Source organism: Strix aluco, chromosome Z (genome assembly GCF_031877795.1).
Source record: "Strix aluco isolate bStrAlu1 chromosome Z, bStrAlu1.hap1, whole genome shotgun sequence".
NCBI lineage: Eukaryota > Metazoa > Chordata > Aves > Strigiformes > Strigidae > Strix > Strix aluco.
In genome coordinates, this window is record NC_133971.1 from 22,138,684 (window position 1) to 22,205,597 (window position 66,914).

The following is a 66,914-nucleotide window of genomic DNA, read 5'->3' on the forward strand; positions in this document are numbered from 1 at the left end:
TAACCATTGTTTTTTACTTGTTGGGATTTTTTAAAATATTGTGGTTATTCAATCTATTCTTCAACATTCAAACTGAATCAATACAGTGAAGGTTTATCAATCTAATTAAAGACTTTCATAAGTCAGTTTTTGCATTGTGTGATTTATTTAATGTACCTGCCTGCATCCTCACCTGTACGTAGACTGAGCTGCCACAAACAATAATCAAGATACACAATGTTTCCATAAAATCACCACGTCATGAGTACAGTATTAGTATCCTCCCCATTATTTTGCATGACCGTAGACAACGAATGGCCACTGAGTAAGAACTGAAGTGCTCTGTCAAGTACGTATCACCATCAGTTCTTCAGCCCTACTATTACAATTGCTTTCCCATTTACTGGTAGGGATTGAATCTCCTAGGAAAGGAGGAACACATCATGTATTTAGCTGTATAGAGTGCCATTCTGGAAAAGAATACTTGCTAGATTAGCTGACTAGCTCCACATCTGGGATGTGAATCTCTGGGGATTTAAAGCATCTCACAGATGAGCACTATGCTGGCTATCATACTTCAGCTTTACCAGCTGGTAAATGCTTTCCTGCATTGGCAAGGTCGTCAGGACTGTAGTCAGCAGCTACTGTGTTAGCCACAAGCTTCATTGCCACATTTCCTGGGCAGTGAGAGATACCAGGAGCTTTAACAGGACTCTGGAGATTTGGAGTAACATCAGCCACAAGTGCCGTCCCACACAAGGATATATATTAGAGTGGTGAAATGGGACAGCGTTTTGGTTTGCAAGTGCTATAAAGACCACCTGCCCTTGTATGTGAAGTTCTGTGCAGAGCACCACTCTGTTCCCTCAGTGGGTTCAAAAACTGAGATGCTTGCAGAGTTCAAACCGGAGGCAAAAACTGTCAACAATTTTGTGTTCTTATACTGGGTATAGATTTGCACTAACCTCTCCCTGTACACTTATATTTATAGCCAGACATGTTTTACATATATAAGAATATATAATTCTCTCTATATTATATAGATTACAGATTATACATACATATACCTACGTGGCCACAACAATACAGAAAAAAATGATCTAATCTCTGCAGCTATGCCATCCCCAGGAGGTAAAAGCAAAGCACATCTCACAAGCTTTATGCTGCAACCACCTTTGCTGAATTTGCTGTGTCATACAATCTCATGATTGCTGCATTGTATCTAACTTCTACCAAAAATCTGTGTAACCAAATAGAGCTCATGTTCCTGAAACCTGCCTACTGCTTTGGTAGTTGACAATTAAATATGGCTGTAGTCATTGACTACATCTTTCAAAATGCCTGAGATGATAAATCTTAAATACTTGCCAGCTGACTGAGGACACTTCCATTTGCATCTATAACATTCATTGCCCTTTATTTCTGTCTTCTGGAGTAAGAACAGTCATATCATCTCAGCCATCAGACAAACTGACATTAATAAGGACTACTGCCTGAAGTCTCAGGAGAGATATCACAGATTCAACAGTCCTTAGAAAATAATGTAGTTCTTATTCTGGACATGTGCTGTCTGAGGATAGGATCAAGAGATAACAACAAAACGGAGAGGTAGGCTGACACTGGTGTTCTTCAGGCTGGTACCCTGTAGATAATCTCCAGACTCTAAGCCTCCTGAAGTCAGCAGAAGTTGAATAGTACCCAAGAGCATGTTAATGGTGAAGGCTGTCAATCCAACAAGCTTGCTAATGGTCACTCATCATTCATTTCTATTTAGAAGACTTTAAACTCAGCAGACACTGGTTTTAAAGCTTTTAATTCTAAAACCAACACTAAAATAAAGCACAAGAGTTAAAGCTGAAGTACTGCTACAGATGAACATATAATAAAGCACATGCTTTCATACATTTGATAAAAAGCCCTATGATATGCACCTTTCTAATAAAAATGTAAAAAATGCTTACTCATTAAAAGAATAATATTAACTATATTATACATCATGCAGAACTATAATAGAGCGGGGAGTTTCACAATATCTAGGTAGCATTTGGATAAAGGAAATGGTTAATATTAAAGGATATCTCTGGGCTCTGGCCTACAGAAAGGTTTATTTTGCTAAGTTTACAAATAAGGTAACTGTACTGTACCATGTACTAATATGAAATTCAAAAATAGAGAAAGGAATCTTTTAAATTTAGAAAAAAATGGGAAAACAAAAATTTTAATTTTTAAAAATTTCACTGGACTCTATGTTGGGATCTCACGTGACAAGATCAGCTATGTGTACATCCCTTGCTGAGATTCTGGTCCTATTCAAGTAGCAGTATTCTCACAGACTTCTGAGACAGAATTTCACTCAGAAATTCACTCAGAATATTTTCCCATGGATTTCAAATAAGTCTTCCATAATTCAGAAGGATTTAGCTTTCTGCCTCTATTAGGCATCTCTGAATGGCATCTACCGTTACCACTGCATTTACTTCCCACAGAAGCTGAAGAAAGACTGTAGTGTGACTCTCCTACTACTATCACACAGCACATACTCAGCACTAAAAGTATGCTAGCTACATGGGAACACGGACAACTAGTCAGCCGCTTAAGCTACACAAATTTATAACAGAATAATTGAATCTACATGTGTCTTTTTGTACTTATATCTAGGACCAGGGACAGACTGGAGGGTAAGGGAGCAGGATAAGGAGGAGTAAATGGTGCTATGTCACTCATAGTCATTCCTTTCCACCTCCTCCCAGTTAGCTTTGGCCAGTCCAGTTCACATTATAGTGGAACTGCTGTGACTTTTGTCATACTTCCTTCCTCTATTTCACATATCTATTTCTGTTAGACTGTTAATCTGTCCAACTGGAACTGGCTAAACTCTTCAAAATAGATTAGTCCTGAAAGGTAATTTATTGCCAAAAATAAAACCCTAAAAAGTATAAACAGGGTCAACTGTACATATGCTTTGTCTTTAAAGAAAGTCAACACCAGCAATGCTTACAGAACCATGCTCATCAACAGATTACTCCATTGGTAGCAAAGAGTCTCTCTTTACAGGAAATGCTTGCTCAGGAATGACCTTTTCTAAATTGTGTCCTAAATTACACAGTGACTCAGAGGGCTGCCTGATTTCACAGACAGCTAGCCAGCAATAGTAGGTTCACCGCCACTTTAGTCAAAGCAACTCCATAATATAACGGTAAGAGCAGTTTTTCAGAGAAATCCCAGAGCAGCCAAAGACATGAGCAGCCATAACAGATCTCTTCTGTTTAACAACAGCATGCACTTCTCTCCCAAGATTTGTAGATCTCTGTACCAAGATGACAGGTATCACTAAGTGTTAGCTCTGTGGAAATACCCTGGACTTTCTTCTTAATTCTTCTTTCTATGCTCCAGGCAATGGAGATGAAATGGAAGCAGGGGCACAAATTGTCATTTCGATTTGTATCCATTATGATTGCACTGTTTCACCCTCCTCTTTCAATGAACCTTGCTTTCTAACACAATACACATCTCATTTTTCCCTTTCACAGCACAAAACCAATTACACCCACAAGGTTTATCATACCACTAAATAGCAACACTACACTGTCTCCTTCTTTCCTGTAGAAGCAGTTTATAGACTGGAATGCCCAGCCAGCTGGTTTTGAAGTGATGGAGGCTGCTGGCGGGGGATTACCCAGCAAAACCAAATCAACAAGTAACACTGGGAGCTACCTTCTGCCCTAGTAGCTGGTGGGCCAGTCTTATGTATCTTTCTTCAGATGAGTTTTTGCTTTTTTTGTATTTTTCCTGCCACTGGTGGGAGAGAGATACCTGTGAATAAAGTCTGAGCTAATACATCCACAAGTCCAAAGAGGTGTTACTACCTCTTTTCTTAATTTCTAACTCAGCAGGATGACCTAACAGACTGAAAGCAGGATGGATGCTGGAGTTAGTGAGTGGCTAGTAAGCAGTACTTGAGAGAGGATCGCTGGGGAGGACACCTGGAATCAAACTAAATGAAGCTCTGCTGGGGTCTTGAAGAGACACAGAAGTGCTGGTGACTGCCTTCTGGGTGGCAGAGGCCTTCTTACCTTCAAGCCAGTATGTTACCATGTCTCCTTTCCCCTAAGGAAGAAAATGAGTCATGGGGTTATAATACTACCACCACTTGTGTAATAATATTCTTATTACAACTCAAATCAAGTCCTGAAAGGAGACTGATGTGCCTGTCAGCTATTTTACATACAGGAAAATTGAGGCATAAAACTTTTCCTTAAAAGATAGTGGCAGCACTACCAATTAAAACAATTCTTTGAAGTCCCATTCAAAACTGGATCCAGAAGTATGTTAGTCCTCTTATGGAACTCTTACAATGATGTACCATGTCTCTGAATGACCTTTTTTGATTTCAAGCAGTTATGACAAAGTGACATGCCATGCAGTACTTCCAAGTTTGACTAAGTCCTTCATCTCTGAATTATCGGGGCTGTCACATGAACAAGCCCATGAAATTGGTCCTGTTTTAAAACCTGAGCCTGCTGTCTTCAGGGACAGGAAATAGTCTGACCCAAGGACTCTGAGACATAGAGGACTGCATGGGTTAAAATTCTGGGGCTCCAGAGTACTTTCACACTCTCCTCTCTGAAAAACTGAGTGTAAATGTTGCATACACACCTTGACTTGTAAATTCCCACGGCATACTAACACATACTCTCCAATCTGCTCCAACAGCTGGTATGCACTTGAACTGCACTGTATTTTAAGAGCTGGAAATAGAGACAATTGTCATATTATCATAACAAATTAAACATCTAAGACAGACCCATTGCCCCTCTGTGTGCCAAAGACTTCAAGACTCCCTCTTGCTTTTTTCATATATTTGCTGTCATTCCTCTGTTATTTGAAATGTTTGCACACAAGCTCCAGTATCCTGGACTCTTTGTGAGATCATCTCAGGACAAATATGTGGCTGTCAGCAAACACTACTCTTCACATCTTGCATCTAATATTATTTGTCTACTCTTCATATCTGCCTGGCTGGAGTTACTGACGAGCACCTGTTTCATCTTGCAAAGAAAACCATTGACCATCCTGGTCAATAAAGAGTCAGCACTTTCTTTGCACATACAGTTTTCAGCAAAGTCTAAACATTAGAGAAACTACCAACTGCCATCCTTGCTCTGCCTCTAAATCTGTAAATAAAAACAGGGGAAAGAGAAAATATTACCATAATTACAGTGGTTTTTTTTTTAACTGTGATTCTTCCTTAGTTAAGAATTTATGTAAACCTTGGATGTCTTGCCCTTTTGCAAATGAAGGAGGAAGGACCAAGAAGGAGGGCAGATAGAAAAAATTCTGAATACTCCTACTTTTGCCAGAAAGTAAAATTTTGCCAAAATATGGAAAATTTCCAAAAAAAACCCTGGGGGTTTTTGCCTTTAACATTCTGCGACACAGAGTAAATCATTATGCGTCTTTCTTTGAAAAAGATTCCAGATGACAGTAGACTAGTTAAGATTGTCTTACTGATTTTTCTTATATCAGAAAATCACAGTTTTGTAATATCCATTTTTTGTTTATTTGTTTGTTTAGATGTTTTTTATTGAAAGTCTCAATACACTCCCCGTAGACCAGGAAATACGTGTTTCAACATACACAGATACATTTTTCAGAAATATTCTTTCCAGTAGATACATGATATTTTACCTGGTCATCCTGCTTGAGAACAAGACACTAGCACTCAGATTCCAGCTGATAGCAATTTTAATTTACATTGTTAGTAATTAAATAATCTATTTTAAAGTTTTAGGGTTAAAACATGTTAATATAATTTAGAACCTCAGATGTATGTGCAGAGAAGGAGGGAGATAAAAGAAAGGCTTAAAAGATAAGAAGCTCTGTCTTTATACCGAAGTTTATAGTGTTGATGGGCCATATGAGAAATAGGCATGCAGAACAAAAGATGAAATACGAAGAATGATGGAAGCAGATTTTGAAGGCATTAGTTTTAAAGCACTTTAGATGAGATGACACAAGGAACCTGAAAGGAGGAGAAGAAAAGGAGTTATCTGGGAGACTGACAGAAGGAAAATGAAGTTATATTTGTACCAGTCAGGCTAGCATTTGCTTTGGGAAATTGTACAAAATGGTGCGATAGAATGGATCCTGGTTGATTCTCAAATTCCCAGGCTAAACTTTCAAAGCCGTCATGTAAGACCACTTCTCTGCCTTTCTGCCCTGTTTTCAGTGGATCGTGATAGATGTTGAAAGCATCGCTTTTCATCATGAAATGAAACTTGAAATCACCTTGGATTTTGCCTAATTCAAATCCATTTACAAAGCATTGCAATGTGAGCCATAAAACTATTCAGCTTCATTTCATGAATGAAAGAAACAAAACCAAGCCATCATCGTTGATCTTAACCTCTTTTTTTTTTTTTTTTTTTTCCCAGTTCTTGTAGATCAGGCTAAAATATTTCTGAAGTTGAAATGCTTGTACTGGCTAAAGATGAAGCTTGGTAACTATGCATGGGGCTCTGTTATCTCCTGGGAAGAAGCGAAAGTGAGGATATCTCCATGATTTAATCTCTTTACTGGAGGACACATATATAACCTTCTATACTGGTTAAAGGCAGATACAGCTCCCATGGTGTCCTACCATCTTTTGCATTCTCCATTAGAGGAAGTTATCAGTGAAAAAGAGAAGTCATGAAAATATTTTTACTATAAATTCAGCTGGGTGACAGAAAGCAATAGAAACACTGACCATATCCACTTATCTCTCATTTTATCTGATTTTTACCCTTTTTTATTGTAGAGAACTTCAAAGCCATGGAAATCCCTCCCTGAGACTTTGGGAACGAGCAGATTATGTTACAGATGTTGCAGAGAATATCACTCGCATAATTTGCCCATAGGCAGATTGGACTCAGAAATCAACACCTTCCTTACAGGATTTGCAGTCATTTAAACAAGACAGGACTCAAAACTCAGCATAACATTTTTTCAAAACTTATTAAGGTATGGTCAAAACCACATCTGTGGTTTGTTCCTTGTTACCTTCACTGGTAGATTCCATCCTGGAAGCTGTGTTCACAGTATCTCCAAATAAACAATACCGTGGCATTTTGGTCCCAACAACTCCAGCTACAACTGCCCCTGTTAAGAAAACAAGATATTTTGTGTTTTTAAATCACATAATCAGTCATACAGTCCCATGACTGCTTCCTACATTACCTGATATTCATTTACAAGATAAAGACTGAGTGTCAGTATTGTCTTATATGGGTTATACATCTGACGTACAGATGGCTTCTAGATCCATGGAGGGAATTGCAAAATGGCCTCAAAAGAGAACAGTGGGGGAAGTGATGATGGGATGGAGGTAGTGTGTATGACTGAAAGCACCTGCAGAATCATGTTTCAACACAACAACAGAATATTTTGAGGGGCAGTGAGATAGGAATGCCGCCCATAGGAGTTGTGCACACAACACTCACTAGTCACATGGAAAAGTAGGAACAGGAAGTAACCTGCTCCTGCTGAAGGCAGAAAATGAGCATTTTGCTTCCTTCATGTCAGCCTTGGGGCATTTAAAATATAGAAGATATGATCTCTTGATGAGACAATCTAAGCCACTTAATTCGCAGATGCTGGGCTGCACAGCACATGTCCAACTCCGGCTGTCTATCAAGACGGAGTTGTAATCACACATCAGCTTAGATCAGGGAGCTGGGAGTCTGAGATTGAAGGCTAGATCAAAGAGTCAAGAAGCAACTCACTGTTTTGAGAAAAGAACAGCTGAAAAGGACAAGTAACAGACACAGAATGGCAGTTCTCACTCACATCAGCAAAGGCACTGGGGCCATGTGGTGTTTCCACATTGTGTTCCCAATATTTCAGGTATCCAATTACTTATTCGGTTGGGATGACTTCTATGAGGTGTTCCATCCCATGCCAAGAAATTAACCTCATTTTTAATGGAGAAGAAATGCCACTACATAAACACTTGTTAAACCAGAGGAGAAATCTTTTGCAGCTTTCTCAACATACCTGAATGGATTCCTGCTCTTATCTTTAGGAGAGTGTTGGGCTTGTGTGGGATCTTAAAAGTCTTGCAGACGTCCAGAAGGTCTAAAGCCATGCTTGCGATCTCACTGGCATGAAGGATCCCATTCTCTTTGGGTACTCCTGACACCACCATATCTTAACACAACAATGCAACTGCATTAACCTTTGGTATTACACAGAGGTTTACGAAACGATGTTGCCCAAGTTAGAAAAAAATAAAGCCCTATTCCTTCATAGCCTGCAGCACAGTTGTGCCTGCTGAGCAGAGGAAGCCAGAATCAAGTGAAGGCTAGGGAAACAGCTCATGTGTGCAATTACCCTAGCTCCAAAAAATGTCAGATTTCCTTCTTACTTTTCCTTGAGATCTATTTCCTCCCTTCCTCCCTTCCTCCATTGAGGATACTTGAAGTGGGTGAGGTAGTGGGAAAGTGGCTGTTCAATGCCTTTCGTCTTTGGACAGATATTATAACGAGAGATAATGATTCCCACTAGGCATTGTCCCATGCTTCCCGCACTGGCTCTTACTGTGTAGGACAAGAGACAGGTCCCTCCAGGATCCCTTAGGTGCATTTGTTCAGGAATTTTATGCTCCAGAATGTGCCCAACTATACCACAGAAAAAAGAGTGGGTCTTTTTCCCACATCTCTTACAGTATTTTCTCTCTGTCACATCCAGAAATCCTGGTAGATTTTGCTAGGTTTTTGATGTGACTCAATTTTAATGATAGTCAATCCCAGCATATTCCCATGGTAGTAAATAGAAAGCCATTTTCCTAAAAATCCAAAAAGAAGAGGCAGCCAAGTCCCTACAGACTATTAGGGGACAGAATGTTGTCATGGTCTTTGAAAAAAAGAGGGAGATAATAAAGCTAATGAAATGGCATCTCTGCTGCCATGCAGAAGGTAAATTTTTCAGCTGTGTTCCTGTGAAACAGAAGTTGCCAGCTGGGATTAATCTATGCCAAGGTTTAAAGTCAGACCTTGCAGGTCATAGAAACCAATAAACAGCAGTGGTAGTTTACTCAACTCATTTGTCCCATCCACAACATTCATCAGATGTAGAAATGATGATAGGTATGCAGGAAAATGTTCCTAAAGGGTGCTAGGGCTTTGCTAGGACTTCTCCCCTAATTGTTTTGTGTGATCTTCCCAGTGATAATAAGCTTTCCAAATCTCCTTCATCTGTTGTTCCTTGCCATCAAATCAGTCTCTATCTTGATGAAATACCCATGCTCCATCATTGTCCACAGCTTTAGGAACTTACAGGCATCTCCTATTGTCTCCACCTTATAGACATCATAGTTATCTATGATTTCATCAAAAGTGGTATAAAGCTTGTTCAAGAGATCTACCACTTGGTAAGGTGTGCTGCTGCTGGACAGCTGAGTGAAGCCAACAATGTCACTGTTAAAACACAACAAAAGAACATACTCATCCACTGTTAAACATTGCAAATTGCTAATCCTAAACACACAGTAATAATTTCTCAGTGGAACTACCTCAATCTTCTTTTTTTTCAGTATTTCTTTTGCTAAGGATTTTACAGAATAGTTTTGTCTTCAAACATCTATTTAAACGAAAACAGACTCCTTCCATTTAAAAGGACTGACTGTCCTTTTTGCTTACCAATTCACTAAACCATTTTTTACAGCTAGACTTTTGTCTGTGACAGACTAAGTAGTCTTCAATTTTGGGTTATGTACAAGTGGAAAAAGGGAATTTAGTATCTGTCCATTTATAATCAGTGAAAACGTGCAATTTATATGTTGCCTAAAGCACATATAAGAAGTCAAAGACTAAATCCACATGGACTCTAAGGATAAACAAGTTTCCTTTACACAGCTAAATGCTGGAACCTTTACTTAGGCCTGTTTTATGAAACATACATGCATGTGTGTCTAACATACATAAAGTGACATGCTGCTGTGTGTTAGAGCTCCACAGTCATCTCATATTTTATAAAAATGGAGAGGTGTGAGAATTTTGAAAGACACTCATTTGCAGTGTCGAATGTTGACACCTGGTATGATAAACAGCAGTTTAAATAGAAATTCTGTACTCAGGAGATTCACCTCCAGTAGGAGCCTAGAAGTTTCTTCAGTAGGAGTCAGTTCTAGTCCTATTGTTCATTTTTGTTTACCTGAAAAAGATGGTGGCACTTAAGTAACTTTGAGCTTGTGCATGTTTTCCCTGCCTGAGATCATCTGCTACTTGCTTCGGCAACATACCTGTTGTAGAAAGTTGAGCGTTGTTACTCTTTTGACATGCATAAAAGAACACAATAAACAGAACATGTTTGTTTAAAGGTATGAAAGCAATGTTTGTAAATGTGAAATATTCTGAAGGTGAAAGCGCTCTTTAGCATCAAAATCTGCTCTGCTGTAATGTGAAAATTCGCAGTAAATCTCACTGATAAGTCCAGATTTTTCAGATGACCCATAAACTTTAGTTCAAACAAACCAGTATCTATACATTTCAAGTCAGAGTAAGGTTAGATTCTAATAGTGTGACTTGGGATATTACTAACTACTTCTTTTCAACACTTTGCTAGTGTTTTCTTCCTGTGTTAAGTTTGTTTACTATCTCTTCTCTGATATTTTTGATCTTCTTTATTTCTGCTATCTTGCTCTTTCACAGTCTTTTCCTTTTTCTCTCCTATGTATTATACCTGTTCCTTTATCCCTTTTTTCTTGCAGAATTCCAGAAGATACACTGCCATCAAAAGTAACCTTAGTCCAAAAGCAATTCCCCAATATTTATAACTATATAGAAGGACTGCCAAGCAATATTAAAGTGAGAGCACTTAGGTTCTGGAGTCATAGCTCTCAGATGAGTGCACTGATTTTTACGGGGAAACTATAAAAAGTAGATAAATACCCTTCCAGCTTTGCAAGGAACAAGTATGTTAATTCATTGGCAAATAAATGTTATCTATTAAATAATCAACTATCAAAGGGTTTCTGTTTGTAATTAGACAGTTAAATATTGAGAAGAATATTCAGTATTTTTACTACATAACTTACTATACAACAGACGATCAGTCTTCTGTTTTTCATGCATTAAATCCTGGGTTCTCTCAGAAACCATTATCTCCAGATGTTTGCTATATTTCTCCATCTAAATAACACAGAGAATTACATATAATAATCCTTTTACTGAAACAGAGTAATAGTTGGATAGGATTTAAGCATTTGAGTGATTCTGCTTTGAAAACAAGATAAGCAAAGGCTCGGGTCTGAGATACCTAATTTTTTCTTATGAAATCCAAAAAACAGATTTCTCCCTAGGTAAATTTATGATTCTAGGTTTAGAGATTGTTGCATACACATAAGAGGGCAGAAGCCAATTCCAGACTCTTCAAAGTCCATTTAAACATTTGGGGTCAAATCCAATTCAGAGACCAAGCTGCAGACATGGATTAAAATGTTACCAAAACTGAAGGAATCTAACTCTCAATCTTTTATCAAAAGCTTAAAATGCTGTTTCATAAACTATCCTGCTATGCTACGCTATGCTTTTTGCATCCTTGCTCTGTGTGAGCAACAGGCTCTGAAGGCAGGAGTCTCTTGGCTGATGAGCTTAAGATGCTCAAAATGCATCTGTAAACATGCTATTTGTGCATGGAGGGATTCTATACCCTCAGTGTTGTAAGACCACCACCAAGACACTGGTAAAGGGGAATATTGTTTCTTGTAAGTGCATTAAGAAACAAACAACATTTGAATGAAGAAACAGAAGTGTTCAGCCCCAAAGAAGTTGAGAAAGTCAAGAAAAACTGACAGAAATGGAATGAGAAGGAAAGCTGGGTCTCTAGCAGAACTGTAGCTACAATCGGCCCACTAGAGGTGAAAGGAAAAATGCAGCTTTTCTCATCAAAGAAGAGGTATGAGATCAAAACACAAACCTGAAGGATAGAGGTGAAAGTTATTGCAAGTAAGCAGATTGACTTGGATTGGATTAAAACACTAAATTTACCAGAGTCATCATCATGTCAACAGGGCTAACTTTATTAGGATTCATCTTGTACAACATTTTCTTGACTTGTTCAAATGTAGGTCTTTGGGCTGGATTCTTTTTTCTGCACCTTCTGATTAACTGCAGCAGGGAAAGAGAGAGAGAAAAGCAAACAGCCTTCTGTATTCCAAGCACAAGCAGTATTTCTAATTAATACCACTATTTTCTTGGTGCAAATTGTGCATGTGAAGCCCTATCTGCAACTGGGGAAAAGTGGCAGAGCTATACTGAGGTCTCTGAAGTTCTACAGATTTACGCTGAATGAAGAATGTTAGTTCATGAAAATGCTGCTGTGGGAAATAATTAGATGCACACATTGTTTCTGCCAAATACTGCTTAAGCTCTTGTGCTTTAAGACAGTGTTAGGCGGTTGGAGTCACATACTGTTTTCAGAGGACTTGTCTGTACACAAAATTCACAAAAGATTAAAAACTCAACTACTTCTTAAGAATGTTAACTTCCTACTAAAATACAGTGCTGTTTATGAGAAGTTTGTTACTTCTCATAAATTTAGGTTGCTACAAACCACCAAAGGTGAATTAGATAGCTCTTAACTGAAACAAAGATGCCACAATCTTGTTCCAATTTAATTGAACTGGGAGGGGGTGTACTTTGTTTTATTAGGTTTTATTAAGGCTCCTGAATACATAGACCCTCTTCATGAGAATCAAACCAAATTCATACTTTGAAAGTCCTTTGCCAGTAAGCTAGATAGATATTGCTAATATAAAATATGCATGGAACTCAACACTTTATAATAAATGCACAAAAATCAATGATTGAATATTAAAAACATCATTTATTACACTTACAATTTGAGGGGACAACTGAAACTTTCAATTTGTCAGAATGACAGGTTTTTTATTAAGGCTATTAAAGCATTTCATTGTGCCTTGTTTGAGATGTACTTCGTGACTTCTGGGTTGTTTACATTCATCAAAGGTAATGTTGCCATAAAACTTCTGTGACATGTTTTAAATTCACTTCAATAAATAATTTTTGTAAACAATATTGTTATCTTACCTCTATGTAATCTGTGGGACATGGGCAAGAATTCTCAGCCTTTCCTGAAATTAATTCTGCCAAAGGTGGGCACCAAGAATATTCAGCTGAACGCAAATCATCATTCTAGAGAAAAAGGGATTAAACAATGTTGAAACAAGTGGTGTGTTTTTCATACCATCCATTTAAAATATATTACTATGATCATCATTACTTCTGTAATGTTTTCCCAATCACTTCCAGATCAGCTTTCTTATATGAGAGTACAGGGAAAAAAAACCCCAAACAACAGTCTAAACTGGGTGACTTTGTCTAAAATCGTTTTCATGGCTGAAAGACTTTAGTGTCAGTGTTTATATGAGGTAACAACTTCTGAAACAAATGAATACCTGGCAAGATATTGGAAAACGTTGGAGAAAACACAAGGCCTACATTGGTCTATTATCACAAACTGACAGAAATGTAAGAATGGCAGTTTCAGGTCTTCATTGTTAGAATTCTTGTTAAACAGATTATTTCAGACAGAACATGGTTACATATCCAGAACATCTGGTTTCAATTTCAAGGTGCATTTATTGTGTTTGCCATTTAGCACTGATCACAAGACACATGCAAACACATTTTCCTTACGGAAAGCAGCTCATTTTGTCCTCTAGCATATTCTTATCACTGCAAGACTCCACTGAAGAGGCCTGTGCATAGCAGGAGAGGGAAGGAACAACAGCAGAAAAAGGAAGATGTTATGGCATACCTTACTCTCCACCCCCCTGCCATTAAGTCTCACAGAGCTAACCAAAAAGCCATTTTGGAGTACTTTTGTCACATACTCTTCTTCAAAGTCCTGAGGGGAAGACTGGCAGATGCATTAGGAAGCCCTGATTGCATGTTCCATTGGAACTGAACTTGCACCCACAAAATCAAGAGGAAAATGCATGCTCAAAAAATAAATCAAATGTGCAGTTACTCAGAATTTGCTTTGTACCTTCAGCAGAAACAGAGTCAAAGTTGTCATGCAAACTTCAAAGTTCATCTTTACTTACTGGCATAGGGTCACTTCTTGTGGCAATTTCTAGTAAAATGATGCCATAACTGCAGAATAAAAGCAAACCGAAATCTTAATGAAGTAACAGCTAATGGAGTTAGTGATGTCTTCCTTCCATGATTTCTTATTCTTCCCCATTTTATGACTGAAAGACCAGTATCCCAAAACAGAGGATGGCAACAGGCTGTTATCTGTTACCACTCTGTTTTCAGAGATCTGTCACTGATCATTTCATAGCAGGCTCTCCTCACGGTTATCAGTCTCAGAGATGAAGCCTTTAAGTTTGATGGACAGCAAAGCCATTTTCTCTGGAAGAATTAATGGAATCCAGAGGGGATATGTGCAGGGACTTACATGATATCTACCAATTAAACACACATGACAGGTTTGTCATGAAGGGGCAGGAGCAGGTTCATCAGGATCATCAGCTGGAGTATTGGCTTCCTTCCAGCATAGATCACGATTCTGAAAAATCTCCATAAAGTCAACGTTGAGACAGTGTGTCCAGAGTATGTCTTTTACAGTAAGAATTTTTGTTCATTCTTTCTGAATTATATTTTTATCATCATCATCTTCCTCAGATGAACAAATGTATGTGTCAAACACATTCATCAAGGGTGAAGAATGGAAGAAATGGGGTAACAACTAGGTGTTCAGTCTCCTTATTGAACTGACTAGAGATCTTTTAGAACAGTGATCTCTAAGAAGCCAGCACCCCTCCAGCCAGCAATAGTGATAAAGATGCTTCTGCCAATTTATGTATTGAAACTGTGTAATAATTAACTCCCCACATGCATCTACTTGATAAATTTTATTTTTATGGGGAATATTGGTCTTCCATCTGTTGTATTGCTAATGATTGCTCTGTTCCATAAGGCATTCTAGCTGTATAAAGGGGTATGACTATATTTCAGAGGATCACCACTGCCTAATGAAAGAATGCATATAAACCATGCTGAATAATGTAGAAATTAATCTGATGAGATTTTTATCTTAATTTTGGGGTGATTTGGTAGTAGAAAGGAATACCAATCCTGATGACACAGCAAAGCTGAAACACATTTTCAAGGAGAGTAATTAGATGATGGTAACTCCGATAAAGCAGTATCGATTTCATTCAGCTTCAGCAGCACAGCTCAAAAAAGTCCTAACACAGTGGATAGTGAAATTCACATAGGAATTACAAATCAAGAGGAGCCAATCTAGGAAAAACTGTGACTGGAAACTGACTCTCCAGCTCAAACAGGAGCTGCTTTCATGCTCCTGTTCTCATTTCCATTTTAGCTCTCCCATCTGACCAACACATGCCCTGGAGAACTTTAAAAGCAAGTGATTAATCTGTAAGAGCACACAAAACTACAAGTCCCACTCCTGCAGTTTCTACTCATTTTTTATTTGGGCCATACCTTCAGGAATATAAATGGAATTTTTGCACAGATAAAAACTGAGGATTTCAAGACTGGGATACTGCTCCCTGGCCAGTGAGCCCACATACTTGTATCAGGAAGGCTTAGCACCTGCTCACATAATCAAACACAAACTGTGTTAAAATGCAGGTTCTGAAGAATAGCACAGTTAAAAAGACAACCCTTTTAATGCTACAGGGTACATCTCTACCTTTCTTTCCTGACTGCACATTGCTCTTCTCCCTTTTGTGATTTCATCTCTTACTGTTTTTTCCTTTTTTACCAAGAAAGGATTAACTGCAGTACTAAAGAAGACAAGATTTTGACAAATTCAGCAAGCATTCACTGAATCTGTCAAAAGTTCATTGTAGTCATCTATGATATGAGCAGATCAGCTCTTAGTACTATTTTAAGAGGAGTCCTTGGCAAGCAATGGCTTCAAGGAGGCCAAGTGTCCTGCAAAGTCAAGTAATGATATCTAACCTGAACACGGGCAAAGTGTGAACCAGACAAGCACCAAGGAAATATTTTCTGCAATGCATTTCAGCTGTGAGGCAATGATAAACTGTAATTCATAAGACAATTCTAAAATTACTGATTAATTGGAGCACAGTATTTTCTAAGAGCAGTCCATGTTGAAAAAGTGAAGACCAACACAGGACAAATGACAGTAGCCAGAAGTATCAATACAGTGACAAATTGCCTTTAGCTGAGCTATTCTGAAGCAAATTCTAAGGACATGTTTAAGCCTGTAGACATAAATACTATTGAGACCTCAAATTCTTGCTTACCTAATCTAGTAGAATGGATTACAATTAATAATGTTCTAGCACATTTTATATGCATACATTTATTTACAAGGGAATAATGTGCATTAATCCAGTGAATCTTATATATAAAATCATGTCTTCAGTCCATATAATTTTTAATGAATCATAACTGAAAAAGGGTCAAGACTTAAACAATATTCTCTGTTTCTGCAACTAATTTTTCAATAAAAGTCCTATAACAGTCACTTAAGGCAGTAAGCATTTGTTGTGGCCTACTGCAGGCCAGAGTGAAATTCAAAGTTTTTGATAAAAGGCAGTAATAGCTACTCTTTGGTAAATGTTGTTAATAAACAGTGTTAATAACTGTGCCTTCTTCTGATCAATTGTTTTGCACTATCAGCATTTTAATCTCTAATTGAATTCCAGTTCTTTGCATTCTGCCAGCTACCAAAGTCACCAGGAAATAGAAGACTTCTGCTGGGCTGGGAATGTGGCAAGAAAAAGTAAGAGAAAAGAGCCACAAAACATCTTGTAGTACCATTCTGCATTTTCCCCTTTCAAATGCTTTCAGCAAACTACTGGAAATAAGCAGAGAAAGAATCATTGTTATGAAATAGAATACAACAAGAACACAGACATTTCTCTACTTAAAAATTCATGTGAGAACCAAGAAATATAAGTAATTTTTTTAAAAAAATAGTTCAACGTCTTTTTCACTGGATTATTATTCTCTGAAAATTCAATTGTAATCCCGCTTATCTGAAAAGTGGTTGGATAGAAGCTATCCATCACTGGCAAGGCTAAACCTGATAGCCAAATAAGCAAAGTGATCACTTATAAGAATTTTTTAAAGGAAAGGGATGGAGCTATTCACTAGTGCATCTATTTCCTTTTCCTAACTCTAATTTTTCTCTGCAAACCACATACTGTCACTGTGTGTATGCAGCAAAATAATGCATTGACATTAATTATAGAATTATGGGATGCACATGTGCATTATGACATCCTGGAAAATTGATGCTACTAACTTTTAATGTATTGCCATTATTGAAAATAATCTACTTTTTCATAAGAAACAGCAACAAGAAAAGATTACTAGATAATAGCAGATCTTTATACCTTTTTTATCTACCAGTCCAGAGTAACTCCTTATAAATCATTAGACCAACTCTGCATTTACACAATATCAGTGAATTCTGTGTTTGGTTATGTACCTTGAAAGAGAAGATCCTGTAATATCTATGCTGTTCTGTATTCCAGGATCAATCCTTTTAAAAATACAGTCAAACATACCTGGTGTGACCACAGAAATATGCTGAGCCTAATTGTGATTAAAGAATATTCAATTTAAAATGAGATTATTCAGTGCAAGAAAGAGGAAGAGAGCTACCTGTAGATGTCTGTTGTAGAATTGGGTTCAAAGTCTGAAAGGGAATGGATTTCAGGAGTTGTGTAAATCTGTTTCAAGTGCTGCTGGTAAGAGCATGACCCTTCAAGAGAATCTTCTCTTCTGTATGACTGCAAACCATAATCTAACATGGAAGAAAACCGGAAGCAAACTATTCAGTAGGTATTCTCTGAAACATGTGCATTAGTAGACAGTAACACAACTAGTCTAAAGGAGTTAATTTTCCCTATCTGAAATACAAATCTTAGTCTAAAAATAGTGTGTATCTGGTGGTCTTGTCTCTCTAAACCAATTGCAAGTATAGGATCTGGAAACTGAATATTTGGGTGAGACTGCATGACAGCAGGGAAGTTGAACCCTTCCAATCGCAATTATTTTATGATTTTATAAAATTATATTCAGGGAATAGGCTCACTTCAGTGCAAGAGTTAGCATGCAAATGCAGGTTTCTGTTCTACTCATCCCCTGATCCTTATCTGTGGTGGTATGTTGCTAGAGTAATTACAAGTTAGACAGGTTAGAACTACTGAAAATCAGATGGTGGGCTTTACCTGCACACCACTAGCTTCAGAACAGAGGCAGAATAAATGTGAAACACCTTTGCAGCTATACTTTTAGCCTAACATAGAACTGATTCTCAGCATGTGACAGCATCGGAGAGGAGGAGAAACCAACTGACTGCAGTTTTCTTGCTCATATGAACAGCACTCTGCAGAGTGTATGGGAAGGCAGGATGCAGATGTCTGGTTTTGCCTGGAGTGACCTCTAATTAAGATGGTCCTAGAGCTTCATTCTTTATGTTGGAGATCATTGGAGTTTTTCAGATAGCTTGCCCATTGGTTATTTGTGAGGTTTTTTTAACATTATCACATCCAGATAAACCATGAATATTTGCAGTCTCTACATTGCTACCAGTTAACTTCTGAATAATTTCACAGATACCCCATTTAATTCAAAGGAGCTGTGCTAAAGTGATGCAGTTTATGTAATCCAATTATGTCAATTTTTTGTGCTTTTCTCCGGAACAGGCTCTAAGCAAAGTAGGCTGTTCTGAAGGCAGCAGGATACTAAATGAGTTGGAGATGCAGGCATGGACCTGTGTAGGAGCCCCAGTCATAGGATGAACCACTGAAAGACAGATCTGTTGCTGCTGTTTTTAAGATGGCTGTGGATTATAGAGTGTGATAACTACTTGTGGAGGAAGTAGAACAGATCATCATTGCTTTCACTCCCTTTGGCAGCTGTAAACTAAACTAGACTCTCCAGTGGTTTTCCTGTCCCCACAGGCTGTCTTCCTGTACCAGGAGCAGACTAGACGTGTAGCTCTGTCTCTGGGACAATACAATTCTGTTTTGTGTACAGGACTGAAAAGCTATGAGTAGAGTCTGCTTTTCTCCATGGAACTACCTTGTGTTTACCAGTCAGCATTATTCCATGTCTTTACAGGATTGTCCATAGCTCAGGTTTTCTCTCTGTATCAAAACTGAGAATGAGACAGAGTTTCTGCTCAGACTGATGTTGATAGACTCTATCACTTGTGAGATCTGATGTGTGCATCAGTGACACACATTAAATGAATTGACATGATAATGTAACATGAAACTCGCTTCAGCATTGGACACTTCTGATGAAGGCTGGTACAGTCAGGATTTCCACACGAAACGTCAACATGGTAGTGCTTGGGAAGAGTGTTGAGTATGAAATCCATATGCATTAGTGGGTTAGCTGGACAGTTTTGAATTTTTTTTTCTTATTTTCGCTTTACCTGCAATTTTACAAACCCATCGATCATCTATCACACAGTTACTAGACTTCAACCGTCCATGATACATTTTGTGGTGATGAAGATAGGCCATTCCTTGTGCAATATCAGTAGCAAATGAAAACCTGAAAGACAAAAATCAGTGAGCAAGTATTTCCACTAAACCTTCACTCAAGAGTGGCTCCAAAGCCTACTGAAGTTGACAGAAAGTTTCCCTATGACGGCAATAGCTTTCAATTTGTGTCCCCATGCTCACTTAAGGTGGGTTGTTGAAAGCCCTTAACTCCCTCTCAGTTGTCTTAAGTCCAAAGGCCTTTAGCCTCTTTCAAGACAGTTGAGTTTCTTCTAAAAATTCCCAGCATCTTTGTATCCTTGAGAGTGCTTTCAAATACTTACAAGAGAAACAATTTTATATTAACTTTCTCACTCTATTTGGAGAGTTTCCTCCCTTACAATCTTTTTCTTTGCTGAAGGCAAACATAAAGCAGAAGTAGAGTGTGCCAAGATTTTTTTCATAAAACAATGTCATTGCCTCTGTGGAAGTTTCATTGACAATGTGAGCTCACTTTCTGTATTGGTAAATATAATAAAGTGTTTGTAGGTATGCTAATCATTTCACAAATATGTCTTCACAAACAGAAATGCAGTGATTTTTAATTAAATGGGGATGCCCCAAATATTTGGGAATAAAATGAAGTTACATGGAAAAAAAGGTTTAAAACCAGTTTTGCAGTCTAACTAGAGGTGGGTTGAAAAGTCTTTGTCTTAGCATGACCAGTACTAAACATATGACTGCTCAAAAATCCACAAGACAAGTTGGGCTGGATATTTGAATTCACTTTCTTTCTTCTTCATTCTCTCCATATCACAGTGCAGGCCTGTCTATCCAGGGACTTTATCTAAAATTAACATCTTGTCCTAAACAGCACATAGCACAGTTTGTGTCATTTAGCTTTTCAAAAGTGTTTTTCTACCTGAAGCCCCAGTTCAAAGGAATGTCTTCATTGAGCAGAACATCATGCAGGCTGCCTTTGGGGCAGTACTCTGTCACAATGGCAACATTTGGCACTTCTATACAACCTCCAATGAATTTGCAGAGATTGGGATGGTCAAGTTCCCTGTGAAAATCAACAGAAATCACATCACACCAGCAATTTTCATGGTTGTCCCTCCTGCTGATTTTAGGGTAACTGTAAATGCAAGTGCCTTGTCTCATGATGTAGAGAGAAAAGTAAAAGAGGAATAAGGAGATTTTGATCTGGTGTCAAAGCAAAGTTTGAAAGAAAGAGGAATATGAATTTAGACATTTGGACAGATTTTAACCCCTAAAGAACCAGTGTAAAAATGGAACAACATACCCTTCTCAGGCTTCACTTCTTACCTCACTTGCTTTACTTCTTTACGTATGGATTTGGACAGCGTGAATGCCTTCTTCATTATTTTCTTTATGGCCACTGTTCTACCATCACTGAAACAGAATGAAATGCTGTTCACAGAGTTTTAGACCAACTTCATAAGACAGACAGACTACAACAATGGACTGGATATTTCTTCTACATCTCTAGAGATGAGGCACAGAATTTAAGCATGTCCATATGTGGGTGTAATTCTGAATCTGAGTCCACGACAGGTGACAGGGCCCTGTTTCTATGGTAAGGGAAGCATTAGTGATTTTATTAAAGCATCCTTGGTCTGTGGATGACATTTGGAACGTGAGAATGTTAGAGTCAGTTGAGGTAGTTGGATGATGGAGTAGCAGCAAAGGAAATGTCAGAACTAGTGAAACACACAGAGCAACATCCCTGATATCCATTGCTTCTGTTTTGGAGATCCACCACTGATGTTTAACATCCTTTTGTTCTCATGGGATGAAGCATTCTCAGCATTGAAGCAGCTGAGTGTGATAGACAGCAAAGCAATTTTCCACTGGAGACACATGCAGGAATTTAAGTGATACCCACCATATAAATACAAAGTATGGGGTTTGTAGTGTAGTAGGTGTGGGTGCTTTGCCAATGAGACTGAATGCCCCCTTCATCTATCACCCTTGATGAACATGTCTGACCTTGATTCATCTGAGGAAGATTGTGATGTTGAAAGCATTATAACTCAGAAAGAAGTAGCAAAATTGCTCACAGTAAAAGATCTATGCTGGACACAGGGTCTCATCAATGAAGTGGCTTTGATTTTCCGGAATAGAGATCTATGCTGAAAAGGCAGCTGCTTCCCCAGCTGATGATCCTAAGCTCCTCTATCTGCAAAGCACAGATCCTGCCCTGCGTATTCAAATGGTAGGTGTTACTTCCAACTTTGCGCATGTTCCACCCCTTTCCCCTAATTACATTATTTTTATGGGAAGAATTGCTTTATGGATAGTACCACAGAATCACAGAATCAGAGAACTGTCTAGGTTGGAAAAGACCCTGAAGATCATCAGTCCAACTATCAACCCAACATTAACAGTTCCCAACTACACCATATCCCTCAGCGCTATGTCGACCCTACTCTTAAACACCTCCAGGCATGAGGACCCCACCACCTCCCTGGGCAGCCCATTCCAATGCCTAACAACCCTCTCTGTAAAGAAATGCTTCCTAATATCTAGTCTAAACCTTCCCTGGTGCAACTTGAGGCCATTCCCTCTTGTCCTGTCGCTTATTACTTGGTTAAAGAGACTCATCCCCAGCTCTCTGCAACCTCCTTTCAGGTAGCTGTAGAGGGCGATGAGGTCTCCCCTCAGCCTCCTCTTCTCCAGACTAAACACCCCCAGTTCCCTCAGCCGCTCCTCGTACGACATGTGCTCCAGACCCTTCACCAGCTTCGTTGCCCTTCTCTGGACACGCTCGAGTCATTCAATGTCCTTTTTGTAGTGAGGGGCCCAAAACTGAACACAGTCATCAAGGTGCGGCCTCACCAGTGCTGAGTATAGGGGTAAGATCCCTTCCCTGTCCCTGCTGGCCAGGCTATTGCTGATAACAGGCCAGGATGCCATTGGCCTTCTTGGCCACCTGGGCACACTGCTGGCTCCTGTTCAGCCAGCTGTCAATCAACACCCCCAGGTCCCTCTCTGACTGGCAGCTCTCCAGCCACTTCTCCCCAAGCCTGTAGTGCTGCTGGGGGTTGTTGTGGCCCAAGTGCAGCACCCGGCATTTGGCCTTATTGAAACTCCTCCTGTTGGCCTTAGCCCATCGCTCCAGCCTGTCCAGGTCTCTCTGCAGAGCCTCCCTACCCTCGAGCAGATCAACACTCCCACCCAACTTGGTGTCATCTGCAAACTTACTGAGGGTGCACTTGATCCCCTCATCTAGATCATCAATAAAGATGTTAAACAGGAGTGGCCCCAAAACCGAGCCCTGGGGGACACCACTCGTGACCGGCTGCCAACTGGATTTAACTCCATTCACCACAACTCTTTGGGCCCGGCCATCCAGACAGTTTTTTAACCAGCAAAGTGTGTGCCCATCCAAGCCACGAGCAGCCAGTTTCGCCAGTAGAATGCTGTGGGAAACGGTGTCAAAGGCCTTACTAAATTCAAGGTAAACAACATCCACAGCCTTTCCCTCATCCAATAAGCAGGTCACCCTGTCGTAGAAGGAGATCAGGTTTGTCAAGCAGGACCTGCCTTTCACAAACCCCTGTTGACTGGGCCTGATCATCTGGTTGTCCCGCATGTGCTGTGTGATGGTACTCAGGATGAGCTGCTCCATCAGCTTCCTGGGCACCGACGTCAGGCTGACAGACCTGTAATTTCCCAGATCATCCTTCCGACCTTTCTTATAGATGGGCATTACATTGGCCAATTTCCAATCTGTCGGGACCTCCCCGGTCAGCCAGGACTGCTGGTAAATGATGGAAAGCGTCTTGGCAAGCACCCCAGCCAGCTCCTTCAGCACCCTCAGGTGTATCCCCTCCAAAGGATACGACTATACTGTTTAACCATATAGTTATGTAATGCACCTTTATAATGTGATCCAGAGATGAAATGGTCTATATCTTCAGTCATGTCAGCTGGTTTAGGGACAAGATTTTAATGTGCTACTGTATAGGATGCCACTCTTTAGTGCAAAGAACCTAGATGTGTTCTGCCTGCATTTTAGAAAAAGGGCTGCATAAAAGACTTGGTTCCAAATATATTTGAACTGTAAGGGCCATTCATTAACGGATGCAAGACACGTTATGCAGCCACAGCCTTTTAACAAGTCCTCAAGAGAAAAGGAGAAATGACAACCAAAACAGAAGCCTGGCATATAAGACATTCCACAGCCAGTATGTGGTACAAAAGTTAGATGATGATACTAATTTACTGGATTTGCCCTAACAGGAGAAATGCAAACTTTTTCACTACCTATCAACAGTAAAGTTGCAAGAACCAGAAAGCAAGGTGAAACCATATTATTATAGGTACTGCAGTAAATGAGTAATGTATTGACTTACTATCTCCCAGTTTGGGTGAAGTGCTGTTTCCTGGACATGTTAGCAGCTGCTGTGCAGGAGCTCAGAGCAGTGATGCAGCTGGCATTGGAGTCACTGGGTGCTGGGGGAGCACTCATCATGCTTCCTGTTGCTGTCCATGCTATGCGATCTAAATTGGATGTGGGATGAGAAAAGGCACCTGAAGATGCATATTATTGCCAAGGTAGATACTCAAGAGGCAGACAAACATAGGGAATTCTCCAAATCTTTGCATCTTGGCTGGTATTGTTAACACTTAAGACGGAAAGCCATTGCTTGGAATGTGACTGCTGCATAAAAAGTAAAGAAGTTCCAGAGGTGATTCATTTTTCCCACTAACCCTCAGGATTTGATGCAAGTTTTGTTTTTCTGCTCTTGGGGTGATTAGCCTTTGCTGTTATGTAGATGCCAAGGACAGAACCCAGGGAAGCAGAGCAAGCCCTCTGCCATACTTTAACGAGTCTATTTGGAGCTCTTAGAAGACTGTAAAGTACAGGAATGTGGCAAGTGATTCTGACACCAGAGGGAAGTCAGTTAAGAGCAAGAATTCAGCCAGATTAAAAAAAAATCAGTGATCTCAATGTATGTTTTTTAACCAGCTCAAGGTAACAAAATGGATTTCAAAATAAATTCAATGAATTACATATCATTTCACCATTTCAAACTAAAAAACAGATTTAGCCAATTAGTCTCAGCCTTGCTGAAAACTCTCAACTCTCCCTGGTACTAGTATCCAGGAAAGTGTTGCTGAGGAAGTTCAGCATCTTACCTTTCATCAGGACTGCTGTGTTCCCACACCATAGTATTATCCATACACAGTTCAAAGTTGCATTGACATTGGGATTCTTTCTGCAGCATTCCACACAGATTTCTAATAGAGATCCCTGAGATAACTTTGAGAATAAGAGTGTATATATACATATATATGGTGCAATGCACCAAAAAAAAGGAGTTAACTTGAAAAAATAATTTTTCACAGTGCAGGCAACATACCCTGCATACAGCACAGCTGATGTGTTTCCATTTAGATAACTCTACATTTCAGGCTAGTATGGGTATCTCTGGACAGCTCTGTTCAGATGAGACATACTGTCTGTTTCTAAATCTCACCATATTATCAGTCCTCATTACTCTTAAGCTGTTAATTATCAATCCTAGGTCTTAAACGGTATTGTTTCTTTGCAGTCTCCTCTCCAAGAAAACTATGTCTTTCATCTTGCATTTTTCAAATTAATTTTTAATGCGTTATTTTTTGATCATGATTCTAATTTCTCTCTGTGTCTTTCTATTATTTCTCCTCCCGTGTGATGTTTGTAACCTCTTCTCATTCACTATCACCTGAAAATTTGCTCATGTTCCTTTTTGTTATGTTGAAAGACACTTTTCCTTGAGTGTTCCATTTCTGTTTTCACAAACCTGGACTGAAATTCGGTTTCATTTCTGTACTCAAATTAATTTCTAAGCCAACATCAGCTCTTTACGGCAATGAGGGTATTATATCAAAACTGCACAGATATTAATGTTCATGTCCAAGGCTGAAAGTATCTCTACTACATATTAACACAAGAATGTCTTGACACGTCTACTAGCAACACAATGTCATACCACAGATAAAGCAGACATCTTTCTAGCAATTGCTGAGAGACAGAAAGTGGGTGTACATCAGCACAAACCTATCAACTTCAGCAGATTTCTACAGATTTACCCTTTCTGAGAGTCTAAGCATTGTTTTCCTTCTAAATGTTAAAACAATGAGCAGCAAAGTAAATAATCCATACCTATTCTAAGTGTAGCACAATAAAGCAGATAATATCTGATTTTATTCTTAACATGTTTAATTAGAACCAATTAAATCATATTTTATATCCAGAGGTAAAATGGAAAAAACTCTGGCCACAATGAAATACTTTCACAGCAAGTTTGTCACAGATAGCATACACTGAGAGAAATTAAGATCTCATTATATTCCTCTTTATATTTGTGCAAATCCAGGGAAACTTAGTGAGACCAATTATACAGAATGAAACATCCACTGAAGCAACTGTAATATATTTTGTCCAGGTCCAGAGATTGTCTGTTCATTTTGGCATAGGCTTGTCTATTTTAATTGACAAATCACCATAAAAAAGAACGAAACTATTTAAAATATCTATGACATCTAAAACATCAATAAATAAAAATATCAGTGATCAGCTCAAGGAGGTTACAGGGATGAAACTTTGGATATGTCTCTCACAAATCGGTTCACTTTTTTTAAGACCCTTAAAACATGAAGATGTACTTATGATTGAGATTATTTCTCAAAATTACTAAGGAAACTGATCATAGTATCAAAATGACAAATTACTAACCTTGTTTGATGCAGGTGAAGTCTATAATCCAGCTTTCATCCCAAAACATCTTTTGTTTCTGATATTGAAACCACTACAAAAATAAATCAAATTCATTCCTGATGTAGCCCTACTGTCTTTGAAGGAATTGAGCCAGAGATTATTTTTTTCAAATATGAAAGTTTGTAAGTATCTAAACAAAATCTGATGTTTAAGCATCCAACATGTATCTTATAAGTAACATTAGAACCAAGAGTATTAATAACAGGCTTAGAAGAAGACAGCATCTAATAAATACCTTAAAAACTGTACATTCTATATTCTAGAATCTAATTACATGTCATATTTTGCATTGGCTACAAATTCTCTATTATTGTCAATACTTCTTATGCACTACATCTACACCTCAGCCTGGAGATCAGATGAGTAGTTTACATTACCTCATGTAATGGAATGTCCTATGCTATAAGTGCATGACAACACACTACATCCCAACCCCAAGATAAGGAGCAGTACATCTTATATCCTGTAATGGAGTTAGTCCCTGATCCATAAACGAGGTCGTATTATGTCAAATACTCTGGCATGAAGAATATTAGGTAGGGATTCTGTGGCTACTTTGTGAAGAAGGCATCAATCTAATAGCTGATTTTCTGTAGAGCTGACATGCAAAACTAACATAGAAAGTGTAAACACATGCTTTCAAAAGAGGAGCAGCTGTTTCTATACAGCTGTTATAGCTGCAGTCAATACCAAAATGTCAAACCAAAGCAGCATTTTACCATCATTATACCATTTTTTTATAGTGTGGAATTTAATATTGGGAATTACACACACACACTGAAAGAGGTAACAGACACCCAGATAATATGCAAGGAACATGGTGTGGAGATTGTGTTGATATTTTGATAGAAATTTATGACAAATATAGAGCTCACTGAATCAAAATTAAGTCATCCCATTTATTTCAAAAGGTTTTTGAGAAAAGATGTCTACATTTTATGTTGCAAAGGTATGACTTAACAAAGACATATTAGCTAGAAGTGACCACTAGGCTTGCTACAGACACTGATATCAAAGGAATCCTCTCCTCTACTTGAATGATTAAAGATGGCCTTAGTTTCCCAGGTGGTTCTTTTTACATTATATTAATTACTGATCTGGATAAAAGGATCTTTCCTATCTTGTTTACTTATCATCTAAGTAAAACATAAAAAAAAAAAAAAAGAAGATAATACTGCAGAAGTTAGAAGGAATAAGTATATAGAAATGCAAGAACTGAAAAATAAACCTCAAAACCTACAAAAAAATATCAGAAATAAAAATTTTGCTACAAGGTCTTTAGATAAACCTATGCAAGGCCAAGAAACTCCATTGCTCTTTCTAAAATGCCAGTTGTTTAAAACTGTCTGAACTTCTCATCTGTCCGATTACACATTTCTATTAGATCATATGGTTTTACAGGACAGTTACTATAAACACATTGTCACAACTGCCCTGTGCATTATAAATGCTCAAATAGTTTTCAACGCTGCTTCCATTCCCAACTCACAAAGCCACACAGAGTGGCACAAAATAGAGAAAAAAGCCTATTTGTGATTCAGGCCTCCTGCAGTACCTTACTTGGTAGGCCATCAGCCTTCTCCTGCTCATTCCCTCTCAGTGCACTTGCATACTTCAGATGCTCACTGCCACTGCAGTACAAGATGAAAACAGAAGGAATCCCTGAGGAAAGAGGAGCCTATTGATTTACAGCATTTATAAGCCAAACCCAAAGAAATTATGTTACGTACATAGTCAATATAATGACTATAGCTGCCATATTCACCTGCTAAATCCTTGTTACAAAATTCAGAAAAGGATTTTTTATTCAGGATGCAGACACATAAGGAATGTGTCCCAGAAGCACTGTGAAGTAATAAGCCATAATAGCATGCTGTCTTCTCTTTATACAGACATTTTCATTTGAAGGTATCCAAAATTACTTCTTCCATATTCATACACTCCTCTCTCCTCATTCTCTTTTTGTTTTTCCTTCATAAGTCTGTAATAATTTATATCTATTATGCAGAATTAATCACCTTGAACTGAACAAAACTGGTTCAGTTACACTAAGAAAATGGGCTTATTAAGAAAAAAAAAAAAAAAAGAAAAAAGAAAAAAAAAGAAAGATCCTCTTCTCATTATTTCTTTTGAGAATATCCTAAGTTGAATGTTTTCCATCATATTTGGACTCTGAGATTTAATAGCCTCTGGTGGAGCTAATCCCTTTATGAATTCACCTATTTTGTTTTTTAATTTGTTTATACTTCTGGCCTCCATAGGGTTTTGAAGCAGTTTATTTCACAGCAGAGTTTTATTCCAAGTGAAAAGTACTCTTACTTTACTGGCATGCCCTAGTTCCCATGTTGTGAAAAACCTCTTCTTCATTTACCATTGTATATCCATCCTTCTGTTACATTCCTCTTCAGTCTTCTCTCTTACAGGATGGAAAATCCTAGACCAATAAACCTCCCCTCATAAAGAAGCCAAAAGTTGTTTCCCTTCCTTCTGCTTTCTTCCATAGCACATAGGTTCTGGATGCAGAAGAAAATCTATCCCTCTGCTAAGAGAGAGCTCCACTCTAACTAACCAAATCATGGAAGTAAGAGAAAGCAAATAGAAGAGTAGAGAAAGGATACTTACTATGACCGTCAAAATGAAGCCAGTGCAGATTAAACATATTGGTAAGGCAATCGCTATCCTAGCATCAGCAGACAGTGGGCATTCCCCACAATCTGCCGGACAGATAGAGCAGCCTTCTTCTTCCTCACAAAAGCCATCTCCACAGACTGATTAGAAAAGGAAACAAAAATCAGAATATTTTAAGGCAGTTTCATACATCCATGAAGTTGTACTCAGATTTAAACACACGGTTCTTGAGCTGGGAAACTTCAAAGTACCAGAAAGAATAAATTCTGAAGAATCCAGCCAGCATCCCAGCAGCTGAAAGAATAATCTGAATTTTTAAAGTGAAACAGAATCTCTCTGATCAGATTAAATTATGACATCAGAGCCTTTTATATGTTTTGTGTATATATCACTTCATCACTACTGTTTCTCATTGTCCATCTGTTTTTTTCTGAGACTTAAAGTTCCTCAAGGCAGACATTGTCTTTTGTATTCTTTGAACTTAATCCAGCCCTTGAGCTCCTCAGAAGCCAGTGACCCTTCCTCAGCACTAGCAGAAGACACTGGGTACTGCAGAATGAAACCTTGCAACCCATACTTCAAGGACTTTGTTTTCTCCAAGGACTTATGGAAATTATCAGCAGTATCAGATGTGATTTAAAACAAAAGCCCTAAAGGACAAAACTCCTTCTCTCATGTCTTGAATGGTGTTTCAATTTTACCTCTATGACTAAACTAGTATCATGCTGTACTTCAGCCTTCTCAGATGGGCTGAAGGTATTATTCTGTCACTACATAATATATTTTTTAAAAAAAGTCTCAACAAAACAAAATCCACTGCTCAGTAATAATTCTGCCTCAGTCCATTTAATTCCAGTATAATACCAGGATAATCACAGAAGTCACTTCCTGCCTTAGGGGATGACCTGCGTTTTTTTAATTTCTTTTCTGATAAATTGCAAGTTTCCTGGAAAAGTCAGCTGCAGCTTTCTTGAAATGAATAGCAAATTCTATAGATGAACACTTGCATCCACATTGGAGTTGCTTTGGTCCTTTTTTTTTCATAACCTTGGGAAATACATTCTCAAATGTCCAGCAGAGTAGCTAATGAGTACTGTGATGACAATCCTATTTCACCCAGTATTTTTCTTCAGGTTGTGTGTTTAATTTATTAAATAAAGTCCACTGTTAAAATTTTAGGTTGCTAAGAGAATTGTTACAGTTATTTCTGCTTCCCTGCATACAGCTATATTAAAGTGAATGAAAGACGGATGCCTTTGGGAGCAATTGACTTTAAATGGGAACAAGGAAACCAAGATGGGTTTCTACATTTCCAGGATAGTCTGTTCCCCTTCAGATGAAGAGTATCCAAATCCTCACAACATACTAACTGGAAGAATGTTTTCACATCCCCATCAACTGCAGACAAGCCTTGTAGTACCTGAAGCCATTGGTCACGGTATTTGACTTTACCTGTTTGACAAGAGTGGCTTCCTACTGTTCTAGATTCATACCCAGGTTAGAAGCTCAAACACTTTTTCAGATGTTCAGTGTTATGTGAAGAAGAATTTTAGGAAGACTTTTGTGTATTTTCAATGATAAGGAGGGCTAGGAGTCCCTTTTGCTCTTGGTAACCATGCATGAATGTTAAAAGCATTGAGATTTGCAGCCAATAAGCAATTCCCTCACATCTTCATTTTGTATCTTACCTACTGCAGGAAGGACTGTGGTTTTTGCCTCCAGAGCAACTTGCATTCTTCCAACTCTGATGTGTGCGATGAGAGAAGTCACACCCACATGAACTAAAACCACCTGCCAAACAAGTGAACAAAGCAGCAAACATCAAAACTTCACTTGCATACAGTAGGCTGTTATATCAACAATTGTCCCATTATGGTGTCTTGCAAAAGAATATGTGCATTTTTTTCAGAATCAGGAAGGACAAGTGTCCTTGACTGAGGAAGCAAACAGAAGCAGAGAAGACAACTCTTGTGGGAAAGGCAGGTCTGATTCCCCTCCTGGTATGTATTCTTTTCACCAGGCAGGGCTATCAGCTTATGCATTCTGTCAGGTTTGCTTCCCTGTTACTTCTCCTGGGTAGAAGCCCCCTAATGACCATATTAACCTGTAACACAGTCCAGTCAATAGTGGAATATATTGTTACTGTAGGCTATCTGTCCATTTGACAGATTAGGCTATTCTCTTCCCTCCCACCCCATTACTTCTACTAACTACCTAAGGAGTAGTAGTGTCAAAACCTGTTACTTCCAAGTCAAGTCAGTTGGGAATTGATATTACTCAGCCATAAGTATCACTTACACACATAACAGACAAATAAATGAGATGGGGAACATGTACATGAACTGCACTAAACTACTAGCAAGTAAGCTCCGAAAAGAGCAAACCAGGTGAAATCCTATATGCAATAAATACACCTTACCTTGGCAGTCCAGTTTCTTTGGCTCATTTTGCCAGCTGTAGACAAAGTATGAGTAAATATCTGGCCATCATCTGGGATCCATGGACCACATATTCCTCCTCTACCCTTTATCAGACATATTGGTTATGTCAGTAAACCACAACACAATGAAAATCCTAGATCCTCCTCTTTTATTTTCTTAAAATGACTCATGTTCTCTAGCAGCAAATAAAGTGATATTTCATAACCAAATCTATAAAAATGGCAAACCACAAGCAACACTGTTTTGTGATAAAATAAGAGAGAAGCAATTGTTCCTATACTAAGTTAAAATATCACAAATGTTATTTTTTAAAAGATGTGAGCCAAAATGTGGTCCCAAATTTGAACTGCAGTAATTCTATGAAGTTAATACACCTTTTCAAGATTTGCTGTACTAGAACCAGAAACAGAATCATATCCCACTTTTTATACTTTCTCTAAAGGGATTTTATTGCAGTTTCCTTTTTGATATGACAGTTGGGGTTTTTTTCTTTAATGAGGAAGGAAGGCATCTCTTCTGTGCCTGTTTGCAGAGCATTTCTCAGTAAAACTGTTAAGATGTAAACCTCTCAGAAATTGCAACCATAGAGGATTATTTTGGCTGTCTTAAGATCTTGCATTTTTTTGTTTGTTTGAAAAGATTAAGTTTGTCTCCTGACTCCAGATATTTCACAGAATCACAGAATCATCTACTACATCTACTACATCTACTACACCTTTGCACATTTCTTTCAATGCACTGTGAGACATAGACCATATAAAAAGAAATGGAGTTCACATTAACCAAGATAAAATGTTTTAAAAGTCATGACTCTGAAAAAAAAAAAACCAAAACCAAAACCAACAACAAAACGTCCTCTTGAATAATGGAAAAAGCTTGCTTTGAAAGGTATCTTCAATCTTTTACAATGATACTCATAGCCTTCTTTCTGCATGACAGGCAACCTGCTTAGATTTCTAAGCAGGAACTGAAATATTTACAGTACTACAAGGAAGCCAAATGATGCATGTTGGCTACATGCTTTCACCTTTTCCAAGCAGAACTAATTGTGAGAGTGAGAAATAATGGGGAGGTCATCACAGTGATGGAATGCAGAGGTTCTTTACTATGGTTCTAGACAAAAGTTTTGATGTGATGGTTCCAGTGGGGATTCCTCTTTTAAATCAAAGTCCTGGTATTAGCTAAGGCCCCCAGGGAATCATTAATAAAACAACTCCTTGAGAAGGGACTGCCAAGAAGTAAGCTAGAGCTCTTGTGGAGACAGTAAGCCTTCACACAGAAGGGTACATGAAATAGCCACAAGACGTGTAGATTAGATTTTCTATTACACCATCTTTGATCATGAAGAATATGTCAGATTGCTGAAGGGAGATCAACTGGAAAGACAGGGCAACTGTATGAAGGTTATTATGCAGGGTAAGGCTTACCTCACAGATAAAAAAAATTTAAAAATGTGACCCAAACTGTACTGTTAGAGTCAGAATTTTAGTTGCTCATTCAAAGAGGGACAGGCTCTTACAATGAGCCAAGGAAACAAGTTAAGAATGGATCCTGCCTACATTGAATGAAGAAATTTTGTTATCCTGTATTTGGATTCCTTTTTTTGCTCTGATCTAATACAGAAAAATCATTCCATCTCAGAACATATGTATACAGGCTTATTCTACAAGTCACAGCCACTGCTACTCACCCCACTTGACTGCAGTAATTCAAGAAAATCACTCAGGGTCCCCCTATAAGCTGCAGAGACAGTAACACCTTCAACTGACAATTTGCCCTGCTTGCCTTAGAATGAAATGAACTGTCTTTCTCTACTGAGTGTACAGAGATCTGAGTCAAGTAATCTCAAAGAGATGAAACCGGCCCCACTAATCATGAGAGATTCTGAATACTGCCTTGTCCAAAAAAACAGCCATGTGCTTTGCAGCCTCAGCATCCAGTGCAAAACAAATCTAAAACTGACAGATATCCCCACAGTGGTTTTAGTGAACTATAGATTTGGTCTAACTGTAATCACAGAAAGAGTTCATAAACCTGAACCCGGTTATTACAATCCAGTAGCAAGAACAGAGCACATGATGCTGCACCTTTATACTAACCATGAAGGCCAAAGGACAGGAGTGAATGTTGGCATGGTAGACACAGCAGTTCTCCCCATTTGCATCTTTCCAGCTGGCTGGGCATTCGTGCTCCTCGCAGAATTTCTTTGCAGCAGTAGCATTGCTAGCCAAGCAGCAGAGAGAGAGAGAAACTTTTATATTCATTCCTGATTCCCCCAAATTGCAACAAGCACATGAGAGCCTGTTCTTTATGCTGCTCAGAAAAATTAGCAGCAAAAACATATGCAGTGAAATAAACAGTTACACCATTTCTTTCTCTTTTGTTTTGCTTCTGGTTGAAGTGCTCCTGGAGCAATCAAGATTGCTGTCAGCTGGACCACTGTCTCCTGCCATGCAGTAGGGACTTCTGACAGATACTATGCTGCAAGCAGGCACCAACCTCCACTTCTCTCCCCAGACTAACTTCATGACCAGATGGGATTACTCAGCACTGCTACATCTAGCACAGAAGAAGATAGCATTACTCTACTTCCACTATCAGAAATATGTGTCCCTGGCTACTTTCATTCTCAGTGTTTTCAATTATGTACCTTCATCTATGTATGTGATATATACGTATCATTCAACTCCAGTTTTCACTTCACAATGCAAACAGCCAAGGAAAATAACTATATTGGACAATAGTATCAGATACAATACTTCAAACCAAAATTTTAGAGTGAAATGTGGACTTTATGAATAGACTGTTCTGCAAAAGAAGGTGGGCCTTTTGAAAGCTCATCCCTGAAAGACAAATGTAGTTACCTGGAAATGTCTGATATAACACTTTTTCCCACTGTTTCCTCAGTTACACTTTCAGTTGGGTATCACTCTAATAAATCTGGCTTCAAAATACAGTAATTTTCCACAAACATGTTTTACTCAGTAGATATAGCCAGACTTAGTTGTAGGGTTTAGTTTAAATCACAGAATCACAGAATCATCTAGGTTGGAAAAGACCTTGAAGACCATCTAGTCCAACCATTAACCTAACATTGACAGTTCCCAACTACACCATATCCCTCAGCGCTATGTCAACCCTACTCTTAAACACCTCCAGGGATGGGGACTCCACCACCTCCCTGGGCAGCCCATTCCAATGCCTAACAACCCTCTCTGTAAAGAAATGCTTCCTAATATCTAGTCTAAACCTTCCCTGGTGCAACTTGAGGCCATTCCCTCTTGTCCTGTCGCTTATTACTTGGTTAAAGAGACTCATCCCCAGCTCTCTGCAACCTCCTTTCAGGTAGTTGTAGAGGGCGATGAGGTCTCCCCTCAGCCTCCTCTTCTCCAGACTAAACACCCCCAGTTCCCTCAGCCGCTCCTCGTACGACATGTGCTCCAGACCCTTCACCAGCTTCGTTGCCCTTCTCTGGACATGCTCCAGTAATTCAATGTCCTTTTTGTAGTGAGGGGCCCAAAACTAAACACAGTCATCGAGGTGCAGCCTCACCAGTGCCGAATACAGGGGTAAGATCCCTTCCCTGTCCCTGCTGGCCACGCTATTTCTGATACAAGCCAGGATGCCATTGGCCTTCTTGGCCACCTGGGCACACTGCTGGCTCCTGTTCAGCCGGCTGTCAATCAACACCCCCAGGTCCCTCTCTGACTGGCAGCTCTCCAGCCACTCCTCCCCAAGCCTGTAGCGCTGCTGGGGGTTGTTGTGGCCCAAGTGCAGCACCCGGCATTTGGCCTTAATGAAACTCCTCCAGTTGGCCTCAGCCCATCGCTCCAGCCTGTCCAGGTCTCTCTGCAGAGCCTCCCTACCCTCGAGCAGATCAACACTCCCACCCAACTTGGTGTCATCTGCAAACTTACTGAGGGTGCACTCGATCCCCTCATCAATGTTATGCACTTGTGATGGATCTCTATAAAGCAATGCCAGAACAACAGAATTTATTTTTCAGTTTGTTTTTGATGAAAGAAGAACTAGTCAGCAATGAGTAGATTTAAGACAGAAAACTGTATTATAAGAATTAAACACAAACATAGGGGATCAGGTTGACATAGATTGTATTTATAGCCAGATTTATAAATGCGTAGACATACCTGAAACCTGAGATAAGCAAATTTGTCAAGTCCCAAGACATCTAAATAGATAAAATATTAAAATCTATTGGCCTTTGAGTTCATGCTGGGAGTTAAAAAAAGTACTTAAGCAAGTTGGTGCCTAATTCTATCACATATTTATGTCTGCTTTTTGCAATTTATCCTGTATTCTGTATTTTTTATTCAATATCTTCATCATGGTTTCACCTAATTATGCTGATATCCATACATTGGCTTGCCAGCCTCAGTCATATTTGGGTCAGCCACTGTAAGTTTACGAGTCAACCTGTTAGTGTTCTAGTTAAAATGAGGTGCACATTTGACCCCTTTGAAAAACTGCAGCGTAGATTTCTCTCTTTTTATATATTTGCCATCTGTCTCTATGTGCAAGATATGTGTAAGTACACAAAGAGCAGAATTTTCCAAATTCCTTGCTGTTTTAAGGGAGTGGGTCCCTGAAAAGACTAGAAAAACAGATTAACTTCCAAGCAGTGAAAAAATCTGCTTTATGGTTAAGTTCTTAGAACTATTACTAGCTATATATTTCAGAAAATGTGATAAATTTTGCAAAACTGCAACCATAGTACACAGATGATCAAAATACAGTCTTTCAACATGAAAAAAGATCTCTGGATAACAGCTTTTACAATCCGAACTTTGCAATGTGAACCCTCAGACTGGCAGAGGAAAATGTGAGTTTTTCCATAAACATATCTCTTACACTATCCAAGTACAGCACAGAAATACAGCTGCAACCTCTGTCCCAAACATCACTGTATATGGGTGGACAACTGTTATGTACAGACAAAAGTGTAAAATCAGAGTGTATTAGCCTTTTAGTGATGTGGAGTTGTACATATAAACATTCTGTATTTAACCTCTGTCCTCTACAGTTACCAACACAGTCTCTGAGTTGATATATAAGCTTTTGGACTGATTTCAATCCCACCAAAACCAAAAAAAATTCATCACTTAATTCAGTGGATTCAGGGTTGGGCCAGCCTCTTTTTCATATCCGTGTTGTGCACTTCAAACACACTTATGATTAAAATGAGTATAAGACACAGTTAGTTTGGGAATCGTGCTTAAACTTCAGTTGTAGATTCCTTGTGGTGATCAGAGCTGCACTGAGACAGTAATGCAGACACGGGATGACATGCCCTATCCTTGACCATGTGGGCAAGCATGCCATGATGGCTGCTCTGAGAACAGAGCCATTGCAGAGGGGAAAATATCACGCCAAGCAGAGCTATAAAAGACATCAAGAGATGCAGGAATTAGCGAGGAGCCCCAGAGTATGTGTTCCTGGTATGTCACTGAAAATGTACACACAGAATACCCATATACTCATGATCATGAAAGCATTTTTATAGGAGGTAATACCTGTGAGAAAGGATTCCATTTTGCACTGCATACTGATAAAAGCTGTCTGAAGCAAAGACTGCATAGGTCACATTGAAGAATTCCCCACTCACAGCCTTTTCTGGAGGCCTTTGCACCCATGCCATCTCCAGGCCTAGAAACAACACAATCATGGGCTATACTTTTGCTATAATTTTCTACTTTACAGATGCATACAAATGTAAAACTTTTTCTGTAGTGATTTTCATCTATTGTTCCTACCGCTTTTTATGAGCCCAAAACAGTGATCCATTTTAGTGGCTATATAGGTAAACACAAATGCAAATTAACTGAACACTTCTGACACTCAGTTAGAAAAGAGCAAGCAATTGGAGAAATATGACAAAGAATCTGGTCATCTTATGTAGAGTAACTTTGCTCCCACTACAATGCAGTGTTGCTTGTCCTGATACATTTGCTTTCCTCTTTGATCAGGCAACAAACATTTCCCTGCATTCTTGCCTGCTTTCACTGAGGCACACCTCATTATGGAAGAAGAACAGATAACTGTAGCAAACATGAAATTTAGTCAAAACCCTTAACATCATGAGACATAAATTATATATACTAATAATTATATATTTAAGAAAGCATTCTCATTTTATAAAACCATATCAAGTCTAGAACAGATCTTTTCATACTGTTGGATGAAGGTTTTAATTCACACCACATCAAATTACTTACATCATGCAAGTGTGTAGCTTTCAGTTTGTCAGGAAGTTTTAAATCCCTTCTGCAGGGGATAGGTAAATCTGCCCTTACAAGAGATCTTCACTTTTTTGTTGTTGTTGTTCAATAATAAACTCTTTTATTACTCTGGAGTTGTTTTTACAAGTGTATTCTTCACTTGCACTGTTAGTGAAGCTGCTATTTTCTCCCCTAAACATAATTCCTTTTCAGATATAAAGAAGCAAATTGTAAAATAACCTCTTGATTTCACATCTCCATTGAAAAATAAACCCTCATTATTAATGCTAACACTATGAGAGAAACTACAATGCAAAGATTTACAAAAAAACACTAGTGTGATTTGCACTAAGAGGTAAGAGAGCTGAGCTTCAGACAATGTATGAGAATGAAGGGAAAAGGTCAGCATAAATTTCAGTTAAATTACTTTCTACTTCCCTTTAAAGGTCTCACAAAGATAAACAAAACTTTCAACAATAGATACTTCCACATCTAAATGCTTTGAAGAGCTTGTGTTAAATCCACAGCAATGAGGCTACATATATGCCTCTTGCTTTGCTTTTAGTAATGTCCAGAAGATGACCAGGAAGAACCACAGAGAAAGTCAGGGTAGAGTTTGGAGTTCATTCTAAAACTGGTTGTAAAGGGTATATGTTAATTAAACAACCCACTCATATTAGTTTCCCTTGTACTCAGTTCACACGATTATTAGTAAGAGTATCTTTAAACAAGTCATCTGTTCTGATAAATAGTTGTTTCAATGTTAAAGCAATAGTAAATTCAAACAGGGATAAAAGTCTTAATTGACAATCATCTAGATAGACTTTGAATTTCACTGTTTCAACGGAACTGTTTGGAAGACGTTTAACTGTAATGAGCTCAGAGTGCGACCCAGCAGTGTATTTCCTGGAGTGTTTTATCAGTATTAGTTACTCAAGTGTTCTTTTTTTTTTCTAAAAACTCTATTGATACACATTGTCTCTGGTCTTATCTTTTACAGCATAAACAAAAGTGTACCTTTACATCAGTTGTTTATCAGTTACAGAGTCACAAAATCACAGAATAGTTGAAATTGGAAGGCACCTCTGGAAATCATTTGGTCCAAAGCAGGGTCACCTAAAGCAGGTTGGTCTAGATTTTGTCTAGTTGGGTTTTGTAAATCTCCAAGGATGGAGAAACCACAACTGGTTTCTGGGCAACCTGTTCTACTGTATGATAACCCTTACAGTATAAGATTTTTCTTACATTTAAATTGAATTTTCCATATTTCAGTTGCTATTTATTTATTTTTCAATCTTGAACAATAAATTTCTAACATAAAGAATTATTTTTTATTATCTCATAATGTTAATTGATTTTTTTAAACTGACTGGAATAATTGGTTAAAGAGCTCAGATTTTTTTAAGTACCCATGGAACACAGTTTTGAGCAAGGTGGAAAAGCATGACGCTTAGAATCAATGATTTTGCTTACTGACTGGAGGGTTTAAACACAGTCCACTTTTGAACTGACACTACAAATTTTCAGCAATGACTCAATAGAATTTGCTGCAATGCAGAGCTGCCTGCCTGCTTTGTTTGGATGAAGTTGCATTTGGTTTTCTAATGAGAAATAAAATGTTTCTTTCTGGGGGAAGGAATTCAGCTGTTGCTATTACTTTTTCTTCTGAAATCAATGAATACTGGACAAATAATTGCTCTGAAGTACCTTTTGGTTGTTTTCTTTCACTTATTTCTCTAGAAAAAGAAGTTGTTACTGATTCAGATGCTTTCCACCATGCATAACATTCATCATAACTTAGGTGTTACTCTGAGTACTTCAATTTTGGGTTTTCAACCATTCCCCAAGCAAGAGATGATCTATCTTGAGCAGCTTTCACTCACCTCCACAGTCCAGCATGTTATACTCATCTGGTTTTTCCAGGGGCCAACAGTCATAGTCTTTGTTATCTAAATCATGCCACCCCTCCACTAATATCACCTGCAAGAAAAAAAGCGTACAAATAGACTCCAGAAGACAGTATAGGAACAGGGGAAGGATCAGTTCCATCTTCAAAGTTTATATTTCTTCTAAAGAAAGCAGACCAAATACAGAAACATAGCCTGGCATATTTTGCTCTCTTCAACTTCTGGAGCAAAAAATGACAGTTTCCTAGGGGTATACAAACTGTATCAGTATATTATTTTGATCTAGACAGAAATTACCCATGAAACAATGAGGGGACTTAGCTAATCCTTCTCTTGCAAAAAGTCTCTGCAAAGAGCAGGTGTTTCTAGGATCACATGCAGAGAGACATTTGATTTAAAGAGGTTTTTTTGTTTGCTTTTAAAATGACAAAACCCCCCTCCTCCAAACTTCTCAGTTTCTTTTAATCTTTTACATCTAAACTCCTTGAATGAGTCATTTTTTATTATACCTTTATAAAACAACTGTTAATTATATAAATGTTAAAATATATAATTATAGGTATATTAATATTGCATAAGCCTTTTACAGGTAGAATACAGTATCATAATAGCATACAGATTGAACTGCAAGAGTAGCAGAATATCTATTATATCTGTATATATATTATACATTATAATAGATATATTAATCATGTATTAAAATACACACTCTAGGGTATATATGAACAGAACAGAGTACGTTATGATAATGCACCCTGGTCTTACTCCACTTCTAGTAAAAGGTAATAGGTTCTATTCATATAATCTGCTATTATTTTTCTATATATTTCTGGAGGATAATAATCTACTGGATTATACAATTACTTACAACAGTATTCATGGAATATGATAGAATTACACAACTGTTTTTTCAATATACTCCTCTATTACTATTGTTTTCTACATTACTAAAATAACATTCAACAACTGTTTGGTATAAATAGCTGTCTCACTACAATAAGCCATATACAGTTCTTTCCATATGCACAGACCACAGGAATAAGTTCTGGTAAGCAGATCTTTGTAGTTTACCTACCAATAAACTGAGGAGGATTCGGAGCCCTAAGGCTGGTGTTTTGACAGCTCTCATGCTCCCTAACACACACCCAGCTCACCAAGTGTCAGGGCTGCTTCTGAGGTTGCTATTGCTACTGAATTAGATGCCCTTGCCTAAGAAGGGGGGTTGCTAGGCAAGCTGATCCTGGCAACTCCAGCTGCTGCAGATGTTCTGCCTCCTCCTCCCCTTTTCTCTACTACCCCACTTCTTGTCCGTGCAGGGTGGACACAGACCTCTGCACCTCTGCTGAACCTCTCTGAAAAGTCATCACTTGTCTTAGGGGCAGCCCCGCTCTCAGACCATTGAAGTTTGTGCCCCTGTCAGCTCAAAGCTGCAAAAGCAATGGGAGGATTTGATTTCACTGCCTTGTCGATCCTGGGCAGTATCTGATCCTTAGGCAGATTAATCAATACTGTGGAAATAAACACAGAGACGTAGCTGGGTCTCGGGGGAGGAGAGGTGTATAAACTCCAAGGCAAGAAAAGGTCACCTACGTACAATAAACTGTAAAATGAGAGGTTGGACTAGGTGATCTGAGTTTCCTTCCAACCTGAATTGTATTAGACCCTATGACTCAATTTCTCAGTCCCTGGAGGTGTAGGACAACTTCTACCTGAGAAGTGTCCTGCTATGTACACAGGTGAAATAAGACCTCTGCCTAGCCATGCTGGTACAATAAAGACATAGATGTGTTCATGTCTATTTCTGTTTGCTAAAGTCACAGCCAACACAGAACTTCAGTTGTGATTCAGCTCTCCTGAATATTTCCCTGTATTTTCTCTGAAATTCTGGCTCTCAGCCCAAACTGACATTAAGAATCTTAGTCAAAATGCTTGGACTTCACTATTTATTGCATCAAAATTGCATTTAAAAAAATCCAGTGTGTGCCCATTTCATCTTGAAAGGGGTTGTAAATCAATTAAAAAATGTTTGGATTCACACATAAAAGAGATATTTCTATAAATGAATACAAACATTTTAGGTTGGAATTTTATGCTTGTAGTGAAATCCTAAACCTCATTTGTGTTGTGTCTTCCTGTACTTCACTATGACCATTTCACTGAAATCATAGGTTTCTGTCCTGGTTTAACCAGGATAGCGTTAAGTTTCCCCAGCAGTGGGGGAGGAAGCTCTAGCCGGGTTATTCATATGCCAACCTCACGTCCAGGCGCCAGAGCGCGGGAAGAATCGGTGATCGCGTGGGGTTCGCGCCGCCGGGTTTTCTCTCACTGCTATATTGGTAGATATTTTGCCCTGTTCATTGTTATTACTGTTACTGTTATTGTTATTGTTGTTGTTGGTTGTGTTGCTATTGCACTGTTGTATTAAACCTTTCCTTATCGCAGATCGGGGCTTTGTATTTCACTCCCTTTGTGGGGGAGGGGCAGCGGCCGCGTGGTCTCAGACTCCGGCAGGGGCTAAACCATTACAGTTTCAATACATGGAAGTCTTTAAGAGTATTTCAGCTTGGCTACATGGTAGAAAGAAGAGGAAAAAAAGCCCTTTTTTTGGCTAGAATTATCTGCTTCAAAGAACTTTACATATATTAACATCTTGGAGAGGTTTTACTGGTGATTTGTTTTAGATATCTTGTGCTTAATAAGGAATTTGCTGGCAGGGAAGCTAAGGATTACAACTTGTTAGACCCTACAGCAGCCAAAAGATTACCAGACTGATCCTATTTTCTTTAATAGGACTGTCAAATATTCACATGACATTAATATCATGATTCAAGGACTGTAAAGATCACACATTACCTTTATAGCTACTTGTTTATCACCAAGTTAATAATTCCTGGACAGTGGTCAAGTACAAAAAGCTGGTCTGGGAATCCTGAATTAAAAATGGACGGATTGGAATGGTTGGTGATTAACAGATTTAACAATCTATCCCAGCTATTTGAGAAGTACATTACCACCTCTGCATATAAGCACTGGAAATTTTAAAAAGCCAACCAGTGAGGACTGTTTAGCAATATAAATGTGTGAACTGTGGTAAAGAGAAAGGATTGACAGTTTAGTAATACATATTCCACATCTATCTGCAACTCTCTGTATATAAAGAAAATCAGAAACAAATTTGAATAAAGTCAGATGGTCATCTCAGACCTAATAATCTTTGCTTTACATTTGCTCCTTTTTCTGTTTGTAAGTTATATGCAGTCACATAATTTGCATTAACATCTTAACATTGCATTTTAACAATGCACAGAGTTTATTATAAACTCATGATAAACAATGAGTTTATTAACATAGTCAGACTCAGTCTAGCATAGATTAACTGAATTTTGCCTGCTGTCCTTGACTGGCTTAGTGCAATAACACAGTTCTTTGGCTTCTTCTCTTAGAAGGATCTGTTAATTTGAAAATTTCTACTGATTGAAATGAAATTTATTAAATAACTTTATGTTTTCAGATTTATTTCTGTTGTGTTGGCTGTGCTGAGATGGTCCCTTAAACTACATGTTTCCATTTCATTCGTTAACTCAGTAATAACTTCTGCTACCAAACAGAGGGAAAATAAAGATATTTCAAAGTTTTATGAGCAATATCACTGTAGATATTGGTAAAAACAAACATTTTTATTAAAGTTTTGAAAATAATCTTATAATTTAAATATAAATATGCAATATTTGTAGAAAATAATAACAATGGTTAAAATATTGCTGAATAAAACTTGCTAATTACACATTTTCAAGTATTTTAGGAAAGCAATTTCCAGCAATATACCAACCCAAAAATTACTCTAATGAACACTTCAAATATCCTTGAAATTATTTATTTATTCTGGCATTCAAACTTTCCAGATGGTTCTTGTCTTGATAGCAGCTGAAGTTCAGACAGAGATGAGTCAACAACTTCATTTTTATTTAGATTAAATTTTCTAGCAAGACACTTATTTTCAACAAAAAACAATCTCAAAAATCACTGCCAGGACTCATTTGAAATTTCAGAATGATGGAATTCCGAGGATAACATTTATCAGAACTGTGCTGTCATTTCCAAAATTGGTAGTTAAAACTTAAATTCCTGAAATACAAAATTTCACCATGCAGAGTATGTCCATCCTGCACATGGGTTGGCATCCCGCTCAATGCTACACCGCTCTGGGCTCCTAGCATCTAAAGGGATTTAAGATTATCTATCCTACTCTCATTTTATAGTGTTAGCTCTAATAAAAAGCATCTTAAATGACACAGCCTGAGTGCTTTTCTTCCTGGGATTGTAACAGAGCAGCAAAGCTTCCGATAGCCACCGCGTTTTCAGAGGTGGTGAGCACGCACAGCCAGAGCACTCTGACACTTCCCTCTAGTGGCTTCATTGCAGAACAACAGCAGACAGATTCCTTCTGTGCGCAGTTTGGTTTAAGGACGGCCTCCTCTTGATGCACAAGCTGCCACAAATGGTGTACTCAGGAGCAGTGTAGCTGAGAACCTGCCTGATCTCAGGCTCACATGGGAGTTTGGTGCCAGCAGTTGATGGCCTCCTAACCCTCGCCTTCCCAACAGCAGAGTGATGCACTGGACACCCACAAGAAATTCCCAGGGCTATGGCATATTGCCATGTTACCACAGCACAGCAAGTGATCACACCTCTACTGAGTCACAATAACCATGTGTTTACCCATTTTCAGCCAGCAGAAAGTGCTTTGCTGTCCTACGTCATGCAGCCCCAAAGACAAAGGGTTTTAATCTTGTCTTGTAATTCCACGTGGACACAAACAAGTATATACATCAAAAAAGGCATTTCAGCGTGGGTTTCTTTTGTGTTCTCCCTGTGGTGCTGGTTCTGCTGCTTATGAGATGAACTGGACAGTTGGATCAAAAGTCTGATCTGGTTACAACTGCACATTATTATTATTGTTGTTGTTGTTGTTGTGACGCATTAGTTCTAACTGGGTTGGTGGTTTTTCCTCCCACCCCTTCTCTTTTCTCATCTGTTCTGGGTGCAAACACTTGGTCAACTAACACACACGTGTGTTCGTGTATTCAGTAAGACTCAGACCTCAGCTGAGCCTGGATTAACAAGATTAAAAAACAACATCTGATTTTCTCCAGAATTCCTGGTAATTTAATTAAAAGACTAAACATTGTCCTAAGTGTTGTAGTAGATCAGTAGCTTCAGAAGTACTAAGTGCCCTAAGTGCTGGGAGTGCTGAACAGGCAACAGGTGTGGGTCTGGTGAAATTCTGGAGAGCTGTAAGCAAGCTTCTGAGCCTTGCACACAGAGCATCTCTTAACTTTGTAGTATCTCTCCATTTCTCTCACACACTCTCCCAGATATTGGAAGTTTGAGAGAATTCCAAAGAAAGAACCCTTGGGCTAAAAGAATGGTGATCATAAAATAAAAAGGAAGTAATGACATATTTGTTACCAAAGATCTGAAAGGTTAATGTTAGATGATTAATCTTTGATGACAGTTTAACTCAACTGCAGTAGGAGGAGCAAAAATTACATAGTTTACACAAAGGAACAGAGCTGGGAGGCAGTATGAAAGCACGACAAATCAAAGGAAGAGTTTTGCAAAAAGGTAATTTGGGATATTGAAAACTAAAGCTAAGAAAACTGCTTCTTCTGACTACCACCTACAATGTTATACATACCTCACAAACTCACAGAAACCACAAAAATGCAAATGGTATTCATTGGTAAGGTGGCAGGTAGTCTTCGCTGGACTCTCAAGTTACTGGGAATGCTGAACAAATTTATGCTTTTATAGATGCATTCCTCAGATTCACTCTAGTTCATGGGGCATCACGGGAAGGCTTGTTCTGTTGCTGCACTTTGGGTTTGATCTGCAGCACTAACTAAAGAAGCTTAAATATTTAATTCATTTCAAATATGTTACAAAATATATCAAAACTTGAAACAAAAAGTACAATGTATATTCCCTGCAGGTTTTATGAAGACTGTTGTCTGGGATATGTCACAGACTTGAAGAAGAAATATTTTTCTTTAAGAATATGCACTATTCTCTGCTTGGAGGATTGACCAGTAAATGAGCTGTTGTGGAAGGAAAGCAACATTCCAGGATTTTCATCATGTAAAGCAATCTGTAATTTTTCTTCTTCTAAAGAGAAGGTGGAAAGAATGATGACATCTGGAATTCTGCAAGAATGCTCACAGCTAGAAAACTAACAGGTAACAGTGTTTATCTCTCTAGCTAACAATACTGTTGGTCTTAATAATTTGATACAACATATGACTGAAAACCTCTAAGGAGACAGGATAAGAAAAATTGAATTCACAGTTCTCAGAGAAGCCAACAGGAACTTCACTTTCAAAGTGATCCAGGTTAACCTTTAGAAAATCCTAGCCTAAGTACATAACTTAAAAGAGATTTCTGCCTCAAGGGATTTGCTTGAATAAATCACTGGCTTTCTATTACTGTAATGCAGCATGTCGATGCTATAGTCGTTCAAATGGCATTCCACAAGTCTGAGAATGTGACAATGAATTTCGACTTGATGGGATGACTGCCTGAGAGGCTTAAGAAGAGTTGGTCCCAGTTCAGCACAGAATAATTTGAGTTTTCTGTTTGGGAAGACACTGAGCAGAACATCACTGATGTTCTCAAATGCCTCCTTTCAGTCCTCCCACACAGGCAGAAATGTTATAGATGTCTGCAGTGCTTAAGAGCAGCAAACTTGGCTGCTCTTAAGATCTACTGTGGATGATCTGGGTGTCAGTGACAGATGACAGCTGAGGGACATTTCTTACCTGCATCATGTTCCTACGATCCACTGGTCACTCCACTGGTTGTAGTGGCATTCAATTCAAATCTACATTTTGCCTTAATGGGTTTTTCCTCTCCTCCTCACTTCTCACTGCGTGATTAATTTCTGTTTTCAGAATTCTTGAATTATTTTCTGCCCATGTTTTTATGCACACTAGCACTGCACATTTTTGACATTGCACACACACTTTCTCCCCCCCCAAAAGACACCCTCATAAGCCACAATTGCTTCCACATTTCTAGGGTCTCATGCGATCAGGAATTCCTGAGACACTGAGAGGTCACTGAGACAGGGGGTCTGTTGGCCTTTTGTAACTGATCATTTAGCCTCTTGGATCATCTCTTTGGACCAGCCTCAAAATGAAACAAACTATTTCCCTTTCTCAAGTCATGATCATTTCTGCATATGTCAGGCCAGAGAGATGTTTGCCTAACCTGTTTTCAGTGACCTTCACAAGTGGAGCATCTATCCCCTCCTTTGTAGTGTAGTTCAAGGCTTCGTTACCCTTCCTTGTTAGAAAGTTTTCTCTATGGTCCCACTGCTTCTATCTCACTATAATTTCAGCTCAGTACTTATCCCAGCTACACAGAGTACAGTTAGCATGTTCTGTATACTTTTTACGTGCTTTTAAGTCTTCACCATTCTGGTTTCTGCCAGTTACTACGTATCAAGATGCCTTACACAAATGTGTTCTCACATTTCTTCATCTGGAAAAAGGATTATCCTAGTTTCGGCAATATAATACAGAAATAAAGAGTGATTAAAGAAAATGCGTAAGTCTAAGCAGAACAGATATTTCAACAGTAGGAATGAACACTTTCTCCTTGCATCTTTGGATGGAAACAAGTGACCCCCAAAGCAGCCCAGGATCATAATCAAAAGAGCACTCTCATACTGGAATTAAAATAAATGTCACATTTCGAGAAAGAAGTAAAAAACAGTCTTTGTTAAACATCCCAGGTTTTCTGCCAATGGGGACTTTGTCTCAATGAGCTTTTAAAATCTGTGCCTCAAGTGGAGCGAACTTGATAAATGTCCAGTCTGGCATTATGCCATTTTTTAGACTGTTTTGTGACTGACTAATTGTCAGAACTAGTCTAGTGGGAGAAGCTGAGGATTTTCAGATTCTACTGAACCTGAAAAGATTTCTCTGCCATTCACGATTCTCTGGTTCTTTGGGTACACTACTTTCTCTGAAGTCAGACATGCCTTCCTCCTGTCAAAAAACACTGCAGAGCCAGCAACTTCTCCTGTCATGTTTAGCACCCAGAGATCGATCTACCATTTGCACTGTAGCTTTGACACAAGGAATGGTGGCTCAAATGCTGACAAAGAGACAGAAAATTAATTTTAATTTGAAACCCAAATGCCTGATGTGACTTACCTGTTGGGATAAAATAAGGTATCCTTTTGTAGCCACATACAACTCATCTGATTTAGGGCTCAACCTCACTTTGACTGAAATCCTTGGCACATGTCTTAGCTTTTTCCAGTGATATGCTAATCCCAGAATGGAGAATTTGAGAACACACTGCAAGGAGAAATGTAGTCATGGTAAGTCAGTATTTATAATGAGGATTTTTCTTCTCCATATTTTACTTTTATATTGCCTAGAGCTATTGACTAATTAGCTTTTTCTTGTCTTCTGATCTCTCTCCCTTCAGAGAGCACACTCCAGAGTGCTCTCCTTAATGGTTTCTAGTGAATTTTTGTTAAAAAGAGGCATGGGGTGTCACTATGATTCTGCCATGAAGTATTTCATTGCTCTGCTCTGACAAATATTTGCTAGGAGTTGAGCTGTGTCTTCTTATCTTACACTTGCCCTCAGATCCCTAACTTCCCTTTTAATTTAATTCCTATATAATAATTCCTTGGTTTTTAAACTTTAAAAGCAGGAGATTCTCAAAGGCATAAATAGCAGCCAGAGGCCTGATGCCCACTGAATGTCCCCATGGTTTATTGACACTTCTTCGAAAAATCTCTATTTTTTTGTGTAAGTATGTGTACAGTGAGTAATTAAAGCGAACACTCACAATCCAGACACAGGCTATCACAGCCCTGAGCATAACACTCTGTCCTTGGAAGCTATACTGCCTGGTCTCAGTGCCAGCACCGATAGTGCAGCTCTCCAGCCTTGAAACTATGTGAGGGAGAGCTGCCTGAGAAGCCCTTGCAGGGCTCTCCACCTTTCTCTAGGAGCTGCTTTAAGGCTGGGGTCTCCCACTTGTTTTCTGCCAGAGCTACACTGCACCTATGCCCATACCTGGCCAGGCACCCTGTTGATCTGAATCCTGACCCTGACACATGGATTTGACTTCGTGGCTTGACCTCGAACTTATTTCATCACCATGGACTTGTCTATCAATCTCCACTTTCCGCTGATCTGTTTACTATCTCCAGGCCTGCCATGCTTGCCCTCTTCAGGCACTGTAGGCCTGGGCTCTGTTTGGGGTGACACTACTCTGCCTATCTTGCTGCACCCTTGATCACCCTCCCTTGTGGAGCACTCTGTCCTTGCTGCTCACTGACAAGGACACCTCAGGTATAATGCTGCAGTGAAATAAAACAAAAGTTCAGGAGTAAATAAAGCAAAATTCTACCCAGAAAGGAAAATGTAAATGCTTTGCTGAAAAACTCGTAGAGATACCTCTCTACAGCATCTTTTGCTAAACTGTTTCTAATTGCAAGTATGGATTATTATAAAGGACTTACTCTTTATGAACAAACAAGAAATTGTTTTCATAGTAACTAGGTAATTCTCAGGACGGAACTCTATGCATAGTTAATTTCAAACACAGATGTTACCAGTATCTTGGGATTCTATAGTAATTATCACTGATTTAGCCTGATTTCCAGGCACATTCCTACTTCAAAATATCTGCTTCAGACTGGCTGTGGTTTTAGAGATTTTTATAAAATGTATACAGGCACTTTAGTTTCTTAACAATGATAGCTTTTTGTTAATGCTTGACCACTACCAATTGTTGCATTCATTCACAGTATGGCTCTTTCCCTAGTAAGAAAAAAGACTAGCCGTGCCCTATCCTCATGCCCCAGGTGCTTATCCCATTAATAGGAGATGACTTTTAACTTGTATGTGTTTTGTCCTCTGTACTTCATTGGGAAGAAAAAACCCGACCTTATTAGTGCCTTCTTTATATCTCATGGAAGCTGGATAAGCAGCTCCATACTTGATAGGAAAGTTTAGAGATGCAAGTAATTCATTTGGAAGAACAATACACAAAATCCTTAGCCCTCCAAACATGAAGTAGGACAAATCTCCTACCACTGTCAGACAACAGGGGATAACCAGGCTACCTGCAGAAAGGGTATGGAAACTAGCTATGCCATTTCCCTACAAAAAACAGGCAAAACCAGGAAAGAAATTGCTCTTCTCCCAACTCTTGGAGAAGGTGCTGCTTCCCAGGGATCATGACGCTTATTCACTTTTTATTTTGCAAATTGTGGTGGTTTGACCTTGGCTAAATGCCAGGTACCCACCAGGTCGCTCTATCACTTCCCCCCACTTCCCCTTTTCTTTTTCAACAGGGCAAAGAGGGGAAAGAAAATAAGATAGGAAAAAAACCCCCAACCCTTGTGGGTAAAACAAAAGCAGTTTTAATATAAGCAAAGCAAAGCAAAGGTCCACGCACGGAAGCAAAAAAAGAAAACAGATTTATTCTCTACTTCCCATTAACAGGTGATGTCTGGCCTTCTCAGGAAGCAGGGCTCCCATACGCGTAGTGGTTGCCTCGGAGGACCAAGGGTGACCCCACCCCCTTCCTCCTTTCTCCCAGCTTTATACTGAGCAGACATCATATGGTCTGGAATATCCCTTTGGTCAGTTCGGGTCAGCTGTCCTGGTTGTGTCCCCTCACAAGATCTTGCCCACCCCATCCCACTGCGGGGGGAAAATGTTGGAAAGAGCCTTGGTGCTGTGTAAGCACTACTCAGCAGTAGCCACAACACCAGTGTGCTATCAACACCCTGCCAGCTCCCAACATAAAACACAGCACCATGGGGGCTGCTACAGGGGAAAACCAATTCCGGCTCAGCCAGACCCAATACAGTCTCCACCCCTTATTCCATACCATTTACGTCATGCCCAGGTCCCATAACAATCATTTATTCATTCCGTAAGCTTTCTTCACTCCTCCAGATGTTCAGTGACTTGGCTCCCATCTGTCAAGATGGATGTTCAGGACAGGAGCAGTATGTTTGACTGTTGGACTCCAGCACCGGCTAGGTTTGGGTCATCATTGTACGTATCTGGTTCACTCTTCGTTGTTCTTACTTCCTCCATCACTTCCTGCAACATACAACTCAGCCCACAGATTATTTCCCCCCCAAGGTTAAATCTCCTTGAGGCACACACTGAGTAGCCCCATTCTCCCGCATTACCCACCAAGTACATCCAGGTCCCTGAGCAAAAACAATCCCACGAGTGGGCTTGCCTTTCCCAAGGGAGGAGCAATCCATACTGCCTTCCCCAGCCATTTCCCTGTGTGTACTACAGGGACCTTATCTCCTCCCACAGTATGAAGGGGTTTTGTTTGGGCAGGACCAGAACAGTTAACAGAGCCTCTGGTATTAATTAGCCAAGTGGCTTCTGCTAAATTTATATCCCAGTGCTTCCATCCCGCACTGTCCAATGCTCTCAACATAGTCTTCAACAGTCCATTGTATCTTTCAATCTTTCCAGATGCTTGTGGGTAATAAGGGATGTGATACACCCACTCAAGGCCATGTTTCTTTGCCCAGGAGTTTATAAGATTATTTCAAAAATGGGTCCCATTGTCTGATTCAATTCTTTCAGGAGTACCATGTCACAACAAAATTTGCCTTTCAAGACCTAATATGGTATTTCGGGCAGTGGCATGATTTACAGGGTATGTTTCAAGCCAATCAGTAGTTGCTTCCACCATGGTGAGTATGTAATGCTTGCCTTGGCGTGTTTGTGGCAATGGTCCAATATAGTCAATTTGCCAGGCCTCACCATATCAAAAACTCAGCCATCGCCCTCTCTTCCAGGGAGACTTTACTCGTGTGGCTCGCTTGATTGCAGCACATGTTTCACATTCATGAGTGACCTGTGAGATGGCCTCCATGGTCAGGTCCACCCCTCGATCACGAGTCCATCTGTACGTTGCATCTCTCCCGAGATGCCCGGATGTTTCATGGGCCCATCGAGCTACAAATAGCTCACCCTTGCATCCCAGTCCAGGTCCAGCCGAGCTACTTCAATTTTGACAGTCTTGTCTACTTGCTCATTGTTTTGATGTTCTTCGGTGGCACGGCTTTTGGGCACATGAGCATCTACATGATGTACCTTTAGAGCCACGTTTTCCACTCAGGCAGTGATGTCCTGCCACAATGCAGCAGCCCAGATGGGTTTACCTCTACGCTGCCAATTGGTCTTCTTCCACTCCTGTACCCACCCCCACAGGGTGTTAGCCACCATCCAGGAGTCAGTGTAGAGATACAGTACTGGCCACTTTTCTCATTCAGCAATCTTTAGGGCTAGTTGGATCGCTTTTACTTCTGCAAACTGATTTGACTCGCCCTCTCCTTCAGTGGCCTCAATGACTTGTCTTGTGGGACTCCACACAGCAGCTTTCTACTTTCAATGGTTTCCTACCACACGACAGGATCCATCAGTAAACAGAGCATAACGCCTTTCATCTTCTGGTAACTCGTTATATGGCGGTGCCTCTTGGGCACGAGCCACCTCCTCAGGCAGTGCTCCAAAATCTCTACCTTCTGGCCAGTCCATGATCTCTTCCAGGATCCCTGGATGGTTGGGTTTTCCCAGTTGAGCTCGCTGTGTGATTAACGCTACCCATGTACTCCAGGTAGCACTGGTTGCATGGTGTGTAGAAGGGATGTTTCCTTTGAACATCCAATGTAATACAGGCAATCGCAGTGCCAAGAGGAGCTGTGCTTCTGTACCAACAACTTCTGAAGCGGCTCGAATCCCCTCATATGCTGCCAGTATCTCCTTTTCAGTTGGAGTGTAGTTGGCTTCTGATCCTTGATATCCCCGGCTCCAAAATCCTAATGGTAGACCCTGAGTTTCACCTGGTATCTTCTGCCAGAGGCTCCATGTGAGGCCATGCTCCCCAGTTGATGTGTAAAGTACATTTTGCACAGCTGGTCCTGTCCGAACAGGCCCCAGAGCTACCGTCCAAGCTATCTCCTGTTTGATGTGCTCAAAGGCTTGTTGTTGCTCAAGACCCCACTCAAAATTGTTCTTCTTTCGGGTTACTTGATAGAGAGGGCTCAACAGCTGACTGTAACCTGGAATATGCATCCTCCAAAATCCCATAAGTCCTAAGAAAGCTTGTGTTTCCTTCTTGTTGGTTGGTGGAGACATAGTTGCTATCTTGTTGACAACATCCATAGGCACATGACGGCATCCATCTTGCCATTTTATTCCCAAGAACTGAATCTCTTGTGCTGGTCCCTTGACCTTGCTTTTCTTTATGGCAAACCCAGCTCTCAGAAGAATCTCAATTACTCTTTGTCCTTTCTTGAACACTTCTTCTGCCTTGTTGCCCCACACAATGATGTCATCGATGTACTGTAGATGTTCAGGGGCATCACCCTTTTCCAGTGCAGTTTGAATTAGTCCATGACAAATAGTGGGGCTGTGATTCCACCCCTGGGGCAGTCTATTCCAGGTATATTGGACACCCCTCCACGTGAAAGCAAACTGTGACCTGCACTCTTCTGCCAAAGGAATTGAAAAGAATGCATTGGCAATGTCGATTGTGGCGTACCACTTGGCTGCCTTTGACTCCAGTTCATATTGGAGCTCTAAAATATCTGGTACAGCAGCACTCAGTGGTGGCGTCACTTCGTTCAGGCCACGATAGTCTACTGTTAACCTCCACCCTCCGTCAGAGTTTCACACTGGCCATATTGGGCTATTAAAAGGCGAATGTGTCTCACTGATGACGCCTGGGCTCTCCAGTTGATGGATCAGTTCTTGGATGGGAGCCAGAGAGTCTTGGTTTGTGCAATACTGCCGTCAGTGCACGGTCCTCATAGCAATTGGCACCTGTTATTCTTCAACTCGCAACAGTCCTACAACAAAAGGATCTTCTGAGAGGCCAGGCAGATTAGACAACTGTTTGACCTTCTCTGTGTTCACACTGGCCACACCAAAAGCCCATCGGTATCCTTTTGGGTCTTTGAAATACCCCCTCTTGAGGTAGTCAATGCCCAAGATACAACGGGCTTCTGGGCCAGTTACAATGGGATGTTTTTCCCACTTGTCCCCAGTCAAGCTAACCTCGGCCTCCAGTACTGACAGTTCTTGACATCTCCCTGTCACTCCTGAGATCCAGGTAAGTTCTGCCCCTCTATAACTTGATGGCATTAATGTGCACTGTGCCCCGGTGTCAATTAAAGCCTGGTACTTCTGTGGATTTGATGTGCCAGGCCATCGAATCCACACTGTCCAATACACCCGATCATCCCTTTCCTCCTCCTGGCTGGAGGCAGGGGCACTCTATTCCTGTTCTTGGTCAGAGTATTCACTGTCTGACCCTTGCCGTGCCAGGCTGGAGATTCCTTCATCAGGGCCAAGGAAGGTGATCTCAGTCTTCCTGTATCTGGGAGATCGCTGATTACTTTCTTGTGATTTCACACCAGCTACATTAACAACCTTCTTGGATGTCTTCTTCTTGGCAGGGGTCTTTCCTCGCAATTCATGTACACGAGCTTTCAACTTGAAGGTGGGTTGACCATCCCACTTCCTCATGTCCTACCCCTAGTCACCCAGGAAGAACCAAAGTTTGTCACGTGTCATGCGCCTAGGTTTCCCTTTCCCTCTGACTGGTGTGGAAGAGAATTAGTTTCTTGGGGTGCTCCTGACATCTAGGGTGCTCGCCTGCAGAGATGAGGAGGTACCAAGACTCTCTTCAAAGTTCTGAAGCCAGGAAGAGACTGCCTCCACAGTTGTTGTACATCTTAATCCTTCTCCCACATCCATTTCTGGATAGTACATCACAACCAAGCCGGCAGAATATGAGGATGGCGCACCTTTAATCACCTTCCTCCACATGGCCCGTGTGCACAGGACATCCTCTGGATTTTTAGGGGCTTCATCACTATCTGGATCACCATAGATGACTTCCAGCACAGCTAATTCTCTCAGGTACTGGACACCTTCATCTGCAGTAGTCCACTTCCCTGGGGAGTTGTCCATAAGATCTTCCTTGAAAGGATATCTTGCTTTAACACTTGAAAGGAGCCGTCTCCACAGACTGCAAATTGCTGTTTCTTTTCCAATTCCCCTTTCAATTCCTCGATTTCTAGCAAGGGAACCCAGCTGTTGGGCTTCCTTACCTTCCAGCTGTTGAGCATCAGCCCCATTATCCCAGCATCGAAGCAGCCAGGCAGCAATCCGCTCACCTGGCTGGCGGCTATAGTCTTTCCACAGATTTCGGTGTTCTGATGGTGTCAGGGACCGGGTAGTTTCCGCCTCCTGTTTGAGTTCTGTTATTCCCTCTTCTGACCCCTTTGCTGAAGGACCCGCTTCTTCCTCTTCTTTCTCCTCCCTTATTAATCGAGGGTATGGAACTGTTGTTCTCCTTGTCCACTGTTTCTTTTTTACTACTGGGGCAATCTCTGCTGTTCTTGTTGTTTGAGTTCCCATCTCAACCACAGTCCTTTGAGAGCACTGAACTGCAGCTCGATAAGCACAGACCAGGCCCCAGTACAGCGCTAGGAGTTGCTGATTTTCCCTGGGATAGGCAAAGCACCCTGGTGATAACAGTCCTAGAAATCTCTCCAAATCCTTCCACTCCCCCTGCCACGCAGGGACAGGCCGCCTCAGGGCACATTTTGGTATTGGCTCACCCAAAATTTGCCTTCTCTTACACCAAAAACCTACCGAGCTCCACACAGCCCACAATAGGCGAACAGCATTAATGAACAGTATCAAAGAGCTAACCAAAGGGTGAATAAGTACCTCGGGAGCCTGCAAAATAAAACCACCCATGATGTTCCCAATTTCTTCCAGCATGTTCCTGAGCTCAGCAAAATAAAGATAAGCAGCGCAATCAACAAACCTGTGACCACCACAAGAGCTTGTTGCTTAATAACTGCTATAGCTATAGCACGATTAGTATAAAACTGCCGTTCTCTGGCCCCACACTGGGTGCCAAAAAACTGTGGTGGTTTGACTTTGGCTAAATGCCAGGTATCCACCAGGTCGCTCTATCACTTCCCCCCACTTCCCCCTTTTTTCTCAACATGGCAAAGAGGGGAAAGAAAATAAAACAGGAAAAAAGAACCCCAACCCTTGTGGGTAAAACAAAAGCAGTTTTAATATAAGCAAAGCAAAGCAAAGGTCTGCGCGCGGAAACAAGAAAAAGAAAACAGATTTATTCTCTGCTTCCCATTAACAGGCGATGTCAGGCCTTCTCAGGAAGCAGGGCTCCCATACGCGTAGTGGTTGCCTCAGAGGACCAAGGGTGACCCCACCCCCTTCCTCCTTTCTCCCAGCTTTATACTGAGCAGACATCATATGGTCTGGAATATCCCTTTGGTCAGTTCGGGTCAGCTGTCCTGGTTGTGTCCGCTCCCAAGATCTTGCCCACCCCGTCTCACTGTGGGGGGGAAATGTTGGAAAGAGCCTTGGTGCTGTGTAAGCACTACTCAGCAGTAGCCACAACACCAGTGTGCTATCAACACCCTGCCAGCTCCCAGCATAAAACACAGCACCATGGGGGCTGCTACAGCGGAAAACCAATTCCGGCTCAGCCAGACCCAGTATGCTTTTGAAGGCACATACACAAACAAAGAGAAATATTGTCTGAGACACATTTTGTAGCTCGCTCCGACAGATTTCATTCTCCTCCAAAGCCAGGTCCCACCCCCCCAGGCTCAAGAGGAGAAAACGGAAGGGTGAGTTGCGTGCAGCAAAGCCAACATCAGAAAAAACAGATCTTCCCACTTATTAAGAGCCCCAGCTGAACACACAGCAGCCCGGGGCAGTGATGTCCTATTAAAACAGTGTGTGGAGCAACCACTCAGATCAATACTTGCAGAGCAGCAAACACAGCCCCACGACCGAGCCACCCTCTACCCTCGCCGACAACACCCAGTGCTGAGGGGCAGGCGGGAGAGGGAATGGAGAGGCCCCGGTACAAGCCCCCCGGCGGCCCAGTGAGGGTTCCTGGGCCGCGGCCCTAACCTCCTTCTCTGATGCCTTCTCGCTGACACCCAACAGGCCGTACAAGTCCAGCTCCAGCAGCTCCTTATCGACTAACTTTCTCAGTGCTGACCGGCTTCCCCCAGCCACCACCAGGCCCGCCGTGAACTGGACTCTCCCCCTGCTGCTGCAAGACTGCGACTACACAAACCACAGTGCACCGCGCCCCCGCCCCACAGATCCCAAGGGACGCCGAGGTGCACAGGTACTGTGGGAAGCTGTACTTTTAGGCCGGCTGCAGCCAGTGGGGCGGGGTGGCCCAAGGACTACAACTCCACTCGGGCTTTGTCCGCCAGGATCTGTGTCGCAATGAGCCAAGCAATGGCCTAAAACCGAACCATAACAGTGCACCGGCCTGGGGGGTGAGTGTCCCTCAGGTAGCCGTTTCCTGAGGAGGCAGCTCGCTAGGCCGCAGCAGGGCCAGGCTGCGGGGTGCTGTGAGCCCGCTACAGGCCCTTCCCCAGCCCTGGTGAGCATGGGCCTGCTCAGCCCAAGGCCCTGCTCTGGGCAGATTCCTCTCACCCTTCTGATTCATTGATCCCTTAACATGCCTTCCTGTTTTTCCTTAACTGTAAATGAGGAGGGAGCACTGTAGAAGGAAGTCTGTCCATTTAATCCACTCTCCAGGGGAAGGAATTCTTCCCCCCAACCTTTATTCCAATATGCTGGCAGGGGTTGTGTCCCGGTGGCTGAAGACTTAAGAGCCTTCGTAGCGTTCAACCCTCCGGCCTTTGAGAAATCCGCTCCTTTCGGCCCTGACCAGGGTCCTTTTCATAAAAGGCCTGTGGGGGCAGAGGGGCTCCCGTCCCTTCCCAGGGGTATCCAGTGACAGGACAAGAGACAACGGGCACCAAGTGAAGTAAAGGAGCCTCTCTCTCGCTAAGTGCGGTGCAAAACTCGTGTTTATTTGGAGGGAGGGGAAGCCCTGGGGAACAGGTGGCCCAGAGCGGTTCTGCAGGTTCCGTCCTGCGAGCTGACCCACGCCTGGCTGGCTGCGGCCCTGGGCAGCCTGCTGCAGCTGCCCCTGCTCGAGCAGATCTCCAGAGGTCCCTTCCCACCTCCTAGAGGCTGTGATTTGCCCCGGGAGGAGACGGCGGCAGGGCTTTATGCCACGGGTGGCATTCCTCAGCAGCAGCAGTGGGGGTGACTGTGCCACTGCCACCGTCCACATGCCACACAACCACCCCCTCGAAGGCCTTCTGTGTCCCCAGGCTGGTTGCGCTGCCCCGGCAGCTGCGGTGTGGCAGGTGCATCCGCCCAGTGAAAGCAGAGCTTCATGGCTGCTGAAGCGTGGCAGCTTCTGGCTGTCTTTGTTTTCAGGGTCTCGCGGTCGTTGGGACCTTTGGCCAATGGGAGCCGCTATTGACTACAGGTCAGATTCGGCCTGGGTATAAATGGAGTCCCCTGAGGGAGCCATTTTGAGCTCGTCCCCCTGGAGCAGCATGCTGCGGTTGAGGACTCTCCCCTTGGGTCAGGATGCTGCCAAGGAAACTCCTCGAGGTGCCTTGGGTCGGGACGCTGCCCTGAGCAGGTCCTCGAGGTTGAGAGCCCTCACTTACCAGGTGAGTGATAGAGCGTTTTGGGTTGTCGTTAAACCCCAGGGAGTGAAGTTTTGTTCTGCGTTTGGGGTTGCCGTTAAACCCCTAGGGAGTGGGGGTTGTAAAGTGTTTTGGGTTGCTGTTAAACCTCAGAAAGTTGTTCTGTTCTCCTCTTGCAGACATTCGAATCTGTGAATTACGGAGAGCTGGTTGGTTGTTTTATTAAAAAATAAATTTATTTTTTTAAATTGGTGGTTGATTGCTCATTTGGAAGCCTCCGTAGCAGTCGCTCAGCGGGTCAGCGCTGCGTGTCCCTTCTTGGCAGGGTGTGCTACCAGCCCCTGCGCCCGGCAGCGCTGCAGGACCTGCGCCGGGACCGGCTCCTTGCCGCTCACCGTCGTCTGGAGGAGCCGCGGCCTCCCCTCCGATGACAGGCTCCTCTCCCAGAAGCAGCTATGTCCAGCAGGCAGTTGCGGCTTAGAGCTTGGCCCTCTTCCCAGTCCATACTCCTTCGCTGCTCCCACTGCTCTGGGCCCCAGGTGCTGCGGTGTGGGGAGTCAGAAGGAGTCCCTGCAAGAAAATGGACGTGTGAGCAATCCTGTGTACGAGCAAGGATGTGATGAGGGACTGACCCTGGAAGAATGAGGAAGAACCCAGGAAGGTAAACAGCTTCAGGGTGTTGGCCTGGGCCGAGAAGAAGTTTGTACAATGTCGGTGTGGCAGTTCTCATCCAATCAGAAGAGAGCTTAAGGAGCATGTGCAAAGCCACCTGTCAAATCAGAAAGAATTGTACCATGTGATTGTATCTTGTGATTCTCACCTTCAATATAAAAGGCTTGTCCACCATATTAAAGTAGGCATTGCTTAATCACTGTGTGATGATTTGCATGTGTTTAACTCCCGCACCAATTTTCTGCACATGGCGCCCAATGTGGTTTCATAAATCAAATTAGCACAAGTCCAAAGGGGACTTGGTGAAGTATTATCGCGGTAAGGCCGGTCGAAATTCAGCCAGATTCTGCCCCGGTGTCTGAAGGTGAGAATCAGCGCGCTGTACTCTTAAGGAGCCGCGAGAGGCGGCTGAGTATAGGGAGCCGCCGGAGGTGGCTAACGATCCGCGAGAGGCGGCGGCCGGGGAGGAATGGGGTCTACGCTTACTAGAGATGAGCAAGCAGTAGTAAAACTCCTCCAACTGATCCTCTCTGTGAGAGGGATAAAATATGAGAAGTCTGCGTTAGAAGGCTTATTAAAGTGGAGCCGAGAGAAGGGACTTATCCCCAGTGCAGGGCGTGTATTTGAAGCCGCTACCTGGGAAGCCATAGGGAAACAGCTATGGGACTCGGTCAGTGATGGAGGAAAGTCGGCAAGAGAAGTTAACAATTACACTGTGCTGTGGAAATTAATCCGAGAGGCGTTACAGGAGATGAGTAGTGAGCGTACGGCTGCGACGTATGCCGCTGCAGCGCTCGGATTGGCCCCTAATCTTGATATAGCAGCCACGGCGCCGCTGCCGCCGCTACCGCCCTGCCCCGACCACGGCCGGAAGGACGGTCCGGCCCCTTCCCCCCCCTCAGCCCCCTCGCCCCGGAGCGATGAGGGAGGGGGGGCTCTACGCCGCTTGCAGCGCCCGCCGCGCTGGGTCAGCCGAAAAATCTGTTTGGCTTAACGATTGTGCCGCCGGGGCCGCGACGAGCGGCGGGACCTATATTCAAAACTGCGTCATCAGGGGCGGGAAGCACCGGAAGGGTGTCTGATGCCAACCGGAAAGCGACTGAGGAGAAACCGAAAGAGACCAAAGACGCCAGTAGTGGGCGGGACCCAGGCGAGGGCGGGGGTACAGAGGATTTGTGCCCGCCCCTCCCACCCTCACAGAACAACCCCCCGGGAGAAGAGAGCCCCGCCTCACAAGCCGGCTCTGCAGATTTAGAAACTTTACTCCTGCAGATTGTAGACAAGCTTGACAACTTCACTGTATCACAGGCAGAGAAGAGGGAGCAGAGACCATATACCTTTTCGTCAAACACGGGACCACAGCCATCTGCTCCTCCTGATCCATCACGCGAGTATGCAGTTCCTGTGCCTGCTACTGTGCCCTCATCATCTCACCCTGCAGCTTCGCATCTTTTTTCTTCACAGGCGCAGAGTGCCTCTGCAGCTACACGCCGATGGAAAGGAGTTCTTAGAGATGCTATACTAGAAGGATCTTTTATCCCAGAAACCGTACAAGCATTTCCAGTTTCCTTTAATACTGTTACTAACGCCAGTGAGTGGGATCCCTTCAATTGGAAATTGCTTGAAAAGGCTAGGGGCTTCAGCAATCCAAAATGGTCTCTTCATCACCAATTGACCAAACAAATCATCAACTATATCTTCTCATCATCGTTGTTAATTCCAAAACATATTGATCAAATAGCGGCAGTTATTTTAGCTCCATCTCAAAAAATGTTACTTGAAAGCGCATGGACCAAGTTAGCTAACGAAGAGCAGGTTCGTCCGCGCCCACAGGGTGATCCCCTTCATCTTGTCCAAGCACAAATGCTATTAGGTACAGGGCCCTTCACTGCAGTAGATCTACAGGTCAATCTCTCTAATGAAGTGTTACGGCTATCACAGTCAATAGTCTGTCAGGCCCTACTGTCTGTACCTGACACAGAAGGCAAGAAACAGGACAAGTTTGTAACAGTAAAACAGGGACTAAATGAACCTTTTTCAAAATATGTAGACCGCCTTTATCACTCCCTAGAACAACAATCTGACATGACCCTAGAGATGAAAGAAAAGATGTTCAAGTTAATGGCCTTTGAAAACGCTACCCCATCTACCCAGCACCTGATAGCGACCCTCCCACATGGAGCATCTGTAGCTGATATGATTGAGTTAATCAACCGAGTAATGCAACAGTCTAATATTGCAGCCTATGCCGCTGCAGTGCGTGAAGTGGTTGCACCATGGTGAACGCTATAAAACAAAGAAGGGGGAATTTTCTGGACACACCACATAATCAACTAGCAATGACTTTATATATTCTTAATGGTGTTTTGATCTCTGTAGTGTTTGTGATTTTATGTTGTGTGAGTGATAAGTGTAAGAGGCCTCTTTGTATGATTGTTCTGCGTGTGTGAGACGCAGCCCAGCTGCAGCCGTAGACACTCAGGAACCAGCTGCAGGTGCTGTGGACACCCCTATACCAACAGTTCACGATTTTTTCAACTGATCAATTAAGCAAAATGAAGGATGAAATGCTATAAGAATGTATGTATTCAGCTTTCTTTGTTTAGCAATATTAAGAATTAAGAACTCAAGTGTTTAACCTTATTAGAAACTCCTTTGGTTTTCCCTCCTTGAGTGCTGGCCAGACTCTGGGTGGAACCCAACAGGAGGATGAAATCAGATGTTTCCACTCAAAGAAAATTGCCAGTTATTTTCGCCTACTGATTTAGATATATGAGGCTGGACCTGCTTGCAGCGATGTTGGATGCCTCACCTACGGATGGATGCATCGCGTAGGATTTCCAGTTTGCAAGGAAGGGTACTCTAAATTCTCTCTGCATCCAGGGTTCCCCAGCAATTGCGGATCTGAATGTTAGTACCCCATTAAGTAAGTCTGCTATTCCGTATTTTCTTTACTGTTTATTTTTGTGGTATTTCATTATATCCCTTAGTTGTGGGTACTGCAATTACCTTACTCTGGTAACTGTAACTGCTGTATTGTTTCTAGCATTCTGTGAAACCTTTTTAAGTATGCTGTGTTTTGGAGTTTGCCTAACCCTTAATTGATGAAGTCCCGAAATAAGTCTTGCAGATGCAGCTTTACACAGCCTCTGAGCAATAGCTAAGAAGAACAGGCCTTGGAAGATAGATAAGAAACTGCTGAGTTGTGCCAAGGTAGCGGGCAAAAACAGCAGACAGCTGCAACACTGAACTACGAAAAAGCACTAAGCTGTGAGAAGTTACCATCGCGGTAGAGCGCAATGTGCCAGAAAATATGGAAGATTAGTTCAGCTGACCCATGAAACTAATAGTGGACCAGCCTATACCTCTCAAAAATTTGGGTTTTTTTTTTTTGTTTGTCAACTCTGGGGTACACATCACATCACAGGTATACCACATTCCCTTACGGGGCAAACCATAGTGGAGAGAGCACACCAAAACTTTAAAGGCGCTTTTTCAAAAACAAAAAGGGGGAGAGAGCTTGGCTGTTGCAGAATGACGTGCAAAAGCAGTGTATGTGTTAAGTTACTTATGGCTCACAGGTGATAGGGAGGAACCACCAGTAGTAATACATAAGTATGGGTCTGAAATCCAGTATAAGCCAGTGTGGAGATAGTGCTTTTGCTCAGTACAAAGATGTTGCTATGGGAGAGTGGAAAGGACCTGTGGAACTAACAATGGTGGGTCGAGGCTATGCCTGCGTTATTACAGATACCGGCACTAGATGGGATCCATCTTGCTGGGTGCGACCTTGGAAAAGAGATCAAGGTTGTGATTCTAAGCCTTGTGATGGTTCTGACAGTGATTAATGCTCATCCAGCAAAAGTAGTGTTTCCCTGACCAGACATATGGGTAACTATAGCTAAAGAGACAGGTCAAGAATCCTTCTGCCTTTTGATGGCTACTCCGTCGGACCCATTCAGAACATGTTTATTGAGAATACCTTACTTTGACCCACAAAAATTCATTGGGTTTGTGTCAGACGATTGTTGGGCAAAAATGAAATTTTCACAGGCCAATGACATTGCTCAAATTACCCAGCCCGGCACCAACACCACAACCTTTTGGGAAGGTCAACTTATTACAAGCAAAGAATTGTTAAAAGGAGTAATCATTGTAATTATTGTGATTATTGTGCTTGCTGTTATTTTGCCATGTTTAATTTCTTGTGTTAGACAATCCCTGCAAAAAAGCTTACAAGGAGTTTGGATTGCTGAAAAACAAAAAGAGGGATATGTGGGGACTCAGAAGGAGTCCCTGCAAGAAAATGGACGTGTGAGCAATCCTGTGTATGAGCAAGGATGTGATGATGAACTGACCCTGGAAGAATGAGGAAGAACCCAGGAAGGTAAACAGCTTCAGGGTGTTGGCCTGGGCTGAGAAGAAGTTTGTACAATGTCGATGTGTAAGTTCTCATCCAATCAGAAGAGAGCTTAAGGAGCATGTGCAAAGCCACCTGTCAAATCAGAAAGAATTGTACCATGTGATTGTATCTTGTGATTCTCACCTTCAATATAAAAGGCTTGTCCACCATATTAAAGTAGGCATTGCTTAATCACTGTGTGATGATTTGCATGCGTTTAACTCCCGCACCAATTTTCTGCACTGCGGGACCGGCTTGGAGAGCGGTCCTGAGGGTCCCTGCTCCTGCTCCTGCTCCTGCTTCTGCTCCTCTGCCTGGCCGAGGAGTCACGGGCCGCGGTGCCTGGCTGCCCCATGGGGACTTCCCAGCCCCTCCTGGGGGACCTGCTCCGGTGGCTATCCCAGGCACGGGGATGCTCCCTGTCCTCCCTCCGCCACTCTTGTCTGCGGGGGCCCCACGGGTGCGCCCAGTGAACTCGGTGCTCAGTGCTGCAGGACCCACTCCTGCTTCCGGGGGAGTTGTAGCCCTGGGCACAAGCTACTTTTTTATGAAATCAAGATACAAACTCCTATTGAGCTTTGCTTTGGGGTTTGAGATTTTTTTTCTCAGGGAGACGATGGCCCCATGATTAGCAGTATCCGCCTGTAAAGACAACCTGACATGTTGCTGCAAAATTGGTGCAATAGTATGACCTGAGTGTTACGCTTTTAATGAAAAAACAACCCTGTAGAAACTGCCAAAATCTTGAGCTGCTGGGACCCTGCCTCCAGGCAGAGCCTGAGGGACAAAGAGAAAGTGACGCCACCGCATGAAATAAAATGTCTACTTTCAAAAACGAGAGGACGAGGCACAGCTTTCTTTAAGGAAAGTCTTCTTCAGAAAGCCTGACTTGCCTTTCCAAGACCTTTTTGATTTAAAGCAGCCATCCATCACATCAGACATCGTGCCATCTGTGTGTTAAATGACTTTGCGAACTGTAGTAGGATGAGAGGGACACTGAAGTGCTAAGGCTTGGACAATAAGCCCAAACCGGAGTTGACCTATAGATGAATCCTGTACATTTTATAACTGATAAGCATTGTGCTAATAGGTATTATACTAAGTTATAGCAAACCAACTATTCTGATGTAAAAGGTGGGAATACTGAAGCCTGAGCAACAGGCCCTGAACTGAAACTGCTAACTCCGTATGGGGTCATTAGTGAAATATGCATAGAAGATGTCGCTTAAACATCATAAAATATGTCTATCTTGAATGTATCCTTATATTTCTTTATGTGTGAGCAAGATAACAAGGCCACAGAAACAGTTGTCTGGCCTTGTGACCTTGCTCATAAATTAACTAGATAAGCAAGGAAACTCCCTTAGCTTCTCCCTTAAACCCTGGCCAGGCTCTGGGGGGAACCTAACGTGAGATGAAAACCAGATATTTCCACTTAAAACAAAGGTGCCAGCTATTCTGGCTCACTGATTTTCAGGTATGTAAGGCTGGACCCGCTCACAGCAACTTTGGAAGCCTCACCTACGGGTGGACGCACCACGTAGGATTTCCCACTTGCCAGGACAGGCTCTCCAAATCCTCGCTGTAACCGGGGCTCCCCAGCGACTGTGGATCTGGATGATGGTAATGTATGCAAGTGGTGATGTATCTTTCTCAATCACTATTCTCTCTCTCAAGTAGTAATGATTTGATGCATTACCATGTATTTTCCTATTTGTTTAAGTGCACTATTCTGTCTTTTCTTACTGTATGTTTTCTGTATTATTCTGTTCTATTATTTAGTTATTTCTAGTAAAATACGCCTGCTCTTTTCACTCTGGTGTCTGAGTTTAATTGATATCCCTAATCAGCAAAACAGACACATCTGAAGGGAGAAACTCCCCACTAAAGCCACGCCCAAAGTGTGGAAACACCAGACCTGCAAGGAGTGTTTGCAGCATGAAACCATGAAATCTGAACAAGCAAGGGAAAACTCTGGGGAAGCAGATGCCAGCCGCGTTTAAATCTCCACTAGAAAAACAGATAAAAGCATCAATCCATCTTAAATGTGCCACAGAGAGCTTGACAGCATGCACCTAACTTGCTGTGGCTTTGTAAATCTGATGGGCTCAGATCTGATGGGCTCCATTCGCAGCACTCGCCTGTGCTGAATAAACCCTCAGTGCAGCTGCCAGGTGGGAAATACAGATTCCAGTAAGACCCACAGGCAATGCGTGGATGGGCGAGCTCAGCTGGGACGTGTGAGCCTGAATTTGGACCCCAGGGTCTGTGCTCTGATGGTCCCCATCTGTCCTGGGTTGCATTTGATTTGGATCGAAAGACCCCAAAGCGTGGCGTGAGGAGCTCCCTGAGAGGACCAGGGAGCTGCACGTTGTGCTGCTCCTTTGTTATTGCAGACTGGAGCTCCATGTAATGGGATTAACAGGCTGAAAAGAGGGGGGAAAGGAGCAGTGCTGATTGTCAGGAGGTGTCTTCTGGCAGAGAGGACTGAAAAATACCCTGATATTAAGCAAACAAACAAACAAGTCTCATTGACTCTTCATTTTGAATAAATGGCAAACCTGGCAGAGCCAGCAGGGTCCCCCCAGCCCTTTGGTTTCACACCATCTCTGTATGGACGCTGTATTCAGGCAGGATGCAGAGGGGCGGACAGGCGAGTGCAGGGGGCACTTTATTGTCCCCAATTACCCTTGGGGGGCACATTCAGTCCCTGCATTTCCTACCTCACCTCCAATGAGAAATTAATTCTCTATGGTGAAAGCGGTTGGATCCATGGGGCTGAGCCACCACACCGGCTGGAAGATGAGGTACCCAGAACTGAGCCATTCCTCGCTGTATTTCAGGAGGAGTGGCACAACAAAATCCTGGTGCCTCTGTATGCATTGCCTGGTGAGGTTCAGGACCTGCAGGGTGGGGGAAGAAAAAGATACCCATGACAAGTCCTTCATCCAATAAACAGCAAAGCAAGCAGAAGAAAAAAAAAATGTATTCCCTTGGGAAGAGAGATTACCAGATTGCAATGTCCTGATCAAGTAATGGCAGCTAACAAGGTGCAAACAGGGCTGATACAGCGGATTTATTCCCATTTAGGTGCGAGAGCCAGGGACAGCGGCTGGCAGGTGAGATCCACCGGGGTGTTCATGTCTAACCAAAGCAACAAACTCTTTTGCTGCTGGCAAAGACATTTAATGATGTTTCCCCGTGTGCCCCCAGTTTTAAGACTCGCTCTCCCCTTTTATTGCCCTAAAGGGGACATCCCTGGGAAAAATGCCTCCAACTGTTTAAAAAGATCTTGAATTTGAATCTGCAGGTTTCACCCTACTGTAGACATTAACTATTTGATCAAACCATAATTAAACAGCTCCATCAGCAAAAGGGAAGGAGACACACATGACAATTGCTGTCATTTCTACAGGCGTTGCAGATACCGGCCCTGTGGTTGCACAGAGCCACAAAGTATAAAGCCACAAAAAACTCACGTTAATTTTGCAGCAAAAATACTGCTGAGCACGCACAGCGATCTGGGTGCTGGGGCAGAGCGCAGGATTTTGGGGGTAGCAAGAAGGACAGTGATTTTTAGCCTCAGCTTCCCCCAGTAGGGAGCTTAACGGATTTTGGGAGTGTTTGTCATACAAGGGACAGTGTCCTCCTCTGCGGGGCACGGGGGCACGTACCCAGGCATCACAGCAGAGCCAGGGCGGCGTGCCGAAGGCCATCATGGGGAGGAAGGTCATGATCTGCAGCCACCATACGTACA

General features: G+C 41.5%; 1 protein-coding gene across 1 annotated transcript; it reads right to left on the reverse strand.

The window, feature by feature from the left end:
• Positions 1 to 3,921: 3,921 nt before the first annotated feature.
• Positions 3,922 to 50,626, reverse strand: LOC141918767 (atrial natriuretic peptide receptor 1-like). Its single transcript, XM_074813634.1, has 26 exons — positions 50,618 to 50,626; positions 47,708 to 47,854; positions 39,468 to 39,564; positions 36,880 to 37,012; positions 35,704 to 35,712; positions 33,448 to 33,571; positions 31,327 to 31,431; positions 30,596 to 30,698; positions 28,902 to 29,047; positions 26,238 to 26,310; positions 23,869 to 24,016; positions 20,816 to 20,902; positions 20,409 to 20,552; positions 19,438 to 19,559; positions 17,655 to 17,796; positions 14,087 to 14,135; positions 13,334 to 13,358; positions 13,068 to 13,153; positions 12,006 to 12,125; positions 11,054 to 11,147; positions 10,171 to 10,258; positions 9,295 to 9,434; positions 8,014 to 8,166; positions 7,021 to 7,119; positions 4,636 to 4,727; positions 3,922 to 4,086 (listed from the first exon to the last, which is right to left on the reverse strand). Exons 1-26 carry the CDS (start codon positions 50,624 to 50,626, stop codon positions 3,922 to 3,924), a joined length of 2,700 nt encoding a protein of 899 aa, XP_074669735.1.
• Positions 50,627 to 66,914: the final 16,288 nt, after the last annotated feature.

Coding starts and splice junctions, on each gene's coding strand:
- LOC141918767 (XM_074813634.1), bottom strand. Junction 12,126..13,067: donor GTCCCACAGATTACATAGAG/GTAAGATAACAA, acceptor TCCCTGCTGCAG/TTAATCAGAAGGTGCAGAAA. Junction 11,148..12,005: donor TTGACATGATGATGACTCTG/GTAAATTTAGTG, acceptor TGTGTTATTTAG/ATGGAGAAATATAGCAAACA.